Here is a 64082-nt window from a genome sequence, read left to right as displayed (position 1 = left end):
TGTTTAATATTATTCAAATTTAAATCTCAGTAGTCACATGAGGCTAGTAGCTACCATGTTGGATAGCACAACTCTAGAATCAAGGCCATGGAAGACCAACTCTGAGTCCCTCCTTACAGTTTTAATTCTCAGAATAGAAGAGCGTAGCTTTGGGTAGGTATGTGCATATAGATGTGAGTCTACGAGATGTTATTGGTCAGAAATCTATGGAGCAATATTTCCTTCATAATATATGACACTTAGGATGACTACTTAAGAAAAAATCAGCAAGATAGTTCGTTTTCATTATCTCAAATGAAAAGCTATTTTTAAAATGGAATTTAATGGTCACTGGTGTCATGTTGGTCAAACAAAGGCACTTCCTCATGGGAAAGTAGGAGCTAAATAAGGTTCACTAACTGTTTCAGGTTCTCAAGGCCTAAGAACATTTTATTCATTAGTTCAGCAAATATCACGGATGCTCTAAGTCAGCGGTCCCCAATCTTTTTGGCACCAGGGACCAGTGCTCCTATGAGAATCTAGTGCCTGATGGTCTTAGGCGGAGCTGAGGCAGTGATGCCAGCGCTGGGGAGTAGCGGCAAATACGGATGAAGCTTCTCTCGCTTGCCTACTGCTCACCTCCTGCTGTGTAGCCTGGTTCCTAACAGGCTACGGACTGGTACCGGTCTGCAGCCCAGAGGTTGGGGACCCCTGATCTCAGTCCAAGATGGAATTGTAGTCTCCGTGGGAGAAGCAAAGATAAAGCATAGTTCTTGTCCCCAGGAAGTTTGTACTGATAGGAGGGACGAAGCTCTGTCTCCCAGGAAGTTTGTACTGATAGGAGGGACGAAGCTCTGTCTCCCTCTCCACACCACCTTTTCCAACTCCCTCCAATGTGACAGTGGACCACTCATTTGACTCCCTAGCCCCGAGGTTCTTTGATCAGCTCACACGCAGTGACCTTTTTATCCAGTAGCATCTGGCCATTTACCTCTTTTCCAGGCCATTTCTGGAGTCTGTCATCATGAGGGATTATCTCCTAATCAGACATCCGGTCCACAGTCCACCTGGCCTGTCAGCCTCTTCTCTCCTGTTCTTGTCCCGTCAAGCCTCGGTGTCTCCCCCAGCCTTTGGTGGTTTGTACTTCCTTCCCTTGTTCTTACTCATTTCCTGACTTTGAACGTGCTGTTCCATCCACCTGGACATCCCTCACTAATCACCTGAATATTTGCCTGCCCAAGCTAAACATATGGCTTTTAGAAGCCCTGTGGTATAAAGGGCCCTGAATTTGGAGTTAGGAGGCCTTGTGTTCAAATCTCAGTTTGGCCTTTTACTCGCTTGAGGGCTTTTTTTCATCAGGGCAAGTTATTTAGCCTGTTTGAATATCCGTTTACTTTTCTGCAAATTGGGACAGCTAATTTTTTGTTTTCATTCTTATTTTAAAATAATTTAGACTCCTTAGAAGTGGCAAAATTAGTACAGAGAGATCCTGTGTATTCTTCCCCTAACTTCACCCATTGATGGCATCTTACATAACCACAGGCCATGATTAAAATCAGAGCATTGACAGGGGCACAATCCTATTAACTAAACTGTACACCTAATACAGACGTCACTTGTTTTTTACTTTATTTTTATTTTTTTATTCAATTTATTGGGGTATCATTGCTTACCTGTTTTTTAATTATAAACTTTTTGATTGGATGTATAGTTCTGTGAAGTTTTATCACACATATAGACTTGTGTAAACGCCATCATCAGGATACATAACTGTTCCATCACCTCGAGGAAATCTCATTCTGTCACTTCTTTATAATCATACCCTCTTTCCAATCCTAACTTCTGGCAACACTGATCTATTTTCCATCACTATAATTTCATTGTTTTGACTGTTTTATAAAGGGGTTCATACAGTATGTATTTTGATTGGCTTTTTCTATTCAGCATACTGCTTTTGAGATCCATCAGGTTGTTGTATGTATCAATGTTCATTCCTTTTTTAGTGCTAAGTAGTATTCCATTGTATGGATGTTTCACAGTTAATTTGTTCACTCACTAAAGCTTATTTGTTTTTTTTTCTAGTTTTGGGCCCTTATAAATAAAGCTGATATAAATATTCAGGTAGAGGTTTTTGGAAGAACATAAAATTTTCATTTCTCTAGGTTAAATACTCAAGTAAGTAATTAGTGGATTATATGTTTTATAGTGGAAATAACTGATTAGAAAACTAAGTATATATCTAAAAATGACTATATCAAAACATTGGAACTATTAATGGTCAGATTAATTACATTTTAAAATAATCTGGGGGAAATATGGGCATAATAGAAAATGAAAGGAAATTTCAAATGTGTATTTTAGAAATACATAGTTTTTGTTAGTTTGTTTCTCCCACTTAATTTAAATAATGAAATAATTCTTGCCTCTCTTTCACAGGTCATTAAAACATTACATCAAGGGCAACACGATGGGCACTTGTGATGATGGAACCTGTTTTGTATCTTGACTGTAGCGATAGATCCATGAATCTCTCTTTCTATGTATATATATGTATATCTAAAATTCCATAGAAACACACGCACGTGTGCACATGCAACACAAATGCATATAAAACAAGGGAAATCTGAACAAGGTTGAATGATTTCATCACTGGGAATCTCTTGGTTGTGATATTGTACTATCGTTATGAAGTCATTACCATTGGAGCAAACTGGATCAGGAATACACAGATCTCTTGGTATTTTTTCTTATAATTAATTTAATTTATAATTCTTATAAAATAATTATATTATTTCAAAAATAAGTTTAAAAAACCCACATCAATCATTTTCTCTGTTTCTGGGGTTTGCCATCGGTCTGTAGCCTTTATATCATCTTCAAATTTTCAGAATGTATATGTCTCAGTCATAAAGCTCAACTGTGTATCCTGAAACTCTTTTTTTTTTTTGAGCTACACAATAATCTGCATGACCAAAACATTCTGAACAACTAACTCAGAAACATGACATTCTACTACTTTTTCTAGCTCACTCTTTTTAAAAACACATGATAGTGTCTGAGAGAAACTCTGCCACTGACCTCTCCCATTCATTAGATGCATGCTACAGGGTTCCACTTGAATGGGTTCTGCCCTGACCAAGTGTGCTTGCTCTGGGGAAATTCTATATTTACTTGTCTAATAGCTAATTTCTCATGTCGGAAAATGAGGTCAAGCAAACATTTAGCCACAGTCCTGAATTATAGCTACAGACACTGAGAGCTGTTTAGAACCTGGCCTGATTTAAAAGAGTGTTTGAAAGCCCCGGAATGAAATGACCCAGTTACTCTGGCTTCTCCTATATCTTCAAAGGCACCATCTTTTGAATTATCCCATCAGAAAATACTGGAGATGAGCTTTGTAAGGGTGCCAAGCCTATTTTTTTTTTATAAAAATTTTCTCCCTGCAATCCATCCAGCTGAACTTTATAATTATAGCCAGAGCCTTACTCACTATGGTGACGATGGCAGTTGCCGTTCGAATGTTAAATCTATTGATCTTGAGCAGAGAGTCCATTTCAGAGAGCTTTCACACGGCCTGTGCAGTCTCTTCCCCCAGGGATGAAGTACATTTCAGTTACTTGTGAGTTTCTAAAGGCTCATCTTATCTCTTATCATGATGCGTTCATTTGATTTACTGGTGAGTTTGTTACTCCCCACAGTTGCATGCAAACCAGAGGACAGAAGGAGGGGAAAAAGTCCAAGGGATGTAGAGTTCTTGGTTTTTAAGTCACCTTTCTTATGCTCTGTTGCCCTCATGCCCATTTGCTGAACTCCTCTACTCTTAGAGTGAAGGTGAATTTTTTATTTCTCTCAGGCTGTGTTGGAAAGATGGTAGGCTCTTCGAACAGTCAGAGCCCTACTGAATGGAGTTACCCTTAAACCTATAATGAACAAGCCCTGTGAGGCCGATTAGCCTACCTTGGGCTACACTAGTTGTTTGAAATAGGGCAGAGATTAACCATCACACCATGTTAAAGTATCTCATTGTGCTATGGTGTATGTAATTAAAATACTATATCATTATATTATCATGTAATACTTGTGATATTATACTATGAAAATATAAACATTTGAGATATGGGAAAAAAGTTGACCTAAGTGTCAGGAGACCGAAGACCAGTACTGGCCTTTGTTATTTAATGATTTGCTAGCTCTGTTGCTTGACTCCTCCTTGCCCCAATTTTCTTCTCTGCAGATGAAAATTAACTATAATAATACTTACAGATATCTTGGTAGAATAAAAAGATGATGTTTAGCTGAAGCATACTGCTCAGAATGGAAAAATAATACTAGAAATTATTATAAACTAATTACAGTTTTAGCAGACACTATAATTAGTTTACAGTGTCTAGTTCTGGAGACCAAAAATCTAATCTCTTTACACCTTAGGATGGTCTGGAGACACTGTAGGTTTCGTACCCAAGAGCTTCTCTTCCCTTCTACTGGAAAGTGCTTCACACAGTAGAGGTTAAAAATATTACTTCCTTGCTTTCTGAATCTCCCTTGTAGTTAGTAGTGGTCACATGATAAGTTCTGGCCAATGAGATGTAAGTATACATCTGGATGTCTTCTGTGAAGGATTTGCTCCCTTTAAAAAAAATAATAAAAATAAAAAAAGAGACATGCCAGGAGAGTTTTTTCACCTGCTCCGTTTCCTTCCTATCTTCAGATGGTTTCCTAGAACTTTAGAAACCATCTGATGGCCGTGGGCCCAGGGCAGACCCAACGTGCTGAGGACAACAGAGTGAAATGATGGAAGATCCTGGCTGACATAGGCATGCACCTGAACCACCCCAGGCTCACATTCCTTCAGATTTTGAGTAAATAAAACCTATTATTTAAGCCATTTTCTGTAATATTCTGTGTATTTGCATTTGAAGGCATCCTAATTGTTATACAGAAAAAGTTTCTTCCTTAGGAATAGAAGCTCAGGGGGCACCCTATATATATATATAATGTAGTGACACTCCTTGGAGTTGTGCAACATGGTGACTTTGGCCTTGATGACCTCTTACTCATCCTTCAAGACTTATCTCACATGGTGCCTTTTCTGGAAAGTTCTTGTACACAGGTTAATCACTTCTAGTCAAATGCTGTATCTTATAATTACATATCATTGTAGAGATAGTAATCTTTATAATATGTTTAAATGTCTATGACATTTAAATGTCTTTGAGTCTGTTTCTCAAGCACACAGGCCTTGTCCTACTCATTCCTAGAGTCTAGCACATGTGTCTTTCTAGTATACAATACAATACAAACAGTTCCTGGAATAAAAGAAGCTTTATTTACCTATTGAATGATAAGAGTTTTAATTATAGTAAAAATTATCTGGGCTCCATATTGCAGAAGCCTAGAAAATATTGATTTTTCTCCATATGCATTTTACAAAAAGATATAAGTGATGAAAACATTCATTGATAGCAAGTATTTATTTTAAAGAAATTCTTAAATTTATATGTCAAGGCCATCCTGCCTTCATCTCAACTCTTGCCCTTCCTGCGTTTGTACCTGCAGCTGAAAGATGAGACTGAATTTAGCATGATAATCCCGAGGCTTCAATGATTCATCACATCATTGAAGGATGCAGTTATGCTCATTACACTGTGCTTAGTAAGGTAAGAAATTATATGGGGACATTTGGAGAAACATTTAGAAACCATAAGAAATGAACCAACAGGGAGCTGAGCTACTCTTTAACCCTCAGTTGGCAAAACTTTATAGCTCAATCGCTCTACAGACTGATTCATTGTTCAAGAGTTTGCCTAATTTAAAGTTAACTTATTTATCAAATATTTTTTGATAGCCTACTATATATTAATTTTCTTTCTGAGTGCTATGTGTAGATTGGTGATCAATATATTCAAGGGCCTTGTCGTCATAGATCTTATATATTTATTCATGTTGATGATAATGGTGATAACAGCTATTTTTAGGGTCAGGAGAAACCTTCCAACCTCTTGACAATAGTCCCAGAGAGTACTGAAGCTCATTGTCCTAAATTAAGAAGTGCGGTAGCGTCCCAGCGTTGACATGAGGCATTGATGGTGTAGCTCTTGGCAATGTGTCATTCTAAGAACAACTGGCATGTAGAAAATGATGCTGATTTATGAATTTGTTCATTTGATCTGAGCCCACACCAGTTTTCTATTTGTGCCTTTGATCTGAATACTGTTCAATCCACATCTAAAAGTAATCTCAGAACTCATGTATGTAGTATAGCTGCCCTGTATGGATAGTTCTGCTTAATCTGATAACATTGATAATATAATGTTAACCTTACTTCATCAAACTAGACATGACTATCTCCCAGAAACAACACAATGGTGATTCAGACACCATTGCCTTGCACCTGCACTGGTGAACAAAGCAATTGCCTCAAAATGGTTTAGCAGATTCTCCCATCATAGTTCTCATCTTTCTTCAGAAAATCTATGAATCTTCGCATGCCTTATGTTTACGTATCAGTTAATATGTGTCAGACATTGTGCTGAGCTTAAAATTATATTACCTCTTTAGAGTACACTGCAAATTGATGAGATAGGTAATGCCGCCTAGACTAACTGTGATGAAATCGAAGCTCCTAGAGCCTAGGTTACTTGTCCAAGGTCACACAGCTTGTAGGTGAGCCGGCCGAGACTCAAACAAGGACTATGGGACTCCTAAGTCAATTCTTATTCCTTTTATACTATGCTTTCTTCTAGATATACCAATATATAAAATTAACTTAATTTTCAAATGCACTTGCCCTTAGCATATTATTGTGTAGCAATCACATAATTTATGAAATAACAGTGACTTTGTATTACATATAATTTAATTCGTATATAAAGTGAAAAACCCTAGAGATCATTTTAATTTTCAACTTTTTGGTCCTTTTAAGTCATACTCACTTAAAAAAAAACTGGAGTCTACCACATGTTAGTGATTGTAAAAAGTAATAAGCTAAGGATCTTTCACAATCTTGTTTGCTAAGCCTGATATTAAATACGCAATTAAGAATGGCAATGGATTTTTAAGCATTCGGTATGAATTTGACATACTGGCAGAATTTCCTATGTAGAAACTCTAATAATAGGAACAACTCTACCAGCTTTGGTTTTAAAGTACTTTCTTTTATTCATATGCCAGGTTCCTTAAAGGGTTTATCTTGAAGTGTTAACAGGGAAATTGTCACCAGTGGAGGACTAAATGAAGTCACAAGTCATATGACAAGCAGAAAAGACAAGTGACCTTCACTTGGATACTTCAGAAAATACTGGCAGAAACCCTGATGTAATCAATTTGCAAATAACTCGAAGACAAGAAGGTACTTAGTGGATAATGACTAATGTGTCCTACTTAAAAGCAAATCCTTTTAAGCTAATCTAATATATTAGATCAAGGAGAAATGATACATGTACTTTGTCTTGATTGTAACAAATCTTTTGATTATCTGAATGTTACACCCATCAATGAATAAAAAAGAGAAAACATGTGACCTAAAAGATAAAGCTGATTGGGTTATAGTAAACTACGTAGTATCAAACATCTGGATGAAAATATCAGATGCTCTGTTTCTACAATGTCAAATATATGTGTATAAACACAACATATGCACACACGTTCACACACACATAGAAAATATACATATTTGGAAATATTTGAATTTTTGGCCTTGTGTTATATCAGAATTTTTGCATCTTATAAACTTATTTATCATCCTATGTCCCAAATATGAAGGATGTGAATAATTATGAGCAAGTTCATAGGACCACAAAGAAAATTAGAGACATCAGAAAGTAATTTCTAGGCATAGAAGTTGAAGATATCAGGACAAGTCAATCTGGAAAACAAAGTTGATAAGAGGTAATTTAATAATATTATTTGACTTGATACCAAATTATTTGACTTGATGCGTACTTGATACCAAAACAGCTTAATGTGGTCATATGACTAAGCAATTCAAATGAATTTTTTGAAAAATGTAATGATGCTATCAAAATAATAATTGACAGCTGTATATGTATTTATTGAACTTTCAATAATAGCTGAGGCATCTTAAATATAGGAATCTGTGGGCCCTTTGCAGGGGGTAGTGGTTGACAGGTGAATAGGTTAATCAGATCTAAAGCAAAAGTTAAGGAAAAGTTAAAGAAATGATCAAAGAGAGAACACAAACGCCAGAAATCCAGAAGCCAAAATAAAGGATATGGACTCTCCTCATGCTGGTAGAGGGTCCCATCCACCTGAAACCAGAGTGCCCTAGGACTTAAAGAAAGGCTCCTTCGGCCTGGAAACATCTTATATTCTTTCTGCCTCAATCAAAATCGTGTTTGCAACGCTGGGTTTTGGTGCTATTTCTGTTTCTCTACCTCATTCCACCTCCCTTTTTCCTGTGGTTGTTCCATCAGAGAGTCCTCCTAAGGTGTTTGCCTCACCTCATCCAATCATCTAAGACCTATAACCCTCGAGTTCCCGCTTTTGTTATCCCTCCCGCTGCCAGCAGTGACCAACAAGATTCGCCCCACCGCACTTCCACTCATGTGCAGACTTCCCCGCAGTTGAAAACCTCAGCATCATTCCTAAAAAGTGAGTCAGTAATACACTGATTCCTTGGAAGCCGCTTAGTGGGAAAATGCCAGAGAAGAATACTTCCCTAGCAGAGAAATGTCCATCCACACTCCAGCCCCTGACCCCTTCCTTCTATGGGTACATTTTAAAATTGACCGTCCTGACTTTCAAATATAAAACATCAGCAGTTACATGGGGTAACACCGGGGATATCATGCCAGGGAAAGGATGGTGATCATACAGGCGGGAGACAGGGTGAGGGTGGGTGGAGAAACATGAGGGTGTGTTTGGAGGCTGATATCCTTGCTTGCTCAGACCGGAGGCTGACCGCACTCGAGCCCGTGTGATTCCATCAGAATAAAATGCTGTGGTCGAGTTCCATGAATACAGAATAAGATTGCCCAGGATCAAATCTAGGCCCTCAGTAGCAGTATAACTGCAAGCTACTGACCTCTGCACCTCAGCTGTAAAATGGGAATGATAATAATGGTGTCCCCCTTAGGGTTAGTTAAGATAAGTAAGTTCATGTTCAGTGTGCAGAATAAACAGCACCTGGAAAATAAGTACTCAGCAAATAACGGCTAAGATTACTATGACTCTGACGGCTACCACTACCACTACTACCATGACCACGAGACTGCTGTGAGTCCACCCGGAAAAATGAGCTTAGTGATTTCTTTGTTAGTTACCAAATAACTACTAAATGCCTGTGATACGCTAAACATGGTCCTTGACATTTAGATGAAATGGTCAATAAGACATGAGCGATTATTGCTTGAGTGGGGAAGAAGGCAATAGAAATGAATACATTGAATAATTAAGCACATAATTATAAATCGCGATTATTACTATAAAGGAAACAAACATCGTGCTAAAATAGAAAAGTGATGGAGGAAAATATACTGTATGTTCTTATGTAGGTCAGGAAAGGCCCCTCTCAGGTAACACAATTTAAAGAGACCTGAAGGTTGAGAAAGCCAGCAATCTGAAAAGGCAGAGTAAATGTGGCTGTAGAGACTTGGGGGTCTGTTTGGAGACTGATAAATCATGATGCGATTCTCAGGTCCTCAGAATTAGCTCTGAGGGGACATGTGGACTAAGCAGGGGACTGTCGTGTTTACATTTCACTTCTTGTTAATGAAATGGAAATCAGTAATAAAAAGATCCCCCCCACCCCCGGCAGTAAAACCTATTGATAATTACATCTCGAAGTTTTGTCTAATAGTGCTTAAAGATTGCAGTTTAATTTTATAGTGAGTGTTTATCCTTTGCCAAATAATTTACCTGTGCATGATGCCAAGACTGTCAGTTCTACTTGCAGATTTACCCCGTGTTCATCCACTCTTCCTCATCACTACTGGCAATCTCCCCAGTCCCGGCCACCACTGCCCGCCACCTGACACTGCAGTCATGTCTCGAGGTTCACTCCTGTGTCCCTTCGGTCCGTTCTCCGTAGAACCACCAGAGGGAGCTTTACATATGTAAAATAGATGATGTCTTTTCTCTGCTTTAAACCCTTCTGCCTTCCTTTTCCACCACCAGTAAGATCCAAACTCCTCTCTGTAGCGTGAAAGTCTCCACACGACGCAACCCCTGCTCAGCTCCTGACCGAACTCCACGTAACTCTCTGTCACACCCTCCCGCCACACTTTCTCTGTCACTTTCCTCTGTCTGACAGTCAACAGAACAAGAAATCAAGCCTGGTTCGTAGCATTTGCCGATGTCTATGGTGTAAATACTCCCCCACTGATCATTTTCAAGCTACCAATGGTCCTTGAACATGGAGCTGGACAGAGATGGGTGGTTTCCACTGCAGTGTTTCCGCCAGGCAGGTGGAAAAACCTCAAGAGCACAGATAATAGTGCAATTTATAACATAATTAGAAAGTAATCCATTTTGAGTATTTCTTGCCTTTTTACAAGTGTTGAACTCTACTCGTACATATTTACATGAGAATTTCCAATTTATTTTTATGTAAGTATAGTTGGGATACAATATCATCTTAGTTATAATAGCTTCAGGTGTGCACTGTAGAGATTTGGCATTTTTATACCTTACAAAGCAATCGCTGCACTAATTCTGGTGGTCGCTCACCGCCGTGCAAACTGCGCAAACTTATCATGGTGTTATTGACACCCTTTTCCTTTTTCAGTCATTCACCCACCCCCTCCCTTCTGGTAACCATCCCTTTGGTCTCTGTTTCTATGAGTCTGTTTTTATTTTGTTCATTTGCGTTGTTTTGTGTTTTTTTTTCAGGTTCCACATAGAAGTGAGATCATAACAAAGCTGGAGATATCACACTCCCTGAATTTCAAATTATACTACAAAGTTATGATAATCAAAAACAGTATTGCCTTTGTTTTAAATGAAATTTAATCATTCATTTATATAATTTATTTTTTTACCAAAGTGTATGTTTTACAACTGACTTTAAAACTGTTCCTACCCAGAATTTCTTCACCACTCCTGCTTAGCTTCTCATATGGGGGCCCCATTAATGAGATTTATTTCACTACGTGACCTTTGTCATGTGGAGAGGAGTTTGGGGTTCTAAGTCCCCCTGTTTGGTCCCTGTGCTGTCATTTCCTGGTGATAATCCTAATGCTAATTAGTTTTCTCCCAGGAGTGAAGCAGAAGAAACTCAGTATCTCATTTTGCCATGCGATTATGCATCTATGTGCAAAATTATACAAAAAAACCAGTACTTCCCGTATCTCGTAGATATTTGTGCTTATTACATTGACCTTTGTTTTTCTCTAATCTTCCATTGTGGGAGTGTGGGCACATACAAGACTATTTTTTTAGTTCCCATCTCTTTTTTATCACTTTGTTAAAAATACTTATTTCTGAAATACTATTTGAACTTGAGCATCTAAAATCACATATGGTAAATTCACTTCTTATTTACTCTGCAACAGGGATTTATCTTTTTCATAATTGTATGTCCAGCACCTAGTACATTGCCTGGAATGTAGTAGACACTTATAAATTTTTTCCACCTTAATTGAGATATAATGGAAATATAACATTGAGTAAGTTTAAGGTACACAACATGTTGATTTCATACACTTATATATTACAAAATGACTCCCATAGTAGTATTAGTTAATGCCTCCTTCACCTCATATAATTACCACTTCATTTTGGGGGTGAGAACATTTAAGGTCTACTCTCAGCAGTTTTCAAGTATATAATACAGTATTGTTAATTATAGTCACCATTATATTCATTATAACCTTCCAGCTATAAAATAAGTTCTGGGGATCTATTCTTTGACCAACTTCTCCCCATTTCTCCCACACCCAGCCCCTGGCAACCACCATTCTACTCAGTTGAGCTTTTTCTAGAATCTAAATATAAATGACATCATACAGTATTTGTCTTGCTCTGTCTAACTTGTTTCACTTAACACAATGCCCACGGGACCCATCCATGTTGTTGAAAATGGCAGTATATTCTTCTTTCTCATGGTTGACTAATACTTCATTGTATATATCTACACCACATCTTTATCCATTTAGGTGTAGATGAACTCTTAAGTTGTGCCCATATCGTGGCTGTTGTGACTAATGCCGCGGTGAGCATGGGAGTGCACGTATCCCTTCAAGCTCCCGATTTCATTTCCTTCCGCTATATACTCCGGGTATGGGATTGCTGCATCGTATGGTAGTTCTTTTTTAAAATTTTCTGAGGACACTCCTTCCTGTTTGCTATAGTGGCTGCACCAGTTTACATTCCCACCGATGGGGCACACGGTTCCCTTTCCTTTACATCTTCGCCCACACTTAGTATCTGCTCTTTTTGATGATCGCCATTTTGGTGTCACCTCCCAGATAAGTACTGACTAGATCATTGTCTATGGCTCTGCTGTTTGGGAAAATATTATGTACATATTATGTACATATTTTTGTGTGCGTGATGGTGAACTTTCTTTCTTTTTTCTTTTGAAATAATTTTAAGCTTCCAAAAAAAGTCATACTGAAAGAATAGTACAAATATTCTCTTTGTCCAGAGACTTATTCAGTTTCACCTATCATCTGAGTAATGTCCTTTACAGTAAATCAATTCTATTGAGAATCGTAAGTTGTACCCAGGTGTTATGTCTCCTGAGTTTTCTTCCAAATAGAGTAGGTCCTCAATTTTTCTTCACTATCATGGCCTTGAATTTTTGAACGTACAAGGCCATTTAATAGACAGTCCTTCAGTTTGGGCTTGTCCAGTGTTTCCTCATGATTACACCCAGGTTATGCATCTTTGACTGGAGTGCCGCGGGAGCCACGCTGTGTTCTTCTCATTATGTCCTATTTGGTGGTGCACAGTGTTATCTCATTATATGTCGTATTAACTTCAATTATTTGGTTAAGATAGTGTCTGCCAGCTTTCTCCATGGTAAAGTTCCTGTTCTCCCTGACCTAATTAATAAAATATTTTGTGAAGAGATATTTTGAAAGGGTGCTGGCGAGGCTGGCTTCAAGACTCTACCTCCTGTGCAGTAGCACAGGCTCCTGTGTTTAGGAAGTTTCCAGGCTTGTTTTCCTTTTGCTTAGTTCCCACAATAGAGAGAAGGAAAGGAAAGGAAAGGAAAGGAAAGGAAAGATGCTGTGTCCTCTTTCTACCCTACTGTGTGATAAGGTCCGGAGATGGGGACAGAGGCTTCAAGGAATGCATCGTCAAGAACGAGGACGTGGCATGTGTTTAGGGATAATTGGTTTCTTAGAAACAATCCTATTAATAGGGGGAATTTGGGTAGCACAAATTCTAGTAAGTGTAAACACTGTACAAGTGGATTTCCTCGAAACTGGCTCTGAGGAAAACATAGTAAATTCCCCACGTATGGAATCAGCTCTAGTCACCCTGACATGTCCAGAATGCGTAAACCCTTTATTTGAACAATTATTAAGAGAAATTCCTTCTGACGCACCTCTTAAAGATGTTATGAATAAATTATAACAAGCTGAATTACTAGAACCAGTTTATACTCCTGTTCCCACGCAGTTAGTAGAAAAATTAGTAAAGGATAAGAAATTTACTCATAAGCCTGTGCCTACTATGGAAGGGCCTCCTTTTGTGGCCTACTGGATAAATGGAAAACTCTGGTATCCACCTAGAGGGGCTAATAGTATAAAAAGATTACCTGATCTTCCTTTTTCTTATACAGGAGCTTATAATAAAGATAGTATACGTATAGTGAATAAAGATGGAATTCATGTGCCTTATAGTAGTTTAAGTTTCATAGAAAGGCTGGCTAGGTCAGGACCTCCTTGGTGCTTAAAAAACAAAGGAACAGAAACTTAGCTTACGAAAGCAGCTTTGTAAAACTGATTTTTATAAATATTTTCCTCAATACTGCACCAAGGAAACTTTTGAACAGCTATGAGAAAGGTTCAGCTTGAACTTTAGATATAGCATAAATCAAATAGCTTTAAAAGATTTCTTCAGGCAGAAAGAAGAACAATGTCTGCCCACAAGCCAATGCTTGCTGTTATGAATACATCTATCTATCACCTTTACTTAAATCAAACTGTATCTTACTTAATAGATAGAAGAATTAAAAGTTTAGATTGTTCCATCAGGTAGTTCTGTTCTAATGATTGAGAGAAAAATGTACTAGTTAATCATGAATATTAATAATAATATACTCTGTAAGATTTTCTGTTTCACCTAACCACAGAAATTTAACTCCCTGCTACCTTAACCACAAAGTATAATCAAATGCCAAAATAAAAAGTATAAAAGTTGTACTCAAATCACAATAAAATGGAACAGTGTCACATCACCTCTGAGCTGTGTAGTCGACTGTCTCCCGCGCAGACGCCTTGCCCACCTTCGGGGCCCCCTGGATCCTGTCGTGGCTGGACCGCCGCAGAAAGGAAAGGAAAGGAAAAAGGAAAAAGGAAAAAGGAAAGGAAAGGAAAAGAAAGGAAAGAAATTAAATGTATGCTACCTTGAGGGAGGCAAGGTAGCATACATTTAATTTTTTCCAATTTTTTTATTTTGGTAAAATACACATAAAATTTACTATCTTAATCTTTTCGAGTCTACAATTCAGTGATATTAAGTACTTTCACGTTTTGTAACCATCACCACCATCCATCTCTAGAACTATTTTCATTTTACAAAACGGAAACCTTATATCCATTAAATAACAACTTCCTATCTCCCCCTCCCCTGCCCCTTGCTACCACATTCTACTTTCTGTCCCTATATTTCTGACGACAAAAGTACCTCAAATAAGTGGAATCATGCAGTATTTATCTTTTTGATAAATGACTTATTTATCAAAAATAAATGACTTATTTGAATGACTTATTTTCCTTAGCATAATGTCCTCAAGTTTTATCTATGCTGTAGCATATGTCAGGATTTCTTTCTTTTTAAAGGCTGAATAATATTCCACTGTATGTATATACCGCATTTTGCTTATCAGTTCATCTATCGGTAGACACTTAGATTGCTTTTAAGTTTTAGATAGTGTGAATGATACTTGATCCACCCTGAAGAATGTTCCTAGTGCAAATGAGATGAATGAATATCCTGTAGCTGTTGGATGGAATGTTCTGCGTATGTCTATTAGTTCCATTTGATCTAAAGTACAGTTCAAATCCAGTGTTTCCTTGTTGATTTTCTGTCTGCAGGATCGATCCATTGTCGAAAGTCAGGTAATGAAGTCCTATACTATTATTGTAAACTGTCTGTTTCTCCCTTCAAATCAGTTAGTATTTCTTTACTGTATTTAGGTGTTCTGACGTTGGGTGTACAAATATTCATAATTATATCCTTTTGATGAATTGACCCCTTTATCATTATATAATGATCTTTGTCTCTTGTTACAGTTTTGTCTTAAAATCTATTTGTCTGATATAAGTATAGCTCCCCTTTCTTTCTTTTAGTCTGTTAGCATGGAATATCTTTTTCCACCCCTTCATTTTGACCCTATGTGTGTCCTCAAAGCCTGAAGCAAGTCTCCTGTAGGCAGCATATAGTTGGGTCTTATTTTTTTTATTTTATTTTAATCCATCCAGTAACCATATTCCTTTTGATTGGAGAATTTAATCCATTTACGTTAAAAGTTGTTATTGATAGGTAAGGCCTTTCTAATGCCATCTTATTGTTTTCTGGCTGTTTTGTAGTTTCCTTGTTCCTTCTCTTGCTGCTTACCTTTGTGAATTGATCATCTTCTGTAGTAGTATGCTTTCATTCTCTTCTCTTTACCTTTCGTGAATCTACCGTAGATTTACCATGAGGTTTAAATAAAACATCTTATAGCTATTACAGTCTGTTTTGCAATAACAACTTTACTTTGATCACATAAAAAACTCTACCTTTTTAATCCCTTCTTTTTTTGTTGTTTTTAATGTCAAAATTTATCTCTTGTCATATTGTGTATTTGTTATCAAATTATTGTAGCCATAGTTATTTTTAATACTCTCGTCCTTTAGCTTTTATATAAGAATTAAGTGGTTAACACTTCATCATATTACAGTATTAAATATTCTGAATCTGGTTATATACTTACCTTTATTAGTGTTTCATATTTTCATATGTTTTCATGCTACTAATTAGTATCCTTTTATTTTAGCTTGAAGAATTCTGTTCAGCCTTTTTGGCATGGCAGGTCCAGTGGTGAATTCCATCAGCTTTTATTTTTTGGGACAGTCTTTATCTCTCTTTCAGTTTTGAAGGATAACTTTGCTGGATAGAATATTTTGGGTTGGCATATTTTTTTCTTTCAGCGCTCTGAATATGTTATCCTATTCTCTACTGGCATATAAGATTTCTGCTGAGAAATCTGCCAAAAGTCTTATAGGGGTTCTCATGTAAGTTTCAAACTTTTTTTCTGTTGCTGCTTTTTAAGATTATCTCTTTGACTTTGATTTTTGACAATTTTATTATAATATGTCTTGAAAAGGATCTCTTTAAGTTGAGTTATTTGGTGACCTATGAATTTCATGAACTTTGATATGCAAATCCCTCTAGATTTGAGAGGGATTAAATAAGCTTTCTGCTCCTCCCTCTCTTCTCCTTGTGAAACTCCAGTAATTTACAAAACGATTTGTTGAATGGTGTCCCGTGGGTTACGTAGGCTTTCTTTACTCCTTTTATTCTTTGTTCTCCTCTGACTGGAAAATTTCAAAATTCCTGCCTTTGAACTCACAGATTCTTTCTTCTGACGCTGATGCTTTCTAATGCAGTTTTCATTTTATTTATTGTATTCTTCCACTCCAGAATCTGTTTGGTTCTTTTTCACGATTTTTATCGCTCTGTTAAACTTCTCATTTTGTTTGCGTATTGTGTTGCTTATTTCATGGAACCATCCTTCTGCTTGTAATTGCAGCTAATTGAATTTCTTTAAAACAATTATTTTGTGTTCTTTATCAATTAAATTGCAGATCTCCATGTCTTTGGTACTGGTTACTAGAAGACTATTGCGATTCTTTGGTGGTGTCATGTTTTCTTAATTTTTCGTGTTCTTTGAATTTTGCATTGCTGTCTTGGCATTTGAAGCAGCAGTTTCTTCCTTCAGTTTTTACTAACTGCCCTTGCCAATGCATCCAAACTTGATAGATAGATGATAGACAGATAGACAGACATAGTTCCAGTGGTGTGCTGGAACTTTTCTGCTGGAAACTTGGACTTCCACAGAGGTTCTCTCATCCATGGGTGATTGCCTAAGGTGATGTGGAGCTGGTTCAGAGTTCACAGCCAGGATCGACTCTATATGCCTATTATCTGATGTATGGGTAGGTGAGGCTCCTCTTGGGTCCCTTAGTATGTAATGCTGGATCTCACAGCTTCCACACAGGCAAGTTTGTTTGTGTACAGACCCCAAATTTTTGTTGAGGAGAACTCAAACCTGAGACATATTATTCAGCCATGGTGCTTGACAGTTAAAAATTATTAAATGGTTGGATGATTTTATCTTATTCTATGGCCAGACCTAAAAAATATTTTTTTTCTAAAAAGTTATTTCTTCTTCCTGAATTTTCTGGATTTTATTATTTTTTTTCCCTATAACTTCCCCGCCCCACCCAACCAAAGCTCAAGTTCTCTGGATTGTCTCTTATATGTGCACCTTCTGACCTCTGCCCTTCATCAATTTTCGTGAATGCAGCTGAAATGTATCTCTTCTCTTCCTGGTCATAACTGTCCTAACTACTACCTCTGGCCTAGCACATGCTCTTATCACCTGTCACTGAGCTATTGTTAATTGTCTTCTAATTTGTTTCCTACCTCCAGTCTCTCTCCACATTAATCCTCTGCCTGGTGCCAGAGGAACCCTCCCGAAGCACAGGTCAGATCATGCCAAGTCCTTAGAACAGACCAGGTGGCTATGACACCATCAGGATAAAGTCCAAATCCCTCATGTGCCATTCAGGCCCGTCCACAATCTGGCCTCGATCTGCCTGTCCACACTTTCCTTTCAGCAGTTCCTCTCACGTTTGACATTTTGACATGCCAATGTTTCCCAGGTGAATTTCTCAGAACACTATTTTCTCAGCTATTAATATATATTACGTTAATATATGCTACGCATAATTTCATAATTTCCCATGGCTAAACAAGCTGGGTTGGTGATGCTGTTATAAACAAAACTTTGTAGGATTACTCAGAGCCTAGCTTTTTTAAAAAAATATGACCAAACTATACATATACATATATATATTTATTTTTATTTATTTATATATAATACGTTTGGTAAATTATATGTAATATATAATTTCAGAAATTATATATTATATATGTTATATATTATATATTTGGCAAATTATATATTATATATTTATATATGTTTTGGTAGATTCTATATGACATAATTTATATATTATATATAATTTATATAATACATAATTTCATAAATTATATATGTGTTATATAAATTATAATATTATATACTGTATGTTATATATTATATATTTGGTAAAGCTGTAGAAAAAAGGAATGGTGAATATAAAAATCAGGGTAGTAGTTATCTTGTGTGGAAAGAAAGATTTGGCAACGAAAGTGTATACAAGAGGCTTTAATGATGTTGGGAATTATTTCGTATCTTAAGCAAGATAGTGCATGCATGGGTACATGTTATTTGTTGTTGTTGTTGTTTTCACGTTTTAACATCTCTGAAATCAGGATGGTCTTGTAATTGCTGAGAGCCGAGTAACAATTGTGATGTAGTTGTCTTTACCTTAGAAATTTTAGAAAAATTCTTAACCAATTTCTTTCACTCATTTTCCTTTTTTATGTTCATAAAAGTGACATATAACAAAAATATAAATCTGAAAGATATCTTTTATTAAGTAAAATAAAATAAAAATCTAAACGGCAAAAAAAAAAATCATGTTTTGTGTAACAAAATCTACATTCTAGCTTGATGGTAACTTAAGGGTCTTAGTGGCTGAAGCATATTTCCCATGACTTGTTTCCTCATTATGGTCAATATAGAATGTAAAGATGACTATTAGATTAGCAAACTCCGTGTCTCACACCTAGAAGGTATACACTAAATATTGTTGATTGGATTTTCAGTGACTATTTATATTCAACTCAAATGATCCACTAACATTCTTCACCAAATCTGGCCTTTTTTAAAAAACCCAGCAACAATGATTGGAAAGACCACTTTGATAAATGCGTAAACTGATAAGACAGTCTGCATTTATGTGCTAGCGAGAAAAGGCTACCAGGAATCGTAAACTCAGGTTGGTCTCATCCTCTTCTAACTGTGGCTATGCCTAGTTGTACATGATAGTAATTAGCTCTGTTCTCAATATCCAAATCATAAAATCCTTAAGAAACTATGGCTTATGTTTTGTTATCACATATAATGCTATGGATATAGTTTGTTGTATTATGGATATAATCTTGTTTTATTAATGGTTCTGTTTGTACATGTGGTACACTGATCACATCCTCAAAATATAGGGTTTTATATGACTTGGCTTTGCTTATATTGCCACAGGATCTTAAAATTGTACCCATGAATCTACTTTGAAACCATCTATAATGTGTGGCCTGTGGTCCCTAGGTCAAGAGAGATTGAAATTTGGAGAAACCGATTTATAAGAAAATCCCCAGTTTCCATGTTTACTGACCTTCGAGGTAAAAGTGTTAGTTGACTCGCAGTGGGCTCAGTAGCAGGCATACATTGGAACTAGACCTCCAAGAGATATTCGGATTCTATATCTGATCAAACCTGGACTTCTCAGATTGATGGAGACTCTACATATCCTGGTCGTCACTTTCTTTGGAACTGTATATTTCAAATTATATAGTCAGCCATAATCCTGCAGTCTTTCTTATGGCCGACTTCCCTTCTCATTTGCACATTTTCTCTTTTGTTGAAAGGGCTACTTTTTAGTTCACTTGCAATCTCTATTTTTCTATTGTTCACAGTACCAACATAGTGTTAAGCCCTTAATAACCCTGTATTGCATTATCATCCTAAACATTTGTAAGGTAAAGACTTTGAGTAGTATGCACTATCCCTAAGCCCTTCAGCACCACGAAACCGGGAGATTATTTAGAAGCAGATATTCTATATTCTATTCAGTTCTAATATCTTTATTATCCCTAAACATGGACCAAAAATCCTGGGATTGCTGCATTTGCCATTTATTCTTGAGAAATGATAAATCCTGGGACATATTTTACTGCTTCAATTTATTACATATCAAAAGTTAAATCTCCCCAAGACAAATAATATAGATAAAAAGTTAATTGTGCATGCAGCTCATGTCAAAAATTATGCTTAAATTCATAGCTAAAAATAATTTTCTCAGTAAAGGAGACAATACTTAATTGTTATGTAAAATTTTAGAATGAAAAGTTCTTAAAGATTTAATTCATTCTAATTTAATAAGAATAGAATTAATTGCTTCTTTGGTTAATTTAAATATTAACAATAATCATCCTAATAGAGATTATTTAGAACAAAATGACAATGAAGAACAAGCTTTAATATCTTCTGGCTCTCTAAAGACCACAGTTGAAAGCATCGACTATTTAATCTTCTTATTTTTTGTGACATAATTTTCAAAATGAATATTTTAGATCAGTGATCCAATTTAAACCCTGTTAAAAAGCGAGGAAAGCATGTAATCAGAAATAATTTTTCTGCTATGTCTTATATTAAAGTCAAGCCCTTTCACAAATCTTTGAAAAGTATTTGGGAATCAGAGCATCACCATTTACATTTTTTTTTTCTCTTCTTTATAGTGTATGCACATGATATGTCACTTTCTTCTCGACAGTTCCTGTAATAGAAAGTCTTCAATGTGTTTGGAATAAGAATTTAAAATTTCATTCTCTTTCTAAAGATATGCTGATAGTTATAAAGAGTAAAATAATCAAGTATTAAAATGCTCAGAGAACACCCCAAAATATTTTCATTAAAAAGATTAATGTTTGTACTGCATTTATCTGGAAAAAAAAAAGTTAAATTGACCAGTGTGGCACTTGTTTTATAAGAGGGATGAGTGTCTGCTGAACAGCCTGTTAAGAGAGAGAGACACAATGCAGGCTCAGAGGCTCAATGCTTAGAAACTGCTCTATATCATTCAGGAATCATGAAACAGGCATTTGTGGCTTAGAGCCCTGGAGTTTTAGGAAATTCTAACTTCTAACTGAGACACCTCAGAGATCACAGATAACCAGCCAGAGGAGCGCTGGTTATCTGTGATCTCTGAGGTGTCTCAGTGGGTGCTCCACAATCTAGAAAGGTAATTGTGACTTGAATCCTAGTTCTTGTGGAGATTATCTCTACAAAATTACCTGGGAAATGTCATATGGTTCCAGAGAGGAGGGAAATTGTCAAGTCTTGCTGATCCTTCTTCTGTGATATTATATATATCCTATTTGTTTTGTTTATCTCTGGAGAACCCTAATTCACAGAAATTATATGTGTGTGTGTGTGTGTGTGTGTGTGTGTGTGCAGCGCGGATATGTGTGTGTGTGTGATAGATGATAGATAGATAGATAGATAGATAGATAGATACATACATACATACATACATACATACATACCATACTCATACATAGAGATTTATTATAAGGAATTGGCTCATGCCATGTCATTATGGAGTCTGAGAACTTTCAAGATCTGTAGTAAGCCAGCTGGAGACCCCAGGAACCAACAGTAAAGTTCTCATTCAAGTCCAAGTCCACATCCAAAGGCCTGAATACTAGAGGAGTCAGTGCTGTAAGTTCCAGTCTGAAGGCCAACATGCCCGAGACCCAAGAAGAGCACGTGTTTTCATTTGAGTCCAAAGGCAGGAAAAGACCGCTGTCCCAGTTCCGCAGGCAGGAGTTCCCTCTTACTTGGGGGAGGTCAGCCCTTTTGTTCTGTTCGGGTTGTCAACTAATTGGATGAGGGCCACCCATGTTAGGGAGGGAATCTGCTTTATTCAGTCTATTGACTCAAATGTTAGTATCATCTAGAAACACCCTCACAGATACACCCAGAATAATGCGTGACCACGTATCTGGTCCAGTCAAGTTGACACAAAAAATTTAACCATCACAATCTGATTCTATTAACTTTTCCTCATGTGGCCTAAAATACATTGACATTATCTATAATATCCATTCTTCAGGCAGGATTTAAAAGAATCAAAAGCAGGACTTCCTGTGGAATCATTAATAGTTTAGACCTAGATGAAATCTTAGAAATGTTTAGTCCAACTCTTTTGTTTTGTCTTCACAAAGATAACTGTCCAGGGGTCCCAGAGACGAGAGGCCAAGCTAGTCCCTGTCCTCCTGCTCTAGGCGAGGGCTCCTCCCACAGCTCACGGCACTTCTCCACGGTCAGGAAGGTGTCGTTTGGGGAGATGCTCATCTTCTCTCACACCCGCTCCTGCTCTTCCCTCTTCTATTCTGCTCTCTGATTCTCCCCCCTCCTTCTATTTATCTTGCTCCTTCTCTCCCATTTCTCCACCCCTTCTCATTTTTCTTCTGTTTCTTTCTTCACCTCTTCCTCCTTTTCTTCTTTATCTTTCTTCTCTTCTTTCTCTGTCTCTCTCTTTTTTTTTTTTCATGCGTGGAAAACTTAAGAATTGGAATAAATACAAAAGAAAGCAGACTTCCTTAACTTAAGCTTATACATCTCCAGCCTGAAGGCAAAGGCCGTGCTCATCATCTCCTGTGATGACGGCTTCTGTTTTGAGCCAAGATCTTGGAGAAGTAACCAACCTATTGGTGTCCCTGAGGATTTGGGACTACCTCTGTGGGGCCCCGTTGGTTGAGACTTGGCATCTCACAGGAAAGATTGTTTGGAACATTTGTTCAGTCCAGTTAACAGTCAACTAGTATGTACTATATGTTGGTTACTATATTAAGCACTTTAGTTCAGTTAGCAGGAGAGAGGTCCGGGAAGTTTCATCACAAAATGTTGTCAACTTTTAGTCACTTTTTCATGAAGTAGATTAGAATTATAGACCAGAAACCAAGGGAGAAATAAATGAGTGACTGCAGAAGAGTGTAACAAATGAAGGAAGTATATGCTGTTATGAGGGCTTGTGGGAGGGACATCTGTTCTGACCCAGGAAGTCTTCCGGGGGAAGTGATTTCAGCACTGAATTTTGAAATGAGTAGGAGTCAGTGAGCTGTAAAGGGTTAGTGGTTGGGCGAAGGCTTGAGGAACAACCAGTACAATGGCCTGGAGGAAAGAGGACACAGTCAGGACCAGGAGGTGAATTGGTATGACTGGAATGGAGGGGACACATTCGCCTCCAGGGCGAGACTGGAGAGCGATGCAGGAACCAGAAGTGAAGGGCTCTGTGAGCCCAAGAAAGGAATTGAAAGCTCTTTCTTGGCATAATGGGGAATCATCTACTATTTATCAGAAGAATGAAAAGATCAGACATGTATCTTAGAAAGATTCTTCTGGTTGCAGTACAATGAGTGACTAGGCAGTCCAGGCCAAAAGTGGGTGCAGAAGTATCTGTTAGGGGTCTCTGTAATAACTAGGGTAAGATATATTGGCGGCTTGGGGGTGGAGGTCAGCGGAAGGATGGGAGGAGTAATGGGCTTGATAACTGAATGGACTTGTGGGCAGATGAGCGAGAGGAGTCAGATCAGTTGTACCCACCAGGCTCCACAGAGCAAACTTGCCTCTGATAGAGCCATTCACAGAAGCAGGGGATGCTGGACCAGGGGATATAGAGAGGGTTAGAAAAAAAAAGTAAGCTTAGTTTTGTACCTTTTGAGTTTGAAATGCTTGTGGATCACCCAAGTGAGGCTGTCCAAAAATCAGGCAAGCAAAAATGTCGGTTTATATATAGAAACTTAATAACTGGTTATTTTATTAAGACTCTGGATAAGGAGATGAAATCCCCTGGACAAGGTCATGTGCTATCGATACTATGCCCTGGGGGTTTCTCAGCACCAAAGCAGTTCCTCAGGCCCTAAACTGAGCTCAGAGCGCCGAGCCCGGGGCCAAGGGAGAACCAGGCAATGTCTGAAGGAGTCCAGAGAGGAAACCAGAGACACTCTTAAATCTCGTCCTCATTATTAATCTATACGAAATTATTCTGCAAGTGCCAAGTTGCCCAAGCAGTAAATGAGCTAATTTTAAGATCAGCTCAAAGGACACTGCGGTTGAGAACATGGGCTTTTGAGCGGATAATTCTGGTTTAGATTTCCAATTCCGTCGCTTACTCTGTGACCTTAGGGAGCTCAGTCTCTCTAAGCCTCAATTTCTTGATCTGAAAACAGGATAACACAATCAGTTAGGTAAAACAAACAAACAAACAAACAAACAAAAAACCTAGCTCATCATACTGTTGTAAGGATTAAGTGAAATAACGTTTGTTAACGTTTTAGCAAGATGCGATTTCTGGCAAATAGTGTGGTAGTTACTGTAGCCGTTGCTGCTGTTATGAGAAATCCGGCAAAGAAATACCTTCCCCCATTTACAATGGCGAACAGGGGTTAAAACAAACAAAAAAAGGGCACACAGCCACAGCCACGCAGAGAGCATGTGTCTAGATATTTATTTGTAATAACATAAGACTGTTATTTCTTGCTTTAGAACCATAGCCATGTTGTTCTATGGAAATGTGGAAGAGAGAAGCACATCCTGTTGCTGAGTGACATGCTCATGTCATTCCTGGGGAAGCAGGTGGCCAATCAGTAATAGACAGGTAATTGCCTTAGAAATGGATTTAGTTAAAGATTGGAAATGATGATAGCATGTATTGTTCTGACGATCGTGGTTTTAGGGTGGTTCATGGCCAATTATAATTTTAAAAAATAATATTGAAAAGAGCATCTTATTTCTACTAAGAGGAAGCCACTACTTGCTCTATTATTGAACCAAGCTCTGGAAGACAATAGAAGCACTCATCATACTGGACAAATGCTTTGTTCTAGGCTACTTTTTCTTCTAGGGGAGTTCAACATTTGAAAAGTCTAATTATCCATCCATTCATTCAACCAACATTTATTGAACACCCACTATTATTCTTTTGTGTTCCTCCCTTTTTCCCTACTCTGTACTTTCTTTCTCCACTTTGCTCCCATATACTCCAAATGACCACAAAAATTTAGAAATGGACAACTTTTATGCACTTGCTAATGGCGAAGTAAATTAGAACAACCTTTTAAGAAAGCAGTGTGCCCCTGTAAGTTAGCACAAAAATAGTATGCCCTTTGATCCGGCAATCTCACCTCCTTGGAAATTTATCTGAAGAAAATAATTCAGCAGGAGAAAAAAATTGTTTGTAAAAAGATATTTATTGTAGCATTACCTATAATACTAAAACTTTGGAAATAAATTAAATTTATAATGCTAAATAATAATTAAGAATGAAAATTTTATATTAATTCTACATAATATTATACAGCTGTTCATAATATATGTGCAGTCTCCTTAGAGATCTGAATAAAATTAATGATCTCTTAGATAAGGCAGTTTGCAAGAATTTACCTGTTCTGTTTACAGCTATTGAAGAATTAACATGAAATATGAAAATGACCAGGAAAGAAAAAACCAAAATGAAAATAGTGTGTTAGGAGAGTGGAATAGTTTTATTCCTAATCTTTGAAAATTTATTTTAAAAATATTTCATAATATTTTAAAATGAACACCCCAAAGAATTGTTCTATATGTGGTTAAAATCTAAAATGGCATCTGGCAAGGAGCGAATCAAGAAAGCTTTACTACTTTTAGAAATCAAGTAATCTTAGAGAAATAAATAGTTCTGTTTCTCGGTGTTTTATCTCCCTTGTTTTCTATTGTGAGAGGCATTTACAAGTATATTGAATTTCTCTTGCTTATGAATTCAACTGCTGCTGCTTTTTCACAAACAGCCTTAATCCTTTGTTCGGCTGTCATAGTTGCTACCGCAGGAATTATGATGCTGCCAGCAGAGAATTCAAGAGCTAAAATGAAGAGGTTTTTAAAATGCCAGTACATACTTTCCCCCTTTTCTTTCGATTGAAAAAATATATATATAAATAGCTGTATATAAACTATATATTATGTATTATAAATATATTATATAACTATGTATTATATGTAAACACATCTATTTATTTATATAAAAGACATATATATATATAAAATCCATTAAAATCTAATCTCGTTCAGGGCAGGGACCATAAAGTTTATTTATTCTGAAAACATAGTCTCCATGCTATATTAATTATTGTAAAATAAAATAAATATATTCATTAATATATTTGCTAGCAATGAAAAAAATATGCTGGCTTTCTTGGGGATAGATCCCACAGTTTTACTCATGCCCATGCCAGGATTTTCTTTTCTTTTTCTTTCAAATTCTTTGACTCTAATTTTCAATCACTCAGGATAGTGTTCCAGTCCATGTCAGGTAGAGGAGCTGGGAGTTTTTATTGGCTACTTTGACTAATATTATAACATTACTGTTATTTTAGTATGATTGAATGAAGAAAACAATGAGTAAAATTATTCATGATTGACTTTAAAATCAGAGAAAATAACTGTATGCGTAAATGATAGAGCTTTATTGAGGTTTAAAGTCACGAGGAAGATGCTCGCTTGCTAGAGATGCAGGAGCGGTGGGCGGTAGACCACACGGGACCCTCCAGGGTGCCTTCCCAGCCCACTGCTACCAAGTTAAACGTATAATTCCAAAACTGTTTTCCTTAAGAATCTAAAGAAAATTATTTGAAAATCCCCGTAGAGATAGAAAGGAAAAACATCCAGGAAGCAATGATTGTGTATTATTCTACTCAAAGCTAACTCTACACGAAAATGACCTTAGTCCTTTGCAGATGGAAACAGGACGGGATCAAACACAGTCAGACTTTGCCTGGAGGGGAGGGATTTCTCACTGACGGTCACCTGGATTTTGATTAGGTGAAGTGTGATAATGCAAACTATTGCCTCCTAGTTCCTGCGGAGGTTGTGCCAATGACGATTTCACCGAGGCAGTTCAGAGGGAGCAGCTCCACACACGTGTAGACGCAAATGCACGCGTGCATGCAAATGCTGTTCGTTCCATTTGCCAAGCTAATGTTTGGTTTATGTTACTTCCCTTACCTCCAAGGTTACCGACATAATCTAACACCAAAATCAACGTTGCTATTTTGATATTTTTTTTTCGAAATTAATGATGGAATTTCTAAATGCATACAGGGGAGTCTGAAGACATTAATCTGTTGAATTTCAAGGTCCTGAAATTTTAAAACTGGGTCCCACGCCTTTGTCCTTCCAGAAGTTTGCCCAGGGTCAACAAGCAGGTGAGTCGCAGAGCTGGTATTTAAACCTGGGTCCCAAGGCTTTGTCCTTTCCGTTTCTGGTATTTAAGCCTGGGCCCCCCTGCCTCCTCCGACCCCCTCCTGTACAGTCCTCGAGCCATAAGACACCGTTAGAGGCCAAGGCAGTGTCCCTGGAAGCCTTGTCATTCCACAGGACACAGATGTGGTCCTGTGCAGTAAGTCTGTGAGGGAGGCAGGGGGGCCCAGGCTTATCGCGTACCACTTTCTTATAAACAGAGTTGATTTTTAAATGAATCAGAACCTTAATTTTCAGAAAGATAATCACAGGCACGGAAAGGAAGTTTATCTTCAAGTCCAGGAAACAGCCCGCGGGTCTAATTTTAGGACTATGACTATCAGCAGCATCCTTTAAATACTGCAGAACGCTGCTGCTTCCAGGGCCTCTTCAGGATCTGTTTGAATTCACTGGGATCAAAGGAGCCCTCCGGTTCCCTTGGAGTGAGGCAAATGCTGCCAGCAGTCCCCTTTCAGCTGCTTCGTTGTGTTCTGTACGCCCCGTAGGTCCTTTCTACACCCTCCACACTCTGGGCCAAACACAACACGGCGGTCACAATCGGGCACTGGTTAATTTCCTTCTCTCATCATCTTGCTTCATTTAAGCTGAACTTTTCATGCTGCTAAAATTTCATTAGAAAATGACAGGCTCCCTGGGATTAGAAAACTTACCTGATAACAGACACCTATGTTGAAAGGAGTCTGGGTAAGATCTTCCTCATTAAAAGTAAAAGGAGAACACTCCAGCCACGCCACTAGCTGGATTCAGAGCGCACAGATAGTCTACCTCGATTTGCTGGAAAAACCTTTTCTTGTTGGGGTAGCCTGTGGAACTGGGGCAGAGACAGACCTCAGGGGGCTCTGATTTTAAGACACTCAGAATAATTATCGACTCCGTTTTCAGAGTGCCCATTACATGTAAAGCATTTAACATGCACCAATGCCAGTATCCCCACAGGGGATATATGTGTATGCTTTTCATTGCAGGGTGCATATTACCGTTGAGGACACGTAGATTCAGAGAGGTCCAGAAGCTTGCCCAGGGTCACCAAGCAGGTGAGTCGCAGAGCTGAGATTTAAACCTGTGTCCCACGGCTTTGTCTTTCCGTTTCTTTGACATGCCGCAGACACATTAGTTCTGTGTGACTACAATCCATTAAGGATACCTGTTTGGCCTCAAGAATTCCATTCTGTTTCAGACCTCAACAACTGGAATAGTATTATTACTAAACCAGCCAGGCTGCGAGGATTCAAATCTTCACGTCTATTTGGTACGTGGCTGCCGGCTGGCTGTGCGATCTGGGGCTGTCACTGCTCTGAGGTTAGGTTTCTTGAGCTGTAAAATGAGGGTAATACTAAAATTTTCCTCGTAGGATCGATCATTTTGAGAATTAAATGAGAAATTCTTGCAGAGTACTCTTGAGGACTCCATACAAGGTAACTATTGTTATTACCAAAACTGCTTATAAATGCTTCTGTCTTTCCTGTGCTCTGTATATGAGCGAAAGAAAAATAAAATGATTGGGGAAAATTTTTGGAACAAATTAACGTGTGACTTGCTGGAAACCTCGAATAATAATAATACAAATAAATAAAGAAGGCTGATGTACAGAATTTGCAGCGGTGCAGGGCATTGCAACAAACCATGCGCTATAGAGTGAAGGCTGAGGCTGTCACAGCCCATTACTTCCTAGCCTAACTCCGTGCTGATTCAGCCAAAGGCAGGCAGTAATCACAGCCAAGTTTATATGCTTGAGAATTGATGTGGTCATATTTCCACATTCTTAAAAGCAAAGTCAAGGAAAAAGCGTGATCAGAAAGTTTTTACGGGTCTAATCATGAAATGCTGAAAGCTCTGGCTTATTGATTTGCCTTTAGTTGACCTCTGTAATTCGGAGCGATCTGCCCAGCCCAAAATGGAGGTATCGCAGGAGAATCTCTTTTGTCTTTTGGCCATTTTGGGACAAAGAACTTGTCGGTTCTTATTTATCCTACAGCGGGGAATTGATTTGGGTTGGTGGTAAGTGTTCAGATGGGATTGCAGGACACCATTTATCTTAGTCTCCCCACAGGCCACACAATCAATGTCATTTATGCTAATGATGGGATTGCCCACCGCATCAGAAATTCTGAAAAGCATGTGCAGGAGCAGTCACGGTAGGTAGCATATTCAATTATCTCTTTGTATTTCTAATAGTAGAAATAAACTGGGAGACATATATTTGACTACTATTCTGAGCCCACAAATCCATTGTTTTTTATTAAATGGTACTAATTGTGGTTGTCACGGAAACCCTAAGGTACTTAAGCCGAATTGCCCAATCTATTTTTTTTCCTCTGTAAGCAATTATTTCTTTTCCCCCTCTAGAAAGCTATTATACATATGCTCAGAGACACTAGCTCTAAGTTAAGATGCTCAATAAATCTGTTACACCAATTTTATTTGTACCATGGTATGAGAATCAATTTGCTTCAAATGTAAACTGATCACCTAGAAAAAGTAATAAAAGTAGTTGGCTGTTTTCCTCGCCAAAAATATTGATGTGAAACAGATGATTTTGAAAAAAAAAAAAAAAACTACTTGCTTTAAAATGCTTGTATCATTTTATTTCTATGTGTATGCTTTTAAAATACCATTTGCTGTAATGTTTTCAAAAAATGGAAAATTATATGAAAGAGTCCTCTCTGTTTCTTGTTAATCTCGTGGGCAGATTTCTTGGAGAACGATATTGGCGGAGGGTATGTTTGCAGAGAAAAAGTCTTGAGTCTTACCGTCTTGGGTAAATTCACTCTTCAATTTCACTCTCCCTGATCATCCTCTTATTCCTCATGCCGTCACGGAAACTCACCCCTAGGATCCCGGAGTGATGCGTTTGGGTCAAAAGGAGAGAATGTTTGGCTGGCGGAGCCACAGCAAATTTCTAGCGTCCTCGCGCCATTCATATGTCATGGGAGACGAGCAGAGGCCCCAGGACGAGGCTGACCTGCCGAGAGAAGCTTTCCCAAAGATTCGCTGAATTCCCTAATGATGGCTTCCAAGTCACTTCAAGAAGTTGGTCCCCTTCCCCATGCAACATCTCATCCCACGAGCGTAGGCGGGTGCGGAGAGAAGGCTCGGGGAGCGGCGGGGTGCCCTTTGCACGCGTGCGTTTTAGAAAACGCACGATGAGAGGTCCGTAACGTGGCAACACACACAGCTCGCTGCAGCCGCGGGGCCTTGGTCATCATCGCCATCGGCGAGAGCGGTCGCCGCAAAGGCAGCGCCTGTCTCGAAGGAAATAACCAGGCTTTTGAGTTTATCTTAGTAAGTCTTCCCTACTATGTTATTTGGTTCAGATTATGAATCTTAATTCTTTATTTAAATACAAGGGAATGTAGAGAGCCAGTCACATTTCTCTTCCCATTCTATCTTATGTACTCCTCATTTAACAGCACATACATATACTAACCACATGATACTACCATTGTTTACATATGTTTATCTCTGCAGATTAAACCAGGTACAGATAGGGACTGCAGTCTGGAAAAAAAAAAAAATAGTGAAATGAAACCAAGCAAATCCTCGCGATCTCCAGCACCAAGTGACGTTAGGCTATTTGTTCATTCAGTGATTACTACCGAGCCGCCACTGTTTCCCCACGCTGGGCTAGCTGCTGGGGATTCAGTGGCAGACACGCGTCCTCACGGGGCGTTACACGTGCGTCCTCAGCGGTGGACGCCATGTGCTGTGAGCAGGAAACTGCAGGTTCTCAGAGCACAAGGTAGTGCCCTGGCCCACAGGGGAATAGCCTGCCTGTCAAGTCAGGCTTCCTCAAGGCGATGGCTTCGAAGCAGAGAGCTGTAGATGTTCAGCTTGGAACAAAAGTTTAGGGAATGTTCCAGAGAGGAGGAGGCACACACGTAAACAGGAGGAGGTTGGAGGCCAAAAGACAGATTCTTGAATTCCTGTGCCCACGAGTTCCTAGGGAAGAGGTTCCAGCCTCCACAAAAGCCGTGCTGGTGACACCGAGCTGCCGCTCTTACGTAGGAGATGATATTTCGTAAGGAATGGCAGGTCTGAGTCCTAGGCTGAGGCTGCTCCTCTGATAGGCCCTGATCATGCAGCTTTTTGAGATGACTTTGAAGCAGCACATCAGCCTCCCAGAGCACCCCAGAAGGCGTCACCTAGGGAATTGCAAAAGGACCCGTTTAAGTAAATTTCAGAACCAAGGATGATTTGCTATTAGGAAAATTATAACTGTGGGGGAAGAGGTTACTTTACTCTTCAGTAAGGAATCAAAAGCCTCCCTCTCCGCCTGGGAAGTGACGGTGATTGAAGAACCAATTAAAATAAATGTTGGCGCCTGTTCTCTGTGGCACAGAGCTAGAACTAGTGCCCTGCAGGCTGATTTTGCTCTCTAGTTATGAGGAGAGGCGAGGAGGAGAGAGCAAAGAAAAGCAGATCTTGCTAGGAAAGAGGCTCCCGGACGGCCATCTAAGGCCTTCTTTTTGTTTAGCTTTATTGGCACAGAGAGGGCATCATCTGCCTGCAACTGAGCCCGAAAAATGCCGGGGGTGTTCAGGGGAGTCCTGAAACCTTGACTGGCAGGTTGGAGGCCATCCTGCTCCTGACTCTATGATGACTGGGGTTGGCGACGAGGTTATTAACGTGAAAAGCAGTAGTTCTCGGACAAGTGAGATGACCTGATCGCCAGGGGTCCTCAGGCCACGTAGTCATTTGTAGAACTGAAAAAAGACTGCAGAAGACTGGATCTTTATGGCTTCTTATAACTTGAATGTACTTCAGTCTTTCCTGGCCTTCCTCACCCAAGGTGGGTCTGATAAGCCCCAGGGGTTCTCGGGCTGCCAGGGAAATTTAATTCCATTGTGTCATTGATATCCATTTGCGATTCCTTGGTTTTCCTACTTGTTAGAGCTGGAGTTGTCTCTGAGACTTGATGGAACCTGATTTCCGAAGGTCCAAAAGCTTTCTCTGTTGGGGCTGGTGTCTGGGCTCAGGGTTCTCATAGTTAAACTTTTAGCTAAGCCCTGAAAGGAGCTTGAAAACGCAGTGAAGAGAAGGCCCAGACCAGACAAAACTGTACAAACCCAGGAGGAGTGTGCTCGCTGGCTTAATCTCTGAGAGATGCAATTGAATCTCCTGCAAAACGGATGACTGATTTTAAAAGACAAGCACAGATTTCTTAGGCAGCGGCAGGGAACACATTTGTTTATTCTTTATTTCATTTATTTTTACAAAATATCACTGACTTCCCAAACATGGAAGGTGGTAAATACTCTGTAGACGTTTGAGATGAGCTAGACGTGGTCAGCATTCTCAGTGAGCTTCCGGTCTAGATCAGGGGTCAGCACCCCATGGCTGGTTAAATGCCGCCTACTGACTGTTTTTGTAAATAAAGCTATGTTGGAAAACGGCCATGCTCATTTGCTTAATTATCGTCTATGACTACTTTTCTGCCTCAGCTACATAGTGGAGTAGTAGCAACACAAACGACATGGCCTGCGAAATCTGAAATATTTACCATCTCATCCTGTAGGTAAAAAGTTTGCTGACCCCTGGTCTAGAGCAAGCCACCCAGAAAAGCTGCCTTTTTTACTTCCCTTCACACAATGACACAATGCAGCTTCAGTAGGGTAGAAATAGAAAATGGCGATGTGGCATTTTAGGCAAAGAGACTCTGAGATATACTTTACCCTACTGTACATCTTCTGAAGCCCCAAGTGACATGGACCCAAAGGGTGTCTGAGATTTCCTGTGCTCTTGAGAGATTCAGAAGGAGCTGAGAATGGCTTGTTGGACTAGCGGGTGGGTGACTTGTGTGGTCCTGACTGGAACCAAGATCACTGAGTGAAAAAGAGTTGGTTTGATTTACATCATCAATGGATGACCCCGCTAGTCTGAGGGGGGACTTCGGATGAGATAGGCCAATGTGTCGGTAACACTGAAGCTTTCAGGAATTTAATCAGTAAGAACAGCAGTGACGTTCACATAGCATTTACCATGTGCCGGACACTGGGAATGCACGTTAACTCGATTAGCTCTGTGAGGTGGGTGGTTACTATCATCACCCCCATTTGACAGAGGATGGATCTGAAGCACGAAGAAGTTAAATAATATGCCCAAGTGCATAAGCAGTGAAGTGACTGAGATGGCACCTGAATGCCTGCAGCATCAGCCTCATCCCAAACTGCTTCTCTAAAGGGTGAGATTGACCATTTCTCAAGAAAGACTGAAAAATTTATGAAAGTGGCTCAATAATAGGAATGGCAACTTGAGAAGCAAGCAAGACTCAAAACTAGGGAGATAAATTTCTTTGTACACTTGAAGCCATGGCTGTAAAGATTAATGTCATTAATCTTTAACTAACATATTTACACGTTAGTCTTGAATTTTCCGTTCCAGTTATACAGTGATGACAGGATTGCGCGTCTCTCATGAAGCAGCATCAGTCAGGGGCTTAGGAAGGGTTTGCTTGGAGGTTATGTCTGTCTGTGCTCTGAACTCAACAGCAATAGGCATAAGTAAATTGGGCGTGTTAAGGTGTGTTAATATGCCGCTTGTTAAATTTAATATGTTCGCCATGTCCCATCCTATTGATCGCCTTGCCTGTGCCTCATCCAAGCTCTGACTGGAAGAGGGGGTCTAGAGCTGAGCCATTTCTCTGGTTTCGCAGGCCCCACAGGCTGATGCTCTGAACACCCTATCCCATGCTCTTACCTCTGTGCACATCCTTCACGCCAAGTCCTCCGGCTGTTGGCCTGTGCTTACACCCGTGCAGGACCCATCGGTTGCGTGCCATCCGGCGAACTAGGCCAGCACGTATCTGTTGCAACCAATATTGCATTTGAATGATGAGACCCCAATGTCCAGGAAGAAACCGAAGACTATCTGAAATGGCCTCATTATCCCAGAAAACGGAGTTGTGGTTCTTTGTAGAAGAACACTCCCACCTTTGGCTCTGATTTAGGATTACATCTAAAATACATTTTTTATTCTAGAGTGTTTTGCAGAAGTTTAAGATCCATTTGCCCTTGCCTATTCTAAAATGGAGGAATAGAGTTTCATATTTTTTTTTGCAGAAGTGGAAAACTTCAACCATAAGGACTTAAAGGAGGGCCATCTAGTAATAAAATGTGATATTGCGTTTGTTCTGTTAGATGTTGTAAAGTCATCAAGAGGGGCAGAAGAAGACAGATGTCTGACAAACATTACCAGTCATGGGGAAACCACCTCTGAAGGTTGTGAGTTGTGAGAAAAGCAGGGGGCACTAGAACACGTGGCAAAATATTGCTGGAGTGTGTGACATCTCCCTTCTTCAACACAGCCAGTAAATATGCAGGTTTTTCTTTTCCAAAAAAAAAAAATTAGTTCTATATAATGGGAGAATTTTGCCATATAAACATCTCCCTGATGCTATGTTGTGAGTCAATGGAAAAAGTTGACTTTACAAAGATTTAATTAGCACCAACTAATTGGAATAATTGTATCACTAAAACTTATTAAAGGTTATTGCGATTTGTAGTTTTTAAGAAAAATATTTCCTTAAGTACCTCAAATGCGATTTTCATGTGCTATCTTTTAAAATTTTTTCCCCCTAGTAAATGCCATTCTTATTTATTATAGAAAATTTGGAAAATATAGCAAAGTAAAGGAAAAAAATACCCATAATTTCCACCCAGAAATGATTATTGTTAACATTTGCTGTGTGCATATGCTTATTATATTTTCTATATTTGAACTCATCATAAATAATCGATTCTGTAACCTACTTTTCGCAGGGAAATTCCTGAACTTTTTAATGTTATTATAATTTGACATCGGGATCATTTCCAGTATGTATTCTTATAAATAACATTGAGTAAACATTTTAAAATCTTTGTCCATATTTCTGATCATTTCTGTAGAATGGAGAACTGGAAGGAATTTCTGCGTCAGTAAGATTCAGCATTTTAAGGTTCTTAATATAACTTTCCAAATTGCCTTCTAGAATATTTGTGATAATTTAATACTTCTATTAACATTGAGAGTTTTTGTCTAATATTTGACAATTTAATAAATAAAAACTAAATTCTATAGCTTTATTTTTCTGTCTTTCATTACTAAAAAGGCTTAATAGTTTCACATTCATAAGTTAGCTATTTTGATTTTCTATTCTGTGACTTGTCAGTTTATGATCTGCAGTCACTTTCCTCTTGAATATTTGGGAATTTTCTTACTAATCATAAATATTTTCATGGGGTATTAAGTGGAGATGAAATGAACATCTTTAGGTAAGAGTACACGTGGATATCTCAAACCTGTCTTCCTAATATGATCCCTGTCTTCCTTCCCCATTGTAGTTCTTCTGGAAAATGGTCATCATCATATGGCATCACCTGTCATTTATGTATCTCTAATGCTATCGAGTGATACCTTTCATTCTCTTTTTTTCTTAGAATGTCTTTTAGTGGTAATTTGGGGCAGTGTTAGACTTGCACTATTTCAGCCTATCCTTACCTGATGTTGATATTCTAGGTGATATTGATGTTCTCTTCATCTTTGATTTGAGTCCTGGATTTTGGGCATATTGGACTGTAAAAAACTTTCTGGGCACCAACATGGTGGAACTATCCTGATAAAAATACATTTTTCAAGAGCTGATTGGCTAAAGGGCTTGGGGCTGCAGAATATGACCACCAGGTGTGAAAATTATACCTGCGGCTCATAATGGTAATGAATGTGGAGCTGAACTGAGAAGAGGTTATGGCTTTGGTTGCTATGTGGATGGCGATTTGTTTCATCTGAGCCAGGAGTGCTCGCTCATGCATCAGCAACACCCAGCACAGGAGCTGGGCACCACCCCCAAGATTCTGATTCAGTAGGTCTGGTGTGGGTCAGGTGATGCGGACGCCTCTGACCTGGGAGAAACACTTAGACAACCGCTGATCTAAGTTATCTGAGAGCTGAGCTTGAGTTTTCTATGGTGCTGATCCAGATATGAGATCTATAAAATCTCCTAAGATGTGCATCCTAAACTGGTATCTGCCAGGAGGCTAAACTTACTGGAAGAGTGTGGAGTTCCGCAGGGACTCCTTACCTGTAGGGGGCAACGTTCCCGTGTGAATTACCACTCCTGAAGTTGTGTTGTTCATATGTAGGTGGACATACACAGAGACCCTGCATCCTGATAGTGGAGATGATTTTTCCTTTGTGATATCTGACATTGCTTTTAAACACTGTAAAGATGAATAAACAGAAACCACATTAAATGAGAGTTGGGAGGAGCGCTCACACCCTACCGTTGCCTGTCAATTACTCCAAACAGGAAGAGAGGTGCTTTCCTCTCCAACAGGAAGATTTTTTTTCTGTTTTATCACTCCAGCAGGAAGAAGGGGCATTTTTTCCTTTGGCTGGTGACCATTTAGCCAATGAAACACTGTTCCATCTCCACCAATGAAAAGCCACTACACTTCGAACGCCCACTTTCTTCCAACGACCTCTGTTCACAAGAGTTTCTCTGGCTCCCTCTTTCCTCCATCAAAGACCGTCCTCTCTTTTTTTCTCTCAACTTCTGTGTGCTTTGCCATTAGAGCGCACATCCAGAATTGCAATCCTTTGTTTTCCCTGAGTAAATGCATTTTGCTGGAGAAATATCTGGTTATGTGTTCAGGGTCAACAACTCCACTTCCTCTAAGAGTCCTCCACGCTCAATCCAAAAATCAAATTTATAATCACCTGTATTTTCTTCTGCTTTTGTATTAATTCTCTTTTTAACACTTTATAGACGAAGTCGAGTTCCGTTTATGTATTCTGGGAGGTAATGTTTAAAACATATCATTTTCCAAAATGGCCGTTTTCTAAACGCGTTTTGAATAAAACATTTGTTTTTCACTAATTTTTGATTCTGTCTTTCTCATACGTTGTGTGCATATGTGTGTCTCTATTCCAATACGGTTTATATTGTCTTTAATAGGCTAGCTCATTTATTCTACAGATATTTGCTATGTTCCAGTAGATAGCAGGATGAATAACATAGTCATGAATGAAACACATGTGGGCTCTGCCTGCATGGAATTGACCATCTCATTCGTTTGTTCCATTGTTCATATGTCTATTCGTGTACAGTGACCACACTGGCTTTAATTGTAGCTACAGAACACATTTTAATTTGTGGCAGAGAAAGTTTCTTCTCATTATTTTACTAAAAAAAAAAAAAATCTTAGTGATCCTTCCCTGTTTATTTTTCTACCTATACTTTAGAATCATTTTGTAGAGTTTCATAAAGGGGAAGAAAACCCTTTGTGACTGATTGGAATTTTCTTACAGTATATATTTATTTGAGAAGAACTGATATCTTATCTTTGTAATCTTTTCCTCCCAAAACATCATTATTTTCCACCATTTATAAGGGTTTTCTTTCATATTTCCTGTGTTACAAGGTAGCATGCAAGTGCTAAAATATATTAGTTAGGCTTATTTTATAAAATACATTTTGTCAGTAATGCAAGAGATTCTAAGAAGCTTCGGAACTGGGGCCCTGGGAAGGGATGAAGATAGTGTTTGTCCAATGGAGAAGAAAAAGTACAGAGAAAAGATTGCCCTAGAGCAAGGACAGTCAGCAACTTCTTATATTATCAAGACAATCGTGCCAATTAACATATGCTTCACTATGTCTAAATCAGTATCTCTCTCTCATACACACATGCAGCAGGTCCTCAAATTCCAATAATAATGTTGATGAGCTGATGTAGGGACAACTCTTGTTTATGTCAGTTAGCCCACGGTAAAATAGGCTTCATTAAATTCATTTCACTTAAAGTCGCAGAACATATTGACAATGTTAAGTTAGGATTTACTGTGTGTGTACATGTGTATATATATTCATATATATATAGTATTCATATATGTGTGTGTGTGTGTGTGTGTGTGTGTGTATGTATTCTGCAGGAGAAACAAACAAGTATATGCAGAATATATTGCCATACAGGTTTTAAGCAGTGGGGACACTGATCCCTGAATAATACTCTTGAGATCATAACCACAATGACTGGCTTTTGCTGTGCAGATTTGCAAACCTACATGGGTTGAGGCTTGTAGACTGACAACTTAAATGGACAATGTATTCACAATCTGCATGTCAATAGGACATGCTGATAGCATCTGACAGGCCTCTCTTGTCAAAGCTTTAGAAAACTTACTAAATACAATGTTACTCTCTCTACCCTTTGAAAAATTGGAGATACTCGGTTCCCCCACTGAGGGACAGATGGTGATATCTTAAGAGCTTTGAACCAGCTGCTCAGCCTCGTCGATGCGAGTGCTTATGGCAGACAATAAATTCTTCAAATCTGTGCCTGTTTTTCTTCTTTCTCTTCCAGCTTGCTAATGCCAAGCTGACAATAGAGAATATAAACCTCGATGGTAATTTCAGTGTGAGAGGTCAGAAAACACATGGAGATCTGAGGGAACAAATAAAGGATGTGCAATAATCACATTCTACCTGTGCTATGTTATTTGGAAATGAGGTTTTATTGTGTTCAAATGAACTGCTAGTCAGTGCTGGGAAAATAATGTAGCCCGAGAGCTTATTATTGGTTTAGTGATTGTTTTTTATTACTACGGATTCCATGACCACTGCTGTTATTGGCTTATATGCTCATCTCCTTTGTGATGTTCAAAGAACCTGGCCACGATGAATATAATCATTACCATTCATAACGGCAGGTCAGATCCTCATCATCTCTAGCTCTGGTGTAACAAAGAGCTAGTAAATCAATGCGATGATAGAATTTAATAATGTACAAAGAATTTTATTGTTAGCAACGCTTTTTCAAATGATGACTTGGGAAATTTAAAAACAAGGAAGAAGAAACTTTTTTTTCTTATTAAGAATCACTCACCCTTCTTGGGGCAAAAAGATATCTCAAGAGTCAGTGCATGAGAAGGAAAATAATTTTTGCTTTTATGTTTTTATGAGAAATAAATAAAAAATTCTAAAGATCTCTATCAGTTAACATTGGGGATTTTAAAGTATCATTGCATAGATACACTAAATGAAGAAAAATGTCATTTAATATGATGGGTAACAGGAGACACCACGATTGCTTAAGGAAGGATAAATAACAGAGGGAAGGAGATGAGCAGGGTGGGAGAGGGTGAGAGACTGAAAGGGAGGAAGTGGAGAGGGGAGAACATGGGAGAAGAGAGAAAAATGACAGGGCGAGAAACAGGAGAGAGAAATCGAATATTAAAAAATAGAACAGAAGGACAAAAAAACATAAGGAAATCATCGATAAGGTGAAAGCAACACATTTGATGTGGGGGTAGGTCAACGTGGGAGAAGGAGGGTCCCTTCCCTGAGTGTAATGGGAGACGAGGAGGGTACCTTCCCTGGGTCCTGGGGTACCCGTGTATTTGGCTTGGGTCCCTGTATTGTTTTCCTGGACGTCAGAATCAGTAACCAGCAGATCCTCTGACAGTCCGTCTTCCGAGGCTTTCCTCTCTCCACAGCTGGTGCCACCTGACCCCTTGCCACTTTCTCCTAACAGCCTTGGTTTTTATGGTGCATGCCGACCCTCGTTAGACTCGGTGGCGGGCATCCTTGCCCTTTGCCCGGCCTTTGCCTTTTGCGCCCTATTTCTTGTAAGTAGGTCTCTTGTCTTTTTTTTTTTTTGGTCCTATGCCAGAGCACCTGTTGTTGGCTATATCCTTAGCACTACTTTTTCCCATAAATGTAAGGTGTTGCTTTGCTTCTATAAGCTCCTCTTCTGGGCCCTGGAGTCCTTGCTTGCAACCCGTGAAAACCGTGAACCACCTGCCAGCCTGGATGGCTGGATCCCACTACTGCTTAACGTCTGCCCAGGTGGCAGCATAACCTGCTGAAGCTTTCCTCACACACGGCCCGAACCTCCACGTTCTGAATATTTTGGCCAACTTCATTGGTTGGAGGGTCTTCTCTTGGTTACCAGATATTGGATCTCATCAATGTCCTAAAATATGCCAATCTTCCCTTTGATTCAGTCGTATTTTTTGTCTGCCCGGAGATGTTTTCTCTTTTTTATTTTTTTCAGATGTCAAGGGGAAGAAAACATGTTTTAAGTATACTTCTCCATGGGATTCTCGAAGTGGTAATTGTGACAAAACAACTTAAGTTTTAGAAATGTAATTAGAAAACTAAAAGTTGCCATCAATTTCCTAGTTAATGGCAGAAAGTCTCTTTGACATTCCAATGATGCCCAAATACACTATCTTGGTTCTTTGGGAGATTAGGGCCTCTCATTCCATAATGCACGAAAGTTGTACTTGGAAGTAATATCACATGCTACTTGCTAAGATTGGATGGAATTAAAGAACTGGTGACCCGAGGTTGTCCTGCTTCTAACTTGTAAGGACAAGTGAAGTGTTGTAAACAATTAAGTTTCCTTCCCAATTAAAAATGAGATCTTTTTCTTTCCTATTTACCCATAATTATTTTACTAATAACCATGGATTATAGCATTTTCCTTTGATCCTAATTCATGGGGGATAGTGGGAAGGGAGGATCTAGGTTTTAGCCATGATTCACCTTTACACCAAAAAGATGTCATTTAAAGCACTATCCAGTTTGTTCCTGACATTTTTGTTACCTCGCTGCTCCTGACACTCATAAGCATGTTCTAATCCACTTGGTAGGAAGAGAACAGAGTCAGCATTAACCTTGGTCTGTCAGGGAGAAACAAAAACCCGAATCAGCAAAGTCTTAAAAATGCTTGACAAAACAAATTCAATCTACACAATTATACTAGGTGGACTGGTAGAGAACACATGTGGGCCGAAGCACCATGTCAAGATTCCGTCTGCTGTATGAACGGCACGGGCGGGTCCACTGGATGTCACACTGATAGCCATTTATAGCATCTGGGCCACTGAACTGGCCTTGTCTTTCATGCGTGTAGAGTCCTCCTGGTATGAGCAGTATGTGCACCTATGTGCATCTGGGGACAGGTGTATTGTGGCAGTGATGAGAGAAAGGAGAGACAGGAGGGAGACAGGTCGCCTGATGCACACTGTCTCAAAGGCATGGAAAGCTCAAGTAGTCATTGTAATGACAGCTGGGAGAGGCAATCAAGATTATGGTACCACAGGTGGCAGGTGATGGTCAGTGTTGACAAGTAACCCAGGTGGCAGGTGACGGTCAGTGTTCGGTGGGCATGGACAGAGTAGCTCTGGGAGACAAGGACATTGACCCTTAGTTTTTACTTAGGGACTGAGAAGGTACTATAGGTTGTTTGTGTGACGGTGCTACTATGGGTTTATTTGTGTCTCCCCCAAACATGTTGAAGCCTCAATCTCCAGGAGCTGTCAAATGGGATCTTACCTGGAAATAAATTCTGTTATGGGTCAAACTGTGTCCCCCCCCCGCCTAAAATTCATACGTTTAAATCCTAATCTCTGGTACCTCAGAATGTGAATAAGGTCATTGCAGATATTAGTTAATCTAATATAACTTGTATCCTTACGAAAGGGGTAATTTGGAACAGAGAAACAGACACACACAGAAAATGTCATGTGACGATGAAGGCAGAGATCGGGGTGGTGCATCTACAAGCAAATAAAGGTTGCCAGCAAATCTTCAGAAGCTGGGACAGAGGCATGGAACAGACGCTTCCCTCACTGCCTCAGAAAGAAGCAGCCTTGCTGACACCTTGCTCTCAGACTTCTGGCCTCCAGAATTGTTAAGACAATTAATACTGTTGTTCTCAGCCACCCAGTTTGTGGTACTTTGTTATAGCAGCTCAAAGAAGCTAATGCTGGTAATTACATGGATTGGAGATTTGGTTAACAGGAAAATGTCAGCACGACCTTAGAAATTGTCTAGTCAAAATCTCTTTTATTACTGATGAATAAATGAGGCCCAGCAAGATCAAATGAATGGATTGCCTGAGGTCACATAGCTAATAAACCGCAAGGCCAAGACTAAATCCTGTCTTTTCACTCTTGGTTTGTGCTTTCTCTGTACTTCTTACAGCTGTGCAAAATTACTGCGTATCATGCACATAGTAGCATCGATTTGAAACACGTAGAAGAAGATAATTGGGTAACTTAGAAAATGAGTTAGGAGAATGTTTAGCTACTCCTTATCTAAAATTAATCTAACTGAAATTGAAATTGTAATCTAGATAAGTTTGGTTACTTAAAAGGAAAAGTCAAACTGGGTACCCGAGAGCAGTGAGATTCATTCCCCAATGTGCTCCTCAGGGCAGGTGGCCCATTTATCATTGCTTCCCAAACTGCTAGTCTGTTCATATTGGTGAGTTGCCCGTGGAGTACCTGGCTCTCCTTATGAATTTCTGCCCCCTGCATGGCAGAGTCAGCCCTGCATGGAGGTGGCCACTTTCTCTGTTCTTGGTCACAGGGTGATGCCCATGGCACTTGTTCATCTGGAAGGCGCATCAGAAAGAGAATCAACTCCTGGGTTTCACAGAGCTTTCTGTTACCTGACTTAGTTTAAAGGTATTTGTCCTCTCCCTGCAGCCCCTCCCACCCAGTCCAAAGATGTTTGCAAATTTCCTAAGAGAGTACTTTAGTAGCTGAGATCTGTCATTTTTAGAGCCGAAACTCAAGCCCAGTCACAAGAAATAGGATTATATTTTCTATTCTGCACCAAAAAGCAAAATTGCAAACTAAGAGGCCGGCAAGGCCATGAAGGTAACTGAATAAAATAAAGTAATTGGAAGTTTTTATGTTAAATATGTTGGCATATTTTTTACTTTCTCCAGGAAATGAGCTCTACATAATTTTTTAAAATCACATTTTATTTTTCAATTATTTTTATTTTTCAGTTAAAGTTGACATTCGATATTATTTTATATTTAGTTTCAGGTGTACAGCAGAGTAGATAGACATTTATATAACTTACAAAGTGATGTCCCCAATTAATCTGGTACTGACTTGGCACCGTACATAGTTACTGCAATATTATTGACTATATCCCTACGCTGTACTTCACAAACCCGTTACTATTTTGTAATTGACAATTTGTACTTCTTAATACCCTTCCCTTTTTTCGCCCAGCCCCCAAACCCCCTCTTATTTGACAACTATCAGTTGGTTCTCTGTATCTATGAGTCTGTTTCTATTTTGTTTATTCATTTATTTTGTTCTTTAGATTTTACATATAAGTGAGATCGCATGGTATTTATCTTTCTCAGTCTGACTTATTTCACTTAGCATAATACCCTCTACCTCCATCCATGTTGTTGCAAATGGTAAGATTTTATTTTTTTTTATGGCTGAGTAATATTCCATTGTATATAGGTACCATAGCTTTTTTTTATCCAATTGACTATTGATGGACTCTTAGGTTGCTTCTATATCTCGACTATTGTAAATAGCAGTGCATTAAACATAAGGGTGCATAAATCTTTTCAAATTAGTGTTTTGGATTTCTTCAGATAAATGCCCAACATAGAATTGCTGGGTCATGAGATATTTCTATTTTTAATATTTCAAGGAAGATCACACTCTTTTCCACAGTGGCTGCACCAATCTGCAGTCCCACCAACAGTGCACGAAGGTTTCCTTTTCCCCACATCCTCACCAACCCTTGCTTGTTCTTTGTTGATTTATTGATAATAACCATTCTGATAGGTATGAGGTGATATCTCATTGTGGTTTTAATTTGCATTTCTCTGATGATTAATGACATTGAGCATTTTTTCATGTCTATAGGTCATTTGCATCACCTTTTGGAGAAATGTCTGTATAGGTCCACTGCCCATTTTTTAATTGAACTGTTTGCTTTATTGGTGTTGAGTTGTATGAGTTTTTAAATAAATTTTGAATATTAACTTCTTATCAGGTGTATCATTGACAAATATCTTCTCCCATTTGGTAAGTTTTCTTTTCATTTTATTGATAGGTTCCTTTGTTGTGCAAAAACTTTTTAGTTTGATGGAGTCCCATTTGTTTATTTTTTCTTTTGTTTCCTTTGCCCGAGTTGACACATAAGAAAAAATACTATTAAGAGAAATGTCAGAGAGTTTACTGCCTGTTTCCTTCTAGGAGTTTTATGTTTTTGGGTCTTACATTTAAGTCTTTAATCCATTTTGAGTTTTTCTTATATATGGTGTAAGAAAGTGGTCCAGTTTCATTTTTTGCATTTATCTGTTTAGCTTTCCAACAACATTTATTGAATAGACCATTTTTATTCTTGCCTCTGTGATAGATTAGATGACCATAGAGGCGTGGGTTTATTTCCGGGCTTTCTATTCTGTTTCATTGATCTATGTGTCTATTTTTATCTCAGTACTATGCTGTTTTGATTACTATGGCTTTGTAATATACTTTGATATCAGATAGCTTGATACCTCCAACTTTGTTGTTTTTTTCCTCAAGATTACCATGGCTATTCAGGGTCTTTTGTGGCTCCATATATATTTAAGGTTATTTGTTCTAATTCTGTGAAAAATGTCATTGGTAATTTGATAGGGATTTCATTGAATCCATACATTGCTTTGAGTAGTATGGACATTGGAACAATGTTAATTCTTCTTATTCATGAGCACAGTATATGCTTCCATTCGTTTGTATTTTTGTTTTTACTTTCTTCAATGTCTTATAATTTTTTGAGTACAGGAAATGTTTTCTTAATTTCTCTTTCCAATAATTTATCATTGGTGTATAAAAATGCAATCAATTTCTGAATATTAATTGAGTATCCTGCCACTTCACTGAATTCATGTATCAGTTCTAACAGGTTTTTTGGTGGAATCTTTAGGGTTCTCTCTACATAATATCATGTCATCTGCAAATAATGACAGTTTTACTTTTACCTTTCCAATTTGGATGCTTTTTATTTCTTTTTTATGTCTGATTGCTCTGGCTAGGACTTCCAATACTATATTAAATAAAAGTGGTGAAAGTGGACATCCATGTCTTGTTCCTGATCTTAAGGAAAATGCTTTTAGCTTTCCTCATTGAGTATAATGTTAGCTGTGGGTTTGTCATTTACGGCCTTTATTATGTTGAGGTGTGTTTCCTCTATTCCCACTTTGCTGAGAGTTTTTATCATAAATGGATGCTGAATTTTGTCAGATGCTTTTTCTACATCTATTGATAAAATCACCTAATTTTTATTTTCGATTTTGTTTTTGTGGTGTCTAAGTTCATTGATTTGCAGGTATTTAAACAACCTTGCATCCCAGGAATAAATCCCACTTGATCATGGTATATGATAGTTTTAATATATTCCTGAATTCAGTTTGCTAATATTTTGTTGAGGATTTTTGCATCATGTTCTTCTGGGATATTGGCCTATAATTTTCTTTTTCTGTAATGTCTTTGTCTGATTTTAGGATGAGAGTAATGGTCTTATAAAATGAGGTTGGGAGTCTTCTCTCCTTTTGAATTTTTTGGAATTGTTTGAGAAGGATAGGTGTTAATTCTTCTTTGAAATTTTGATAAAATTCACCTATGAAGCCATCCAGTCTAGCACTTTTGTTTGTTGGGAGTTTTTTGATTACTGATTCGATTTTGTTTGTAGTAATAGGTCTGTTCAGATTTTCTGTTTCTTCTTAATTCAGTCTTGGAAGATTGTATGTTTCTAGAAATTCATCCATTTCTTCCAGAGTGTATAGTTTGTGGGCATATAATTGTTCATAGTATTTTCTTATATCCTTTGTATTTCTGTGGTGTCAATTGTCACTTCTCTTTCATTTCTGATTTTATTTGTTTGGGTCCTCTCTCTCTCTTTTTTCTGATGAGTGTGGTTAAAGGTTTATTAACTTCATTTATCTTTTCAAAGAACCAACTCTTTGTTTCATTGATTTTTTTATTGTTTTTTTTTTAGACTTTATTTTGTTTATTTCAACTCTGATCTTTATTATTTCTTTCCTTTTACTCACTTTAGGCTCTGTTTACTGTTCTTTCTTCTAGTTCTTTAAGTATAAGTTTATATTGTTTGAGATTTTTCTTGTTTCTTGATATATGCTTTTATTGCTATGAATTCTCTCTTAGGGAGGACTGCTTTCACTGTACCCCACAAATTTTGGGTCATGTTTTCATTTTCATTTGTCTCAATGTATCTTTTGATTTTCTCTTTGATCTGGTTGTTAACCCATTCATTCTTTAGTGGCATGTTATTTAGCCTTCACATGTTTGTGTGTTTTTCAGTTTTTTCCTAGTTTCATACCATTGTGGTCATAAAAGACACTTGATATGATTTCAGTCTTCTCAAATATATTGAGATTTGACTAACATGTTGAAAATGTTCCACGTGCACTTGAAATGAATGTGTATTCTGCTGCTTTGGGGTGAAATAATCTAAAAATATCAATTAAATTTTCCTGGTCTAGTGTGTCATTTAAGGCCGCTCTTTCCTTGATGATTGTATAGTGTCAATGGGATATTAAAGTCCCATAATTCTGTTAATTTCTTTCTGTATATTGATCAATATTTGATTTTATATTTAGGTGCTTCTATGTTGGGTGCTTAAATATTTATAAGGGTTATATCCTCTTGTTGGATTGATCCCTTCATCATTATGTAATGTCCTCCTTTGTCTCTTGTTATAGCTTTTGTTTTAAAGTCTATTTTGCCTGATATGTGTTGCTTTCTCAGCTTTTTTGTTTGTTTTCTTCACATTAAATATCTTTCTCCATCTCTTTATTTTCAGTCTGTCTCGTGATCTGAAGTGGGTCCCTTGTAGACAGTATACGTATGGGTCTTGTTTTCTTATCCATTCAGCCACTCTGTGTCTTTTGATTGGAGCATTTGATTCATTTACATTTACATTTAAAGTGATTATTAACAGTTATTACCATTTTATGAATCATATTTATATTCCCCCTTCTTCTTCTTCTTAAAGAAGTCCCTTTGACATTTCTTGTAATATTGACTTGGGGGTGATGAACTCCTTTACCTTTTTCTTGTTTGGGAAGTTCTTTATCTGTCCTTTGATATTCAATGATAGCCTTGCTGGGTAGAGTAGTCTTGGCTGTAAGTCCTTGCTTTTCATCACTTTATTATTTTGTACTAAGCCCTTCCAAGTTTCTGTTGAAAATCAGCTGTCATTCTTTTGAGAGTACCCTTATAAGTAACTAGCTGCCTTTCTCTTGCTGCTTTTAGGATTCTTTCTTTGCCTTTTACCTTTGGAATTTTAATTATGATGTGTCTTGGTGTGAGCCTGTTTGGGTTCATCTTGTTTAGGTTTCTCTGTGCTTCCTGGACTTGTATGTCTATTTCTTTCACTGGGTTAGGGAAGTTTTTTGTCATTATTTCTTCAAATAGGTTCTCAATCCCTTGCTCTCTCTCTGCTCCTTCTGGTACCCCTATGATGTGGATGTTAGTACACTTGATGTTGTCCCAGAAGTCATTATTTTGGATTTTTTTTTTTTTTTTTTGCTGTTCAAATTGTTTTCTGCTACTTTTTCTTCCAAATCACTGCATTTGATCCTGTGCTTCATCTAATCCGTTATTCATTTCTTCTAGCGTATTCTTTATTTCGATTACTGTATTCCTCACTTCTGACCATTTCTTTTTTATAGTTTCTATGATTTTTTAATGCTTACTATCTCTTTGTTGAATTTTTCACTAAGTTCTTTGAGCATCCTTATAAGCAATGTTTTAAACTCAGTATCTGGCAGATTGCTTGCCTCCATTTCATTTAATTCTTCTGTCTGCAGTTTTTCCCTGTTCTTCCACTTGAGACATGCTTCTTTTTTCTCCTCTCTGTGTTTCTTTGTGTATATTAGGTAAATCTGCTACATCTCCCAGTCTTGACCAGTTGGCCTTATGTAGTAGGTGTCCTGTGGGGCTCAGTGGTGCAGTCTTCTTGTTCATCTGTGCCAGGTGCTCCAGGAATGTCCCTTGTGTGGGTTGCGTGTGCTCTCCTGTTGTGGTTAAGCCTTGATTGCTGTTGACACATCATAGGGTGGGATTGACCCTCAGGCTGACTGGTTGTGAGGACTGGCCATGCCCACAGTGTTTGAGATACTATGTGTGGGCTGACCCCATGGAGCAGCATTTGCCCCAGCAGGCTCTGGTGCCCACTGAGACCACCTTTAGGTTGTGTCACTTGTGAGACTAATCAGGTTGTGCTCTGTTGTAGTCTGAAGCCGTGCTCTAGATGTGTTGGTTCTGAGGCCTCATGGGAAGGGGCTCCTGTGCAGGCCAAGGCCAGTTGCTGCCTGTGTCTAGCCTGGGGCTACCTGGTGGGAGTTACAAAGAGATCAGACATTGTTTGTTGCCTGTGCTGGACCTGGAAGCATGTGGGAGAGGCCATGCTGTGAACCAAGGCAAGACACCACCACTACCAGGCCTGGGGCAGCTCAGCAAAAGGTCCAGGGCACCCCTAGACCTACCGCCACCTGCCAGGCGCACAAAAGGCTCAGCCACTGAATAGGCCTTGGGCAGCACATGAGTTGGGTGAGGCAGGGTCTCAGGGAGTCACCAGGGTGGGACAAGTGGTGTTTACCAGGTTAATGCAGATTTAGGTTTAGAGCCAGTGCTAAAACTGGAGTCACTCAGCAAAAGGCTCAGAGTACATCGAGAACAGCCCCCACCCACCTGGGGACCACGGATCCCTGAGAGCTGTCCAAAGAAGACTGCAGCACTGGCCAGGGCTGACCACCTGCCATTGAAATCACCTCTGGCGCTGCGCAAGTTGGGTGGGGTGGGGTCTCAAGGTTCACCAGGGTGGAGCCAGCTAATCTCACTGGGCCAATGCAGATTCAGATTTAGTCATGTTGGGGGAGGGCACAACACAGGCAAGATGGCCCCATCTGTAGGCTGCACTGGAGGAGGGCTCAACACGTGGACAGTGGTGGCTGTCCCTCCAGCCCTCACCCTGAACCCTCACAACACAGTCTCTCCCTGCATGTCTCTGGCACCTTCTGAGCCACCACCTCACTGCTAGAGCCCAAGGTGATTGCTTGCAAACGAGTGTCTGTGTGCAGGCCCATAAAGAGAACACCTGGGTTTCTGGCAGCCTTCCAACTCACCCAGATGATAGAATCCTTGCTGATTTTCACACCTAGATGTTGTGGGGACTCCTTTTCCCAGCACTGGTGCTCTGGGCTGGGGATCCTGGTGTAGGGTTGGGAGCCCTCGCTCCTCAGGGGGAAACTGCACAGCTGATATCTTCCCCAATGCTCAACCTGGGGCCAGCCAATTTTGTGACTCCACGTGGCTTCTTCTGTATGTCCTTTGTTATAGAACTTCTGTTCGGCTAGTCTTCAGATGGTTCTCCAGGTTGATTGTTCTATAATTTAGCTGTAATTTTAATGAAATCATCCGAGGGCAGAGGCAAGCACAGCGTTATTTACTCTGCCATCTTGCATTCTATCCTCATATTTTACTTTAAAATCCTTTTAAAGTTTAGCTTACATTCAGAAAAGCCATAATATTTAACTTGATGAATTTTCCCAAAGTTAAAGCACCCATGAAACAAGCATAATAAGATGGAGAAGTACGCTAGAGGCCCCTCTGAGAACCCCTCCTAAGTAAATACCTTTCTCAGGGTGACCTAATTTTCTGAATATTAACACTGTAGGTGAATTTGTTTTGCCTAATATTTTTGCATCTTACACAAGTAGAATTATACAGTATGTAGTATTCTGTGTCTAGGTTTCTCAGCCTGTTGTGCATTTGCGATCTCTTCATTCTTATCACTGAATGTTATGCCATTGTGTTCATATACCACAATTTATTTATCTATTCTAAATAAGCACTTGGGTACTTTACAGTTTTTCACTATTAACAAACAGGGCTGCTATAAACGTTCCACTCCAGCTCTATACCTTGCCCTATGCATCTCTTCCATTTGGCCATTCCTGAATTATATTCTTTATAATAAATCAGTAAGCCTAAGTAAACTATTTTCCTGATTTCTGTGAGCTGTTCTAGCAAATCACCAAACCTGAGGAGGGGGTCCTGGGAACCCTTGTTCTATAGCTGGTTTCTCAGAAGTATGGGTGGCCTTGGACTTGTGACTAGTGTCTGAAGTGGGAGCAGTCCTACAGAACTGAGTCCTTACTTAACCGGTAGAATCTGCATTGACTGGGTGGGTAGTGTCAGCATGGAATTGAATTGTTGGACACCCAGGTGGTATCTGGAGAATTAAAGAACAGGTTGTGCCAGAAAAAAACACCCAAGTGCATAAAATTGTCGTAATTTCCTCTTTTTGTCCTTTAACTATTTCTAAGATCTGAGATGACACCACCTTTGTGTATTTGTTATTGACAGTTGGTGTTCTCTTGGTTTTGTTGATTTTCTCTCTTGAATTAATTATATTTTATTCTATTAATTTCTAGTCTTAATTTATTGTTTCCTTTCTACTTTCTGGCATTTTTTGGTGGTAGGGATTAACTTGCTGAGTTTTCATCTAAGTCCTTAAATTGGAGTCTTAGATCGTTACTTTCATCTTTTCTTTTCTAATATATTAATTGCAGGTTATAAATTTTTTTATAAGAATGATTTTAACAGAACTCCACTAGTTTTATTTTGTCTTATACTTGTGACCATTAAGTTCAAAGTGTTTTTTAAAATTTTTCATTGTAATTTATTTTTGGTAAGTGGATTAATTTAGAATCATATTACTTAATTTCAAAACACAGAGGAATTATCTCAGTCAAAGATTATCTTCTGTATGATTTCAATCCTTGGAAAATTTGTGGAGAATTGCCTTATAGTCCAGCATATTGCCAATTTTAGTAAATGTTGTGTGTGCATGTGAAAAGCGTGTATGTCCTGAAAATGATGTGTGCAGTATTTTATGTATGTGAAATGTGTCAAGTTTGTTAGTCATGTTGTTCTCATATTCATCATTTTACATTATTGTCTTAGAGTAATAAAGTATTTCTGTTTTTTATTTTAATTTTAGTTACCTTGTCTGTTATCTATCTTCTTTTATTATTTAATGCTTACCCTTGACTTGACTTACTGCGGTCTAATAAAAGTATCATTTTTACCAGTTCTTTGAGTATGCTAGAAACTTAGAATACTTTAACTTCATTCATTCCTATTGTGCCTTTCACATTATTGTTATCATATATTTTGGGTATATTTTAAAATCTGCAGTACGTTACTATTATTGCTTTGTACAGTCAACCTTTATTTATATTTATCCACATATTTACCACTTTCTGCCACCCTGTATTTATTCTTGCATTTTATGTTTCTCTTTAAGATAGTTTTCCTTTTGCCTGAGAAATTTCTTTTAGCAATTATTTTCGGAGAGTCTAATAGTGATGAATTTTCTCAGTTTTTGTTTGTCTGGAAACATCTCAATTTTACCTTCATTTCTGAAGAATATTTTCATGTAATGAAAATATTTAATTCTAGTTTGGTACTTTGTCTTTGGTCCTGTAAATATACTCTTTCAGTGTTACTGGCTGATGTATTTTCTGTTGAAAATTCAGCCCAGTCTTGTGTTTTCTCCTTTGAAGATAATGCGACTGTTTACTCTGGCTAGCTTTAAGATTTTTCTGTTTTTAGTATTTAGCAGTTTTACTATGGTGTGCCTAAGTGTGAATTTATTATCGTTTTGTCTTCTTGGTGTTTATAGCATGTCTTGAATATGTGGGTTAATGTCCTTCATCAGTTTTTGAAGTTCCTAGGCCATATCTCTTCAATATTTCTTCTGTCTCATTCTCTGTATTATGATTTTGGGACACTGATTATGTGTATGATAAAACTTTTTAATCATTCCCACATATTCCTTATACTGTTTTCTGAGTTTCTTATTTTTTCTACACTTTAATCTGCATATTTTCTATCTTTCTGTTCAGTAAAATCCTCTTTTCAACTGCGCTCAATCTACTGATGAACTCATCTATTGAGGGATTGATTTTAGTTATTGTATTTTTTAGTTATAGAATTTCTATTTGATTTTTAAAATATATTACACTTTTCTCTCCAAATTCTCTTATTATTTTGGACATATTACTCACAGATATTTTAAAGTCTGTGTCTGATAGCTCTAATGTCTGAATCTCTTCTTAGTCTGTTTCTATATTCTTTTTTTTCCCTTGTTTTGATAATGTTTCTTGATATGCCTGCTAATTTTTAATTAAACGCTAGACATTGTATATGATCATATCAATGTCTTCACAGAAGGAAGCAACTTTAGGTTATGAAAGGTAGTGAGACTAGGCGCAGATCAACTTAACCCAGTCAGGGACACATCTGATTCCAGTCTGGACTGTGTGGTATTTTAAAGGCCTTAACTATTTTCTAGTTTCCTCTCAGGATGTTGTCCTTCACGGGTTACATTTGAGAGCCAGGGTAGTCATTGGAACTTCCTCTCCTTGATAGGCTCTGAAATTCAGTTTTTGTCTCCAGAAAACAAACAAACTGTGATAGCTCTGTCTGGCTTCTCAGCTTTCAGCTGACATGTAGGTGTGGGCTTCTTAGCCTCCAGCTTTATTCTGCTCATGAATCAGCAAATACTTCAAAGTGAAAAGTAGTACACATTGTTAGTTTTACCTCTTCGACCTTCCTTTCTCTCTGGAATTTTTGACCCTCAAGTTCTGGCTTCTTGGTTTGATGCTCCCAACTGGAATTTAAAAATTTTATACACTCTTTCTAACTACTTGGAAGGAGTGTTGGTCTGCTGCAGGCTAGTGTTTTCAGAGCCGGAAGTTATGTTCTAAGGTCTTTTTATGATGTTAACTGCGTTGATGGTATCTGTTAGCTTTTTGTGCTTTTCTGCTTTCAACTTGCTTGCTGATATAATATTTATATAAATAATGTAGCAAATGAATTCTATTGTGGTACTGTATATATATGTTATTTTATAACATTTAAAATCTAGCTAAAGTTTTCACACATTAGTAGATATTGTTACATAAAATTTCCACAAACTTGTTTATCAAAAATTGCTTACTGTTTAAGAATATGTCTTATCTTGTACATCTTTCCTTGAGAAAATCACAAAACCCTGAATCCTCTATTTATTTTATTTATTTTTATTTTTATTTTTATTTTATTTTTGAAAGAATCTAGCAAGTACTATAAACTGAGATATATATAACATCTGTACATTTATTCAACTGTTTAGTGGCAAACTTCTGTCAATTTGTAATTAGTTTGCCACTTCTCTGAATTTGTATTTAGTTCTAATGCATGTTTCTTCAGCAAATTTGCTGCGTGTCTTCTAATAATATTTGCTGACATAGACATGCATTGTGGTTTGATATAATATTGTTGTCTGTGATTTATTTAGACTATTATTACTCTTTCAGGAGGAATAACGACCTCCCCTATGGCGTGTGCCTTTTGAAATTTTAATGTTTAGTGGAAAACCTCCAAAGAAGCATCTAAACAATTTCTATTGTGTTTAATAAAATTTTATCAAGTACTAGATTGACTGAAACATTTAAGTTTCTTTTTTCTTCAACATGTTATTTAAAGTTTTTAAATTTTACTAATAATTCCTTTTTTTAGGTTTTAATTTATTTAATTAGTTTCAAGTATACAGTGTATTGGTTAGACATCTATATAGTTCATAAAATGATCCCCCCAATTGCTTCCTCCCTCCCCTGACCCTCCGCCTAGCCAGTGTATTAATGCTAACTGCATTCCCTATGCCATGCTCCCTATCCATCAGCTACTAATTTGTACTTCTTTAACCCTTCACCCCATTTTCCCAGCCCCCTAAACTCCCCTCTCTTCTGTCTATCACCAAATTGTCCACTATATTTGTGAATCTGTTTTTGATTAGTTTGTTCTTTTTATTCCTTAGATTCTGCATATAAGTGAAATCATATAGTGTTTATCTTTCTCTGTCTGACTTAAATACTTTCTTGGTCCATCAAAGCAATATCTTTTTTCATCCCCTTCCTTTTAGTCTGTGTGTATCTTTTAATCTGAAGTGAGTCTCTTGTAGGCAGCATACGTAAGGGTCTTGTTTTCTTATCCATTCAGCCACTCTATCTTTTGGTTGGAGCACTTAATTATTTTCCATTTGAGATACTTATTGATAGAAATGTAGTTGTTACTATTCTTTATTCCTGGTTTTGATACATGATTTTTCTTCTTAAAGAAGTCCCTCCAACATTTCCTGTAAGAATGGCTTGGTGTTGATAAATTCCTTTAGCTTAATTTTGTCTGGGAAGCCCTTTATCTGTCTTTCATCTCTAAATGATAACTTTGCTGGATAAAGCATTCTTGGTTGTAGATCCTGGGTCTTCATCACATCAGATATTTTGTGCCAAGCCCTTCTGTCCTGCTTAGTTTCTTTTGAGAAATCAGCTGCCAATCTATGGGTGTTCCCTTATAGGTTACTATCTGTTTTTCTCTTGCTGCTTTTAAGATTCTTTCTTTATATTTAACATTTGGCATTTTAATTATGATATGTCTTGGTGTGGGCCTCTTTAGATCCCTGGTTTTGGAATTCTCTGAGCTTCCTGGGGTTTTATGTCCATTTCCTTCACCAGATTAGGGAAGTTTTGCACCACTATTTCTTCAAACAGCTGTTCAACGTCTTGATTTCCTTCAGGTCCACCGATCAGACTGATATGTGAACCTTTAATAGTGTCCCATATGCTCCTTAAATTATTTTTATAGTCTTGGCATCTTTTTTCTTGCCATTCTGATTGAGTGTTGTTGGCTTTCCCATCCTCTAGATAGGTCATTTGATCTTTTTCTTTATTTGCTTTGTTTATTTCTTTGTTTATTCCATTTAACATACTTCTCATCTCAGATAATGTGTTCTTCATTTCAGACTGGTTCCATTTTATAATTTCCATTTCTATTTTTATGTTTTTTTTTTAAACCTCTTTGTTGAAGTTCTCACTGAATTCATCTACATTTCCCAAAAGTTCATTGAGCATCTTTATCACCAGTGTTTTGAACTCTGCAACTATTAGATTACTTGACTCCATCATATCTGGAGCTCTGTTCTGTTCTCTCATATGGTTTCTGCTTCTTTGCCTTCCCATTTTGGCTGCCTTTCTGTGTCTGTTTCTATGTACTAAGCAAAGGTCCTAAGTTTCCCGGTCTTAGTAGTGTGGATTTGTGAAGTAGGTGTCCAGTGACACAGTCTTGAGAGGGGTTCAGCTGCAAGCCAAATTTAGCCCAAGCCTGTGCCCCCTCCGAGGCCACCTGTTAAGATTCAGCAAGCAGTCCACAGATGCTGTGCTTATAGTTGCCTCAAAAGGCCACACCAGAAACCAAGGCCAGCTGCCTCCAGTGTGAGTCTAGGTGCTGCTCAGCAAGGAGCACCTGACTCCCCGAGAATACACCTGGATGTGGGTTCAGTGAGGCCTCGAGTTGGGGGAGGAGGGATTTCAGGGAATCCTCTGAGTGGGGTGACCTTTGTTATCCATTTTGATGATGTCATGGCTATGGCAGTGCTGTGTCCATGCACTGGGAGTGGGGAAGATTCAACAGGGAACGATGGATATCGCCGGCACTTCTGTACAGAGCAAGTCTCATCTAAGCCCTCACTCCAACAATGTCTTCATGTAAGTCCCTGGTGCCCACTGCTTGCAGCTGGGTCAGCACTGGCGCTCAGAGTGAGCAGGTCCATCACCACGAAAATCTGCTCGCGGATGCGGCCCCTTTAAGAGGCGTCTGCTGCTGCCACAGCCTCCATCTCACTCAGCCACTTGGGATGGGCAGCCCCATGTCCTTGCCTTGTCTTACCTTCTGCCGTTGCAGGGTGCTTTCTTGGATTTCTCCCTAGTTGTATGGCTTGTTCAGCTAGATCCCAGGCGATTTTTCTTTGCTGCTGCTCCTTCTTTCCGTCACAACCTTGATTTGGTCGCCAGAGGGATGAACAGAGCCTTTCTCATCTACGCCATTTTTCCCCGTCTACTCTGTGCAGGCAGACTCCACGACCAGATTTTACTAGTAATAATTCTTGATATAATAATTAGCCACTATTTTAATGTATATTATACACTTATGAAGAGTTTCAACATTAATGACCACGGGCATGAATCCATATTTCAACTAATCTTTGTAATTATTTCAATTTTCTTTGCTGATTTACTGTGATATCTAATTAGATTACATAATTTTATACCATACTCAGGCTATAAACAACACAGGAGCAGAATTTAGAAAGTCTTAACAAATTTAGGAGCAGAATTAAGGAGCACTATCATTGTTTTCAGGGTGCACATTATTATTCAAGGACTCCCCTTCGCCCCCCATTCCCATTTGAATGGTAGCTGAAATAACATTTAAAATTTCTTCCTTTACATGAGCTCTGTACTTGGAGTCATTTAGTATGGTGAATAGATTGGACTGGAATGACAGTGGTTCAAAATTCCGTCCGGAAAATCTTGGGAAATCTAGTGCCCACCTCTAGTGGCTGACCTGTTCCAGTGACATGACGACTCATTTGACTACTCAGTCAGAGCTGTTTCACCCTCATGAGTGGAATCAGCCATGGGATACATCCTTGGAGCTTCTCTCACCAGTTATGATTGGAGGATTTGACGATTTAGATTGTCACCGTTTGTCAGCATTTGATCCTCAATATGGTGGTGGCTTCCATGATTTTAGTAAAGGTCTTTATGAAAGAATATTGTGCAAACTATTCGTGTTTATTACTAACATCTTACAGTTTAATTTGTCTTTCATTTTTCATTGATGGGCAAAGATAATCACTGCCTCAAATTCTGTTTCTGAAGCATCATGCACTAGGATCTCTAAAAATGATACTATTTATGCATTTAAGTTTTATATGAATTATCGAGTCACCTGATAACAGATACCATTACAGTTTCTTTTTCTGAGCTCTTTTTTGAGGCTCTACCTATTGTGTAGTTAAGTAAATTTCTGGGGCTATTTTAAACATTGTGTGCATGTTAACTCCCTTTAACTTCGTAGTAATGCTATGGGATGTGGACTATTTTTATTCCTACTTTACAAATGAAATTAAAGCCTGTATTAGTTTTCTCTTGCTGCATAAAAAATTGCCCACACATTTATTGCTAAAAACATCACACGCATTTACTATTTCACATTTATATAGTCGCAAGCCTGGGCATGGCTTAGCTGGGTCATAGTCTCAGGGTTTCACAAGGCTGTAATCAAGGCGTTGGTTAGGTCTAAAGTCCTGTCTGAGGCTCAGAAGTCCTCTTACAAGCTCACCTGATGGTTATAGAATTAATTTTCTTTGAGCCGTAGAACTCATGGTGGTTTGCTTCTTGGAAACTAGCAGGAGTTTCTCTTTTGATTAATCTAAAATCAACTAATTAGGAACTTTAATTACATCTGCAAAATTTCTAGACCGTTGCCATATTCTATTGGTTAGAAGCAAATCCAGTGGTTCTTTTGGTTAGCAGCAAGCACTCAAGGGTGTGACTCATTGGATATCATTCTAGGATGTGTCTTCCACAAAGCCTAAAGAAGTATATTAACCTACCCACACTTAGTGGTAGAGTCAGGATTTGAATCCAAGGTGTTTGTCTCCGGAACCTGTGTTTTGCTGCTTCCTTTTTAAAGGTCATTTCTTCTCATGCACTGTAGCCTGAGAAAGGATTGATGTAAATTGGTTGCAGACATTCTAAAGCATCATTCTGCATGTTTGTATTCTCTATTCCCTTCGTTATTATAGGCTCTCTTTATATAAAAAACTACTCCTCTACTTTCCGTGACAAGTCATAGCCTTTTTCTTGGGGAATTAGAAGTGCTAAATTTACTTCAAACAATAACACATCCTTTGGAAACCCCTGAATTTGTAATATTGGAACAGAGAGGGCAGTTCTACAGTGTAGACAGCAATTTCTTCATAAGGCTGTTGGTTACATGTGTAAAATTTAAACCTTTGATCAATGAGGGATGACAATCGACAAGCTGTTGATAATGCTGTAAGGGCATCTAATTTTAGGTAAAAGAAGAAATGGAAGGATGTGAGAACCTAGTTAGTTATGCTTTTTTAAACTGATTTTTAAAAATTAAATTTACTGGGGTGACATTGCTTAATAAAATTATATAGGTTTTGAGTATACAATTCAATAATACATCACCTGAATATCGCATTGTGTGTTCGCCCCCCAAGGCCAAATCTCCTTTGTGTATGTTTTTAAGCTCTAGAAACTGTTGGTTATCTAATTCATTTATCACAGCTCTGTATTTTGCTTATTTTAAACATGAGATGAAAATCTTTATAACCCAGGAGGTAACTCACTTGGACTGATCTCTGCAAAATGCCCACAAATCAACCAATTTTAACAGAGTTTGCTAAAGTTTAGGGTGCAGGAATCTTAAGTTACCTAACAATAGCACTTGAGAACAGAATTGCATTGCTCACTGTTGCCCAACATGAGTGCGTGCACACACACTCACACACTCTCATGTTCCCACACATCCCTTCTCTCCAGAAGGTGACATTGCCTCAGATTCTCAGGAACAATGGGAGCAAACGCAACAGCATCAACAGTCCATGATTGGTGCAAAACAGCTCCAGAAACTACCATGGACCTTAATCGGACCTCAGAAAAATCAAAGCACTGTCATTGAGCCATAGGGTACCCTGGATATAACAAGGTTTGGTCTCGTTATTCTTCCTTCATGTAATCTTGTGTTTCTGAGACATCATTTTTTCTCATTTCCTGGCTCAGTTGCACACTTAGCCTCGTCGGTTCCTGCCATGATCCAACTCCTCATAGTTCTCTGTCCAGCTGATTGACATTCCACTTTCAATGTCATCTGAAGGTACATCTCACCCCCATGACCTTGACTCCTATTTTCTTTTCTTCTATACTCATTTCCATTTTTAACTGTTCTCTTCTAATTCTATAATGTGACTGGGGAAACACTGGGCAAGAAAGACATGGTATGAAAATAGAGCTATAGGGTAATCATCCTTATCACTTTGTATATTCACATAACACTTAGTACTTCATAAATCTTAACTGATGAGACTTCAAAATATTTCTATAAGTGCTTCTTAGATACAATTTTCAAATTAAGAAAGAGAAGCAGACAGGGGGGAAAGTACCTGATAGGGTCCAAATAACTGCTAGGAGCAGAATATGGACCTGGTCTGAGTACATAGCCTCAGAATGCTCCAGTTAACTGAAAATGCCGGCCGCCATTCACTTTGCTTGAAGCTCTGCTGATTTCTCCTTACCATGAAGTTGAGTAATTGAGACGTTTTGTTCTTTTTCTTTTTTTTTTTTATCAAGAGATAATAAAAAGTTCAACCTACAGACACCATGTGATCTCTTGGAAGCAGAGATTGAAGAATAATAAGACTATATTTATTTAGGCATCTATGGTGCCTTGAAATACCCAGATATCTTCAACTCCTGGTCATGCTCGGTTGCCTCTGACATGCATTTAGAAAGGACATGGTCCCCTGATGAAATGCTATGTTCTTGGCTTCTTCCCTTAAACACACCTTCTTCCTACCACCTGTAAATATACTAAAAGTCTTAGAGTCATCTTTGCCTCTTCCTTTTTCTCATACCAATCCAGAGGGTTGTCTTATTCCTTTAAAAAAAATATATATATGTGTGTATATATATACACACACACACATATATACACACATATATGTACATATATATACACATATACACATATATATACACATATACACACACATATATATATATATATACACATATATATATTTTGCTTCCTAATTTTATTATCATAATTTTAATTCAGATATTTTGTATCTCAATTCTGGAGTTCTGCTCCAGCCATCTCAAAAGTGCCTCTGATTTTGGTTCTCGCAACCGAAATAATCTGCACAATGCTGCCTGGGGAATATTTCTAAAATGACCAATACAAGAATCACCGACTATAGGGTACAATTGCTATGCTTGCCTGCCCAGCTTTACTTTCTCCTTATTTTCTTAAGAACACATGCATTTCAAGAGAAGACTGTTAATTATGGAGCTGCTTTTTCCTCCCATGTGCCACTAGGGAGGTGTCCAAATGACCAAACTACCCCAGCCATTGTCAAGGCACATATATAACAAGTTATTAAACACATAGATATTTTATAAAACAAAAAAGAAAATTGCGAGAAGAATGACTTTGTTTTATATTTTTGCAAATCTCTTTAATGTTTGGCTTAATCAGCAAACTTTGTAATCAACTGATAAAATACGTTGTTATGGTTAAACATATATTTTGCTATATGCAGAAAATATGGCCTCATGCAGATATATAGTTGGAAAAAAGAGGACTATTTGAATAGCCTTAATAGATGCCATGGATATTTTTCTTTGATACTATGCTAAAACGAGGCAAGTGATAGTTTCTTAAAGGTTGGTTGCAATGTGGAATCTGAAGGCATATTAATGAACTTTTTCTACTCAGCTACAATAAAATTTACTGGTCTATTGTGTCCTTTGAGTGGATCTTTTACCCATGTGTGACTTTGTAATATCACACATTTATCTTTGGAAAATATCAGTTCACTAACATATGCAAATGTTTACACAGATCCTTATAAGATGCCACAAAACCTTAAATCATTAATATCACCACTGTCCTCATCGGAGATGTCTTTACACATTTGCACACGATGGCGCATGCAAGTCTTCTAAATTCAAATTTGAAAGCTCAAATTTTATCCTTTGCAGTAAACACCATCCACAAAATGGATGCTAAATACCCAAATCTGAATAACCATAGTTTGTTTATTGATTTTTCATTCAAGCTAAAATGGTATTCTATATAAATGTGGCTAGTTTGGCTCACAACTCAAACATTTGAGATTTAATAAATTAATAATTTTCACTGTTTCAACAATGAGATTCTTAAATAAAAGTGTTTTTTTTTTTTTTAACTTTTTCTCTTGCTTTGACTATGTGGCAGTGAATAAAATGACTGTTTTTACAATTTGGTGCCTCTGGCTAAGGCACCAGCAGTATTAGCCAACATTGGTTTTACACTGTTAGCGTAAAAATCGACATAGTACAAAAGAGAGGTAACGTCTTAGTATCATTATAAATGAAGCTTTGACTTTGTGGCTCCCCAAAAAGCCTCAGGGACTCCCCATGCATCTATAAACAGCGCTTACAAAACCACTGGCTTACAGAGGTGTTCTTTCCACCAAAATTGCTAAGCATGGAAGCTGAAATTTTCGGCCCCTGGCTACATTCCCTGGCAGCATAGAAGAAGCCATCTAGCTGCAGTTTGGAGAAAATAAGGCCAACACACAGACAAGCTGAGCTGAGAGCAGGGGAGATAGCTCTGACAACCATCTTTTGCAGTCTTGGACTTAACCTTGCCTAAAGTCTGAACTTCCTGGTTAACGGAGCCAATATATTTTCTTTTCTGCTTAAGTAAGCTTGAATTGGATTTCTTTTCCTTGCAGGTAAAATGTTTTCATAAGCTGGCTCTGTCTTATCTATTCAGTTTCCTCCACTAATTTAGTATTCGCCATGAACTCTTCCAAGGTCTCTACCCACAGGGTTACTCCTACCTTCACTTCTAACTCATGTGGTTCCTCTTCAGGATGCCTCTCATCCATGCCACCTGAATCCTACGGCTGCCAGAGCTCTTGAAGTCTTCTCCGATTTATGGCAGTCCACATCGATGGCCCCTTTTCTGAAATCTGTCAGGCTACTCTTAATAGTATGCTTTTTAGTAATAAATTACTCTCTGATTCTTTATGTGGTTTGATCTTGTCAATTCAACAATAATGTTAGTTTCCTGATAACTTAAATGGAGCACTTAATTCCATTTAAGTGCTCAGTGCCCCTCAGTGGGTATATTGTAATTAAAATTTTTTTTAAACTAGGAAATTTTTTTTTTGTATTTCTCAGAAAAAATGCCATTCTTAGTCAACTAAATAGAGCAATTACCTTCAGAAAGCTACCTACAGTCAGCCTTCTAGAATAAAAACAGGTATATAGTAAGTAATATAAAAGTAGACCTACTGGCAAAATCTCTTTATAGTTTTAAACTCAGACAGATGTTTATTATAAGACACTGACAAATTAAAGATAAGAATAGCTACTGTTTACTAAGTGCCTTCTACGTGATAAGCAATTGTAGGTAGTTCACATAAATTATCTTTAATTCTCATAATAACCCTGAAAGGTAGATATTAATATCTTACCCATAAGGGATTAGATTCAGAGAGGTTAGATACATTTTCCAGGTAGTAGCACAGCTTATCAGTGGGGCAACCAAGATTCACAAAACCATTGGCTTTAAGCCATGTAATTGTTCCATTAACATCTGCTGTAAACTCTCCCAAGAATATTAGCCGCACTTGAACATGCATGTGTTGAGAGCCTACTAACAGAGAGCGCTAGGCCTGCTGCCACACTTCTGAAATAAGAAAGGAGCACCTGGTTTAGCCTAGTGATGGTCACTGTTTATGTTTGGAGAGCAATTTGGCCAGCAAGCAGTCAACAGACTTGAACATCTGTAATGCAGAATCTTCATTAAAATACAATAACGAGCTCCCGAGGAGCAGAAGGGAATGGCAAGTGCCTTGAGGATGCATCTTTTATTGAAAAATCAGTTGAAAGCAGTTCTCTTTAAATCTCTTTCTACAGTGAAGGCGACTGACTATAGTGGTAATTTCAGGAGAAGGATGAAGAAGTGGTATTTGTGGAAGAAACATGAATTTGGAATCTGAAGGATTAAAGTTCGAATTTATTCTGCTGGGTCTTAGCTCTGAGCCTTAGGTTTTCATCAGTAAATGGTGTACTACCTGTCTCAGGAATGTTGGACTGATTAAATAAACAGAACGAAATGTATTATACATACACAGTGTTGGTGTTAAGTAGATGTTCCAGTCCCTTCCCTGGTGATCTCTTCAAATCACCCTTCTCAACAACCAGAGATTTGATAAATGAGTGTCATGGTTGTGGCCAAAAGGAAGATTATGGACCTTTCCTTCAGCCTTCAATAAAAAATGCAGGAACAGCCAGTGCAACCTTCTCTATCGATCACTCCTTGAAAATCACTGGAGATGGGATTTCATTATTCCTGAGGCATCTTCCTGCTCAAATCCTTAAACAATCCCCATTTCTCTCAGGATGTCTTTGTTGGTTCCAGTTCTTGGTCCTACATCTGTTCTCAGATGTCACGTAGAATAACTCTTATTCCCCTTATACATGGGAGACATTCAAATATGGCCATAAATCTGCTCCTATGAAAAATGGCTAATTAAACTGTGCCTCAGCTGAACAGAAAAAACACATATAGTTATCTTCGAAACCTTTATTTCAACTCAAAAATAAGAAAGAAATAGAAGAAATTAGAGCAATAGTTTGGAGAAATTCATCTACGATTTGAACTCAAGGGTTACTCTTCCAATGTGACTGTTCAGAAGTTATCCATTTTAGATTGGATAATTTTTTTTTTTTCTTGAACTGGTGGCCTGTGAAGATTTCCTAGGTCTGGGTTATCAGGATCCCTAATGGTCTAGATCCTGAGATCAGATTTTCAGAAAAATAAAAGAATAAATTGCTCTTAGGAGTGTGGTCTTGCTCTTGCATGTAAGCTTATGAATAAAAGAAATTCAATCATTTCTCCTAGAAGAATTGCAATAGTGACTCAGTGACAATAATATGATTGAAACTGTTGTTCCCAGACAATGAGAAAAGCTAAAGCTCTCTTCTCAGTGGTGACTAGAACATCCTTAAGGATTTTAGACATGTTATAAATGTAGTCCCAAGGCTAACTGTTGGCAAAGGAGCATCTTGTTTTCTTGACTTATACCCCAAGAAATAAGAATGCTTAGCTTGTGAAAACCCCATCCCCATGAAACTATAACTGACATGGTGACATAGTTTCTGAAGAGAGCTGAGACCCCAGGAACCAGGAACTGACACTCTTCACAGAGAGCAGATGCTCACAGTAGGACTAC

The 64082-nt window shown here is 38.2% G+C and overlaps 1 long non-coding RNA gene across 1 annotated transcript; it reads left to right on the top strand.

Annotated features, from left to right (window-relative positions):
- Window positions 1-23080: 23080 nt before the first annotated feature.
- On the top strand, window positions 23081-28403 carry LOC120610687 (uncharacterized). Its single transcript, XR_005654981.1, has 3 exons — window positions 23081-23251; window positions 24593-24704; window positions 28306-28403. It is a non-coding gene; the product is annotated as an uncharacterized LOC120610687 (long non-coding RNA).
- Window positions 28404-64082: the final 35679 nt, after the last annotated feature.

The sequence above is a fragment of the Pteropus medius genome, unplaced genomic scaffold (genome assembly GCF_902729225.1).
Source record: "Pteropus medius unplaced genomic scaffold, Ma_sr-lr_union100, whole genome shotgun sequence".
NCBI lineage: Eukaryota > Metazoa > Chordata > Mammalia > Chiroptera > Pteropodidae > Pteropus > Pteropus medius.
The sequence above is the reverse complement of the archived record's forward strand: the minus strand, read 5'-3'. Positions and strand labels throughout refer to the sequence as shown.